Source organism: Lynx rufus, unplaced genomic scaffold (assembly GCF_022079265.1).
Source record: "Lynx rufus isolate CCGP_SWC_20201006 ecotype Redwood Valley unplaced genomic scaffold, mLynRuf1.p SCAF_8, whole genome shotgun sequence".
Taxonomy (NCBI): Eukaryota; Metazoa; Chordata; class Mammalia; order Carnivora; family Felidae; genus Lynx; species Lynx rufus.
Window position 1 is genome coordinate 100,529,316 of NW_025814896.1, and position 61,232 is coordinate 100,590,547.

A 61,232-nucleotide genomic window follows, 5' to 3' on the forward strand; every position below is an offset into this window, starting at 1 on the left:
TTTCATCTCAGGTCTATTATCAGGCAGATTCATTTTAGAAAATAGCTGATATGGAAGATGGGGGATCTGGAAATTGATTCATTTAAAACTACCAATATCTACACAGACCTTGGAAGTTTCATGTATCCTATTCCAGTTTGCAGAGTGCTGGTCTAGATTCTTGCTTCTCACTGTGGTGCATAGTCCGGATCAGCACCTCCTGGGAGCTTGTTAGAAATGCAGAATCCTGTTAAAATATGTGATTTAAAACGATCCTCAGGTGATTTGTATGCACATTAAAGTTTGAGAATCCACTGCTTCCCACAAAGGTGTCCATGGTCCTGAAGAATAACATTCTCTTCATATATATAATAGGGATCTTGCAGGCCTCTTGAACATGTAAGGTTATCACCATTGATTCAATCAACAATTGGCTAGCCCAGTAGTTTTCAACCCCGGTTGTCCATTAGAATCACCTTTTGCTTTGAAAACCTACCTGTGCCTTGTCCCAAGCACAGAGATTCTGACTTAATAAATCTACAGGTTGAGGCATCACTTGATTTAAAGTGCTCCAGCGGATTCTAAAGTGCAGCCAGGGCTGAAACCACAACACTATTCCTTTGAATTAGCTATTCGAGAAAGGTTACCCATTACTCTGAATCCCAGCTGATGCATTTGCCAAAGGACTCCAGAAACACATCCTACTAGATCTAATCTACATACAAGCTAATCCATGACAGTTGGGTTGATGTCTGCAACCCAGCTGAAAGCCTGGAAGGAAGGCACCAATGTAGGAACCTTCACAAAGGAAAGCATGATCCCAGCAGGACACACTGGGTGATCACTCTGGCAGATCATCCCATGAACCCTTTAAGATGGTTTATAAAGGGTAACATCACTCAGACCACGTTTGGGGGCAAAGACCAGAACCCTGCTTCCCAGTGTCTGAGAATATCTCAACCTCATAGATCGTCACCATGGCCTGGTTTGTATGCTCTTCCTCTGCTAGGCCTTTAATCACAGAATACAGTTAAGCCAAATTCTCTTTACATTTCTCCTTTGTGGATTGCCTTTTTCAGTTAAATGGGATTGTAAGAACATCAACTATTCAGGCTTCCTAGGGGAGCCTGAGGACTGAAAAGTTATCAAAGTATGGCAAAAACCCCAGCAAGTGTATAAGGTCTCTGTGAATTGTGAAGGCAACGCCACTGAAGACAGGGCCAAGTTCTTCCAGTTGCCCCACCACACCAGCAATCTCTGCCCTAGGGGCAGCTGTGTCCTCCCACAGAGTAGAGTTGGGGGACAAAAGATACAAGAATTCCTTCCTACTTCTACTCCAACATCCTTAGTTGCCCAGGGAATGGGGCAGGATCTTCCTTTGGCTGCCTGTGGAGGCAATTTATAGTGGAAGGACCCTGAGGCCAAATCAGGTATCAGTTAGTGGGAAGTCAAGCCACAATCACTAAGCCAAAAAAAAAATTTTTTTTTAAGTGGGGGAAAATGAGAGGAAAAGGGAGGTCAGGGAGGCCCAGGTACGAAGCAAACAAAGCTGGAAGCAAAAGCAAGTAGGTGTACTAGTCGGACAGAGTTGGCATTCATCCGGGGGCAGATTTTGCCCTGAATTCAGGGCAAGTCTAAACTAGGACCAGTCTCAAAAGATGAGTATGTGCCTTCCTGAAGTGTTGGGGTGAGGTCTAAAGAGGTAAGTCCCCAAATGATAGCTGGTTTGTGGAAATGGCATTGGCTTTCAGATAAAAGTTGAGGATGGCTGGTGGTAAGTCTACATAATAGCAAAAACAACTTCAATCTGTCCCAATAGAGATACTGATGATTCAAGTGGACATGACTGTAGACAATAGCCAAGTGGTGGGACTAAGCAGCAATAGAAATGGTGAGAATAAATTCTTACAGGAGTCTCTTGATTAATGAGCTGTAGCCTTTGACAGCAGATACCCACATGAATGACATCATTAAGAAATTCTGGAAAGCATCATCAGAATCACGAAAGCTTTACCAGAGGCCAAACTCATAGAAGAGCTAAAGACTGAGCATCCAATTATTTAGATTCCTCCTCTGCCCTTCCCTCACATGGAGTGTGCCTCCTTGTTCCCAAACTTACCATACAAATGAATTAATTAATTTACTGATCAGTGCGGTTAAGCATCTTTTCACGTTTATTGACAATTTGCATTTCCTCGTTGGTGAATTACATTCTTTTTCCTAGTTTTCATTGGGCTGTTTGTCATTTTCTTATCAATTGGTACTAACCCTTTGTCATATGTGTTGCAAATGTTTTCTCCTATTGTTTGTCTTTGGATTTTACTTATAATTTTTTAATGTTTATTTTTGAGAGAGAGAGAGAGACAGAGTGTGAGTGGGGGAGGAGCAGAGAAAGGGAGACACAGAATCTGAAGCAGGCTCCAGGCTCTGAGCTGTCAGCACAGAGCCTGACTCAGGGCTCGAACTCACAAACCGTGAGATCATGACCTGTGCCGAAGTTGGACACTCAACCGACTAAGGCACCCAGGCACCTCGGATTTTACTTATATAGTAATTTTTCATTTTAATGTAGTTAAGTTTATCAGTGTTTTCCTTTGTGGCTTCTGGATATTCTCTTTAAAAAAATTCTCCCAAGGGTAAAAAATATTCTCTTAACCTTTTTCATTTGTCATACTGACAAAATTTTTTTTAAATATAATTTATTGTCAAGTTAGTTAACCCACAGTGTGTACAGTGTGCTCTTGGCTTCAGAAGCATGATTCATTTCTTACATACAACACCCAGTGCTCATCTCAACAAGTGTTCTCCTCAATGCCCATCACCCGTTTTCCCCTCTCCCTTGCCCCTCCCCCCAATCAACCTTTAGTTTGTTCTCTGTATCTAAGAGTCTCTTACCGTTTGCCTTCCTCTCTGTTTGAAACTATTGTTTTCCCCTTCCCTTCCCCCATGGTCTTCTGTTAAGTTTCTCAAATTCCACATATGAGTGGAAAACATATGATATCTGTCTTTCTCTGCCTGTTGTATTTCACTTATCATAACACCCTCCAGTTCCAACCACGTTGTTGCAAATGGCAAGATTTCATTCTTTCTCATTGCTGAGTAGTATTCCATTGTGTATATAAACCACATCTTTATCCATTCATCAGTTAACGGACATTGGGGCTCCTTCCATAATTTGGCTATTGTTGAAAGTGCTGCTATAAACATAGGGGTACATGTGCCCTGATGAATCAGCTCTCCTGTATCCTTTGGATAAATTCCTAGTAGTGCTATTGCTGGGTCCCAGGGTAGTTTTATTTTCAATTTTTTGAGGAACCTCTACACTGTTTTCCAGAGTGGCTGCACCAGTTTGCATTCCTACCAACAGTGCAAGAGGGTTTCGTTTCTCTACATCCTCGCCAACATCTGTTGTTTCCTGAGTTGTTAATTCTAACCACTCTGACAGGTGTAAAGTGGTATCTCAGTATGGTTTTGATTTGTATTTCCTTGATGATGAGCGATGTTGAGCATCTTTTCATGTGTCTGTTGGCCATCTGGATGTCTTCTTTGGAAAAGTATCTATTCATGTCTTCTGCCCATTTCTTTATCGGATTGTTTGTTTTTCGGGTGTTGAGTTTGGTAAGTTTTTTTATAGATTTTTTATGCTAACTCTTTATCTGATACATCATTTGCAGATATCTTCTCCCATTCCATCGGTTGCCTTTTAGTTTTGTTGATTGTTTCCTTCGCAGAGCAGAAGTTTTTTATCTTTTTTTATTTTTTTATTTTTTTAAAAAAAAATTTTTTTTTCAATGTTTATTTATTTTTGGGACAGAGAGAGACAGAGCATGAACGGGGGAGGGGCAGAGAGAGAGGGAGACACAGAATCGGAAACAGGCTCCAGGCTCCGAGCCATCAGCCCAGAGCCCGACGCGGGGCTCGAACTCACGGACCGCGAGATCGTGACCTGGCTGAAGTCGGACGCTTAACCGACTGCGCCACCCAGGCGCCCCCAGAAGTTTTTTATCTTGATGAGGTCCCATACTGACAAAATTTTTTTTAAATGGTAACACTCAGCTCTGGCAAGAGAGTTGGGAAATGATATTGTCATACCCTCCTGGTAGGAATGTGAGTTGTGACAGCCATTTGGAAAGTAATCTGGCTGTAACTAATGATATGTAAAAATGCACATTTCCTTTGTCTCAGCAATTCCACTTTGGGACATCTTTTCCACAAAAATAAAAACATTGGTTCACAAAAGTATATGTACAAATATGTTAGGTTCATCGGCATTGTGCAAAGGGCAAAAATGAGAAACAATTTGAATATCAACCAGTAAAGGTAACAGCTGAATGAACTGAATGGCAGTCATACTATCTATATTTCACTGTTATTAGAAAAATGAATTTGCAGAACAATGTGAGTGTACTTAATGCCACAAAACTGTACATTTAAAAATGGTTAAAATTATAAATATGTTTATTTTACTACAATAAAAAAAAGAAAAAAATAGAATGATTTATCTCCACAGTTTCTGGAAAAGTGGCCATGAAAATTTTTAAGAGAAAAATCCATGTTTCACATTACTTTCACATAAGTGACAGGATGGTTCTTCAGAATTTGGCTAATCTTCTGAGCGTTAAGCAGCTGGAGGCTGTTCCAAGAGGGTCTCATTCAGTTCCCCAGTGTGTGCATGTGTGCCTGTTAATAGAAAAAGGTATGAAAGGATACAAACTAAATTTTACCATTAATTATCTCAGGGAGTGTGAAGTATTTATTGTTTGACTTGTAACAAAGAGCGTGAATTTAGAGCTTAGACCTAGGCTCTCAAGTCCCAGCTTCACTAATGACTTGATATGTGACCTGGGTTACTTAAGTGCTAGCACCTTCATTTGTAGAACAGGAAGAGAAACAGTAACTTCTTCCTTAGTACTGTCATGAGGCATAGATATTAGAACAGTGACCACCACAATTAGATATAAATTATATATAATGTCATCATTATATAATTGTCTTTCTTTAGTGTCTTCATTATACCCTATGCGTTCTTCATCCCTCACGACTTTAATTGGGATTGTCAAAGATGTGATTAAGAACTAGGAGAGAAAACGAGAAACAAAAGCAAATTCCAAGAAGCCTAAAAATGAGGGGATTCACGCTGTATTTGTTTCAGATCCCTCTACAGCTAGCTTGTGTCTGAGGCCATCTGAGATGTCTGAGCTTTGGCCCTATAGGACTGGAACAGTTACAGAGACATCTGGTCTAGATTTCTTTCTTCTTGGCCTGTCATCACATAGAAGGTACTCTTAAGATTCGTAGCCTCACAGCTTTCTTCTCAATATCTCCACACCTCCTCTATTGCTCTTTGATATACCTAGTGTCATTTTCCTCTTTTCTCCTGCCCAAACACTCCTTGCACTGCAAATGCTTTCTCTTAGTTATTGGAACTCTCTTCTTCACTGGGAAACTGATAAGACCTGGAGCTGTTATAGTTGCTATGTGAGTCACAAACGTTAGTTTATCCAATCCCAACCTTGCCTCTTTCAAAGACTACTGCCACATTAATATTCTTTGAGAAATCTGGAGCCTTTAGCCAGTGATTAGGTTTTTTCTTGTGCTTTACAACATTTCACATTCAACAAATCTCATTAATATTAAATATGAAATAAACCAATAACTTCTCAGGTTTATTTTACCCTTAAGGGCGCTAATGTATGGAATCAGAAATCCCTTCTCAGAGCAGGATGGCAAAGAACTTCCCCGTTAGTAAAGAGCCCTCGATTTTATTATAATGCTTGCAACTAAGATAAAACTGTAGCTCTTTTCATTGATTTTACATGAGCCCCAGGATTTCCTATTTCCCTATTTCCTTCTGCCATCCCTTATATTTATTTATTCTTTTTTAATGTCTCCTTTCCTCTCTCCAGCTCTTCTCGTTCCCTCTCCTCAAACATTCCTAATCACCTTCTGTGGGTCAGATAGTAACAAAGCTTGAGCAAAACAGACCACCTTCCCAGTGTCATGGAGCTTACAAATTACAGCAAGAAGTGCTGTAATTTCAAGTGGCACTAGTAGGAAACACAGGACCCTATGAGAAATTAGTGTAGGTGAAGGCTTCATCCAGGAAGTAGTAGCTGAGCTGGGGAGGAAGGATGAGGAGGAGTTAGCCAGGCATCTCCTCCCATTTAGAGCTCGGGGTGGGCAGGGACCAGGAATGTCATAGTACCAGTCCCTGGGTCTGCCTGCCAGAAGGGCTCATAAATATTTGTGGGAATAAGGGACAATGTGAAAAATATAAAATCAATGAAAATGTCTCTGCCTTGATTCAAAACTAATCAATTAATGAATGTAACTGTTACTAATTAAAAGAAATCCAAAGTAAAAAGCAGAAAGGAGGAGAAAGTGGCATAAGATGAGCAGCCAAATCACATTCAGGATATATAGGGATTGTAGTTTCTAACCTAACAGCAATTAGAAGCCACTTAAGGGTTATTTTTTACAGATGATGTTTATTTATATTTTTATTTTTCAGAGAGAGACACGTACAGCGTGAGCAGGGGAGAGGCAGAGAGTGAGGGAGACACAGAATCCGAAGCAGGCTCCAGGCTGTCAGCACAGAGTCCGACGTGGGGCTCGAACTCACGAACCATGAGATCATGACCTGAGCCGAAGTCAGCCGCTCGACTGAGCCACCCAGGTGGCTGATTTACAGCTGATGTTTAAAAAAAGTACCTATTATGTTCTAGATACTGAGCTGAAGACTTAACTTGCATGATTTTATTTAATCCTTGAAGCAATCCTATGATAGTACTATTAGTAAGCCAATTTTACAGACTGAGGACACTGAAATATAGCGGTTGTTTGCACTGCAATGTTACTAAGTGGCAGAGGCTTGACTCCAAAATTCCTCATTCTTAACCACTATATTACACACGCTATGAGCTACAAAGAAAAGTAGGTAAGCAAGTATGAACAGCTGATTCTAATCTCCTTGGCAGGAACAACCCCACTGTGGAGTTGGTAGCATAGGGGTATCAGGGTTTAATGAGCTAATCATTAAATTTAACTAATCCCCTTGTTCTGCCTCTATATTAATCAAATAACCTTCTAATTATATTCTGGCTTCCCATATAGATTTTTCTGCTGGGAGATAATACACTGACCAGCCTACACATGCAATTTGTTCCAGTGGGCAATTTTATTACTCATTGTGAGTTAATAAATTGGCATTCTGCTTAAAAATAAAAAAAGATGAAATACACTAAAACAAATTATGAAAGTCTTATACAGTTGCTTTTCAGTAGTTTAAAAATTAAAATAAAAATAACATGTTGTCTCTTTTGTGATTCAAACTTGCTGCCTGCTTTGAGTCACCATGGATGTGGTCAGGAAGTCTAGAGATGATGAGCCCTTTCTTAACCTTCTTTGTCAAAGCCTCTAGCATAGCCCAAGTGCTTCCATTGTTTCCCAGTGGCAAACTCCCACCTTCCCTCCCGCGCTGACAGGATTGTTCCTCAGAATTTAGCTAATTCTCCGAGAGTTAAGCAGCTGGAGGCTGCTCCAAGGGGTCTCATTCATCTCCCCAGGGTAACGTGCATCTAATCCTAGGAGCAGGCAGTTCCCGAGTAACATCATTAGACCCCATGTGGATGCACTCGGGGCCACCGGGATAGCAGCCCTTGTCAGACCTGCACTGAGTCACAGCCCCTGAACCAGAGGAAGTTGACACTTGCCCTCCTTTCCACTTGTGGGCTCATTCCAAACGGGGACTCCATGAAATCCGTTTCTGACTCCCTACTCCTTGTTGGCTCAAGTTTTGTTTTGTTCTTTTTTCTTCTCTCCCTAGAATTCCCTTCATGGGCAAAGCTGGGACAAACACAGGTGGATATTTTAAAGTGAAAGCTTCATGAAACGGACCTTATCAAGGTCCATTTCACCTTATCAAGAGATCTGGTTAATCACATACAAGGGCTAAAAAGGGCTTCTCCCCCAAGAAAAATATCAAAAGGACACTCTAAACATCGATTATTTTTCCCTCAAAGACATAGGAAAGTCCGCAAGTGCAAGGTCAGCCTTGTGAGAGGCCTCCTTTCTTGGACAGAGAGAAGGCCAGAGCTGAAGGGGCAGGAGCGCGGCCTCCACTGCAAGAGCAACAAAGGGTAAGGGCCTCTTTCAGAAACTTTAGCGCTGGGGTGCAAGTAGGACGGCAATCGTTTGAATCGATGACAGAACTCTCGTTATTCTCCTTTTCGGCCATTTTCAACACCGAGGCATTAACCAATAAATTACTAGCAAGCCTCAGAATTCCAAGTCGGCAGCAGCGCGCGGGGCGCGGATGAATAAGGCCGTAAGAAGAATCGTGCGCTGGTCAGCCAAAATGGCCACTTTCACATGGCTGAGGGCCACTGGCTCCCTGTCACCAGGGCATCTTAAGGCGGGGCGGCCGGAAAGACCCTCAGGCATCGCTTGAGGACAAAACCTCCGCCGATTCTCGCAGTCACCGCTGGGGGACGCGACCTCGCGGCCAGATAGCCCGGTCAACGGTCGGAAGGGAGGTGCCATGTCACAGCAAGGGGAACAGGCCCATAAAGTCCACGTCGCATTTCCTCCCACTCCGAACACGGAAGGGCACGAGGACGCGGTATACTCGCATGTCCACTTTATCCCTTGTTATAAGTGCTTAAGATAACTAAATATTCGCAGGAGGGGCGAATCCGCTTCCTCCCCCTGCCTCGCAGAGTGGTTCAGCCCGAGCTCCCGCGTCCGCGCACCGCCCCTTCTGCCTGCCTCCGCGCGAGTGGCGCAGTGGCGCGCGGCGCCGAGGGGCGGGGCCCGGGCCGGGCGCGCGCTGGCGCTGTGTATAAATACTGGGCCGCACCGCCCGCCGCCTCGTTCGCTCCGCGCCGCCCGCCCGAGCAGATTAGAGCGCTGTCTTCTTGTGCACTTCGCAGCCGTCGCCTCGCCGCTCCCTTTTTCCTCAACGCCGCTTAATACTCACCGCTACGAACCCCAACATGAACGGGCAGCTCAACGGTTTTCACGAGGCGTTCATCGAGGAGGGCACGTTCCTCTTCACCTCAGAGTCTGTAGGGGAAGGCCACCCAGGTGAGGTGACGGGCCCTGGAGGGAAGTGAGAGGCGGGGCGTGGGCAGGGCCGGGCCCGGCCGGCCGAGTCCGGCCGGCGACGGTGCCCGTGCTAGTTGCCTTCACCCGCCGGGCGGTGGGAAGAGCGGCGGCCGCGCGCCTTCCTCGTGGCGCCGCCGGTGCCGAGCGCGTGGCCGCCGCTCCCCTCCCCCTTCCTCCCCTGCCCTCTCCTCCCCTCCCTTCCCATCCGGCCGCGCGCCTCGGCATGCGGAAGATTCTAGAAAACGAGAAGGGCGGGGGCCGGGACAGCTGTGCTCTATCCAGGGAGGGCACTATTTCCTCATCTCCGCCCTGCCGTCTGAAAGCCCTCGAGTGGGCGACCGGCCCCGAGTGCTCGCGGCCGGCCCTCGGGAGCGCGCGCCCCGCATTGCAGCCGCAACCACGTGTTTGCCGCATGTGGCATCCGGGCGAGGGGGAGCCGTCGGGCTACCGGAGCGCTCGGGTGTGCGGAGTGGGGGGCCCGTGCCTCGGGACGTCTGCCGAGTCCGTTAATTCTTGCCTTGGGCCATTACGGTACCCAGGAGAATACGGATATGTCCTTCGGCAGTATATGGCCTTGCCGTCAAGGTGACAGCCTCCAACTAAATATAGTGCGGGTTGGGGAAGGCCTGCCTTATTTGGACCATGTTTGAAAAGGATTGGAAGCATGAATTAAGTGTAAGCTGCCATTGGGTTGGATTTCCCTTTAAAGTCTTTGGTGCTTTACCGTTGGGCAGGGTTTTACCGAACATCTCCTTCTCTGGGCTTTGTCCACTAGTCCGCCATTATGGAGATCAATTTACACGTGAACGAGTAAAGCTATTTCAAGGAACTTTGAATCTCAGTCTAGTAAAGATGAGTCTTTTGCTCTACTGGTTCTACCTTTTCTTAGGGTGACCACAGTGATCTGGTAATCTAGTCTAATGGCTTTAAAGATGCATTTCTCTAGTAAGTCTCCTGTGCCTATGATGAAATCCCACAAGCAGCCTAGTGATCTAGGAGAGGACAAACCCCAAGATCCTGATGAGTGAAGGTCAGGTGTTCTGGTGTGGGTTACCCACCTTCCCTCAGTTTTGAGAATTTGACAGGTTATTTGGCCCACCTTTTATTAATTTAATACTTTAAGTCAGGCGTTTATACCAGTTTGTAGATTAAGTCTTGAACTTCTGATTTGACTGCAATGTACATTTTGCTTTAATTGTTCCGGATGATTGTAGAAAATTCAGGAAAGTGATCTCTCTGGGAGAGGGATTTCTGTTCTCCCTGTTTTTAATAAATGGTGATACAGTGGGGGAGGAAACAAGGATTCAGAATACATGGGACATTTCCCAGTCTATTCAGCTCATATTCCTGGACTACTCCTTTGGCAAATCAAAAATGTTTCCCTGCTTTGCTTTTGGGTTTGAGGATAAACACTTCAGTTTGATTAACTTGAGTTATATGGCTGTTCTGCATAACAGTGGAAATTGTTCTGCCTGGGAACTTAATTTTTCAAAATGTCTGAAATACTTAAGAGATGGAATAGAGTCCTCCTAAGGTGTAAAGTGCATATATCACAATGAATTTAAATATGTTAAACGTGCTGGGTATTCTGGCTAATCTGAATTGGTGAGCTTGTGGTGCAGCTATATTAAGACTATGGTATCAAGTTTTCAAGTAACATGCAGTATTATATCCAGCATTTATTCTTCAGTCAAAAGGTTTCTGGTAAAGCAGTGCTCTATTTAGCAGTTAAGATCTCCATACTTTGAATTGCTGAATTGTATGCTTGAAAATGGTTAAGTTCGTAAATTTGTGTTCTGTAGGTTTCACCACGATTTTTGAAAGAAAGCTTTCCCAAAGATCTTTACAGCTGTGTTTATAAGGGCATGACAGATTGTCTATTGACAATGAGACAAATTGAGACAAATTTTTTCCCCAGATAAGATTTGTGACCAGATCAGCGATGCTGTCCTGGATGCCCACCTTCAGCAGGACCCTGATGCCAAAGTGGCTTGTGGTAGGTTCTAAACATTGCTTACCAACTGATGAAAAGGTAATCTCATGGAAATTACTTTGTAAGAGTGGCATTTGATTGTGCATTTCTCTTTTATTAGAAACTGTTGCTAAAACTGGAATGATCCTTCTTGCTGGGGAAATTACGTCCAGAGCTGCTGTTGATTACCAGAAAGTGGTTCGTGAAACCATTAAACACATTGGATACGATGATTCTTCCAAAGGTGTGTTTTAATGAATTGGCTTTTCTAAGCTCATTTTTCCGGATATTTTCAACACTCTCTAGCTCTTTTACTTTAAAGTTTATTTATTTTGAGAGAGAGAGTCTGAGTGCATGCCAACAGGCGGGGGAGCGAAAATCCCAGACAGGCTCCTTGACCTGTCAGTGCAGAGTCTGACGTGGGGCTTGATCCCACATGAGATCTGTTAGCGAAAACAAGTACTAATGCAGGTCTTTCCTAAAAGTGAAGTGATGAAACCATAACTTTCAAAACGTGGGGGGATACCTGTATTTGATTTCTATAGCAGTATTTGAAATCTCAAATAACTCTTGTAAATAGAAGGCATGGGTATTGCTATGGTTTTTTTTTTTTCTCCTTCTTCTTAAACAAGATATTGTTTTGTTTGTAGGGTTTGACTACAAGACTTGTAATGTGCTGGTAGCGTTGGAGCAACAGTCACCAGATATTGCTCAAGGTGTTCATCTCGACCGGAATGAGGAAGACATTGGTGCAGGAGACCAGGTAGCTTGGTAGACTCTATTTGCATCTCTTCTAATGTGAAATTGTGAAGCTTGGATTGATCACATTGGTGACTTTTTCCTTTTTTAGGGTTTGATGTTTGGTTATGCCACTGATGAAACGGAGGAATGTATGCCTTTAACTATTGTCTTAGCACACAAGCTCAATGCCAAACTGGCTGAACTACGCCGCAATGGCACTTTGCCTTGGTTACGCCCAGATTCTAAAACTCAAGTAAGTGATGATCATAAAGATAGATTACACATACTGCTTTGGCACAGAACACCAGTAATGTTTTTACTAAAGACTAGTATTTATCTTGTCGTATTGTCACTTAGCTTTGCCTAGGTTCTCTATCCTATCTAGTAAACTGATGTTCTGATCATTTGCTTTGCCTTCAAGGTGACTGTGCAGTACATGCAGGATCGAGGTGCTGTGCTTCCCATCAGAGTCCACACAATTGTTATATCTGTTCAGCATGATGAAGAAGTTTGTCTTGATGAGATGAGGGATGCCCTAAAGGAGAAAGTCATCAAAGCTGTTGTACCTGCAAAATACCTTGATGAGGACACAATCTATCATCTACAGCCAAGTGGCAGATTTGTTATTGGTGGGCCTCAGGTAAGGCCTTGCAGTATCAATTCCATTTACTTTTTTGGATTTTCTGTAATGGTTACCTGCAAATTTGGCTGCTACCACCTTTTTTTCTAGATTGGTTAAGCCTGCATGTGAATTTTCTGAGGATGTTTGTTGAGTGATACAGAAATAGGTATTTAGGAAGCTTGATCTAGAATCCTTTATTGGAAAGGTTAGGCATAAAGTGACTTGAATTCTTTAATTTCAGGGTGATGCTGGTTTGACTGGCCGGAAGATCATTGTGGACACTTATGGTGGTTGGGGAGCTCATGGAGGAGGTGCCTTTTCAGGAAAGGATTATACCAAGGTGGACCGTTCAGCTGCTTATGCTGCTCGTTGGGTGGCAAAATCCCTTGTTAAAGGAGGTCTGTGCAGAAGGGTTCTTGTGCAGGTATATACTTTCTTACATAATTGGAATGATTAGAAGGCATGCTAGTGGGAGGGCTTTTAGTGTAGTTACTTCTGTTTTTTAAATACCAGCGTATTGTACAAATGGGTGGGTCTCTTAATCACTGACTTTTATGACATTTGAATCCTTTTAGGTCTCTTATGCTATTGGAGTTTCTCATCCATTGTCTATCTCCATTTTCCATTATGGCACCTCTCAGAAGAGTGAGAGAGAGCTATTAGAGATTGTGAAGAAGAATTTTGACCTCCGCCCTGGGGTCATTGTCAGGTAAAGATGGTAAAGCCTATTGTTAGTGAAAAATGAGGGTGTGTGTGTGTGTGTGTGTGTGTGTGTGTGTGTGTGTGTGTGTGTGTGTGTGTGTATGTGTATTTGAGATCTGTTCAAATCGGAGGTGAAGGTGGGTGTGAAGACTCCTCAAGTGGGGAAACCTTTTAATTCCTAGAACGGTTGATGTTATCTAAGTTGCCTTTAGTAAAAGTTTATATTAAGAAAAATCTAAAATTACAGTGTTCCATTGCTTAGATTAACCACCCTAGAAAAAGTCTTTCACGTTTGATATTGGGCTTTGTGCTCATGTTATCTAGGGATGTTTATTTTACTTAAATTAGTACAGATAAGTGGGGATATTTATTCAAGGCCGCTATAAAGAAAATAAACAGGGTTTGGGCATGGGACCTTGGTAAGTATGCCATGATCTCAGATGAGCTTTTTGACACTTGGAATTTCTCAGAATAATGACAAATTTTCATATTTGTTGAGCCAAGGATGGAAAAACAAGAACTGTAGTTACTAATAAGGACTGTGCGAGGAGTTTGGACACCAGGGAAGTAACAAACACTTCTGCCACAAACTTTTTTCCTAGCAAACCCCAGAGAACTGAACTCATTTGCCAGAACTCTTGAAAATGAGTCTTGCTGATTGTTTTGCTTTATTTTAATTGAATGCTACATATTAAGTTACGGACTTGTATATTCCAGGGATCTGGATCTGAAGAAGCCAATTTATCAGAGGACTGCAGCCTATGGCCACTTTGGTAGGGACAGCTTCCCATGGGAAGTGCCCAAAAAGCTTAAATATTGAAAGTGTTAGCCTTTTTTCCCCAGACTTGTTGGCGTAGGCTACAGAGAAGCCTTCAAGCTCTGAGGGAAAGGGCCCTTCTTCCTAAATTTTCCTGTCCTCTTTCAGCTCCTGATCAGTTGCAGTCACTCTAGTCAATGACATGAATTTTAGCTTGTGTGGGGGACTGTAAGTTGGGCTTGCTATTCTGTCCCTAGGTGTTTTGTTCACCATTATAATGAATTTAGTGAGCATAGGTGATCCATGTAACTGCCTAGAAACAAACCAACAACACTGTAGTAAATAATGCTTTGAAATTGAACCTTTGTGCCCTATCACCCAACCTTCTAAAATCCTAATTGCATTGACTTTCCCACCAAATGCTGAAAATGTCCTGTAATGTGCACGTAAAGTATTTGTAGTTCCATTATAGCCTGTCTGGCAATGCCATAGCCCTGTCAGCATGAATTTGTAATGTCTTGAGCTCTATTCAGAATGTGAAGCCTTCCCTTATCTTCCTTATAACTTGATCCATTTCTAATTATGTAGCTCTTTGTCAGGGAGTGTTCCCTATCCAATCATTCTTGCATGTAACGCAAGTTCCAGTTGGAGCTCTAGCCTGACGTTAAAAAAAAAAAAAAAAAGGCAGTTACCATTAAACCATCTCCCTGGTGCTTATGCTCTTAATTGCCATCTCTTAAATAGCACCAAATCAAAATCTCTCCACTTTTCAGCTGTCTTTTGGAGGACGTACGTAATAAGGTTTTTATTTAGTAAACCAATCCTATGCATGGTTTCAGCACTAGCCAAACCACCAACTCCTAGCTCTAGAAAAACAGGCACTTGGCACCCTTGTGATGTCATACAGAGAAGTCACAGGGCAGTACCTGAGGGTCTGTAGGTTGCACACTTTGGTACCAGATAACTTTTTTTTTTCTTTATAAGAAAGACTGAGTACTCCACACTGCACAATAATTCCTCCCAGGGTTTTAACTTTGTTTTATTTTCAAAACCAGGTCCAATGAGCTTTCTGAACAGCTGGTGTAGCTACAGAGAAACCAGCTTCCTTCAGAGAGCAGTGCTTTTGGCGGGGAGGAGGAAATCCCTTCATACTTGAACATTTTCTAATTGCTTATTTATTGTATTCTGGGGTATGGCGTAAGTACAGAGAAGCCATCACCTCAGATGGCAGCTTTTAAAAGATTTTTTTTTTTTTTTTTTTTTTTCCTCAACACCATGATTCCTTTAACAACATGTTTCCAGCATTCCCAGGTAGGCCAAGGTGTCCTACAGAAAAACCTTGGGTTAGACCTACAGGGGGTCTGGCTGGTGTTAATAGAAGGGAGGGCAGAGCTGGTGCGGCTGGCCATGGAGAAAGCTGACTTGGCTGGTGTGGTACAGAGAAGCCAGCTTGTTTACATGCTTATTCCATGACTGCTTGCCCTAAGCAGAAAGTGCCTTTCAGGATCTATTTTTGGAGGTTTATTACGTATGTCTGGTTCTCAATTCCAACAGTTTAATGAAGATCTAAATAAAATGCTAGGTTCTACCTTAATTGTGTCCATTATTCTTTGGTTTGAATATGACCTGAGAACATACTCCTTATCCCTGAATAATTGTAATCCTTCCCATGGTTCAGGGAAATCACCTCAAACCCCTTCATCCAGGACTGCAGGCGTTTCAATAGGTTTGTATATCCTATTCCTAGCACTGAGAAAAACCTCCCAAGATCTTACCTGTCTAGCATTGCTTTTTTTGGTCGACGCAGTGGACAAAATCTATATGTCCTTACTATGTAGCAGCTACTCAACTGCCAGTAACATTTAAAAACTGTCCAAGATTAAGGACGTAAAAGGGACAGTAATGTTCAGTCTTGTAAATTTAAACCTCTTTTCATCTTTCCAATGTAGGGGGAAAAACTTTATTATGCCTGAAGTGTTAATCCCTTTATTATAAACAGGTGTTAAAGGCTGCAAGTTACATGTTCAGTACATGACACAGCAAAATTTGAGCAGTGGTGAGGGGCCAGCTTCTAATCATTTTACGAGCTAGAATAAGTGAGCTACAGTGAAAAATTGAGCACAATTACAGTGATGATGTTACAAGTTTCTAAAACCCTTCTTCTAAATTTGTGGCAGTTTGTAGGGGTTCACAACAGAGCTTGAACCATCCCTTTTTAACCAGGAGCTGAAAGTAGAGACCAGAGCCACTTGGCACAGGTTTACACCAGCATGTATGCAATCATGTGGTTCATCTTTACTGTTGATCTGAAAATGTGAAACCCAAAAGAATGCTTGATTACACCTATCTAGAGGCTTAAATATAACTATATTGGCAGGGGGGCAAGGTTAAGTCCTGGTATCGTTTAAAGTTTCAAAAAGCTCTTAGATGCCAGTGCACTGCTGGCCAAATAAGGGGGATAGGGATGCACTGGATGCCTATAGGCAGTCGGATAGTACTAGAGAAATTAAGGTTAGGTTCAGTATTTGCTTCTGCCTAACGGGAAAAAATTATTTAAAAAGTGAAGGTGAAGAAATACTGACCAGCCCAGGGAGAAGAGTAGAAGCAAAGGTAAAATGGAGTGATGGTGATTATAAATGGTTGAAGATCAAAGCATGAATATGGTATGGGAGGAAAGCTCAATGTGCAGGTTAAAAGGAAATCTGTACTGGACTTTATACAGTTTAAAGGAACAACTTGGTCCGGGACAAATGCTGAGAGGAGAAATAGAACACTAAGGCCTAGCAAAAAGGACATTGATAGTCCATTTCCATAACAGCTGCACAAGACCTGATTTCTAGTGAAATCTGAATCCAGATTTACTGTTGAATAGCTTTTCTTAAACAGTATTAAGATGACCACCTGTCCTCTCCATCCCATCCCAACATTTTCATTGGGAAGAAGAGGTGGGCACTAACAGGTTTGGGACAGTAGCATCCTTGCCTATATTACAACTACCACGGAGTCCCTTCCCCAAATACCAGTCATGTAATGGGCAGGGCGTGGGGGGACTGCAGGGGAAGAGATGGCTGAACTTAAAAGGACATGGTGCAGAGGTATATTGTGTCACAGATCTGCAAAACTATTGAAAACCAGTGTTTCCCCCACACTTACCAAGTGACCAAGATACCTCATGGCACTGTTAGTGCTAGCTAACCCACACAAATGCCTTGTAAGAATGAGGTCCCACTTGACTTCAGTGCGATGCCCTTATTCAGGCCCAACTTGCACAACTGTATCTGCTCAGGTCTGTCTCCAACTAGAACGCAGAGGTAGTAGAAATGAATAGATTCAAGAGGTAGAACTGATGCAACTTGAAATTTAAGAAATGTGAGAAAAAAGGAAGAATCAAGGCTGAGGACTCAGGTGGCTTGGTCAAAAAATGCCATTCACTAATGAGAAGGAGGCCTGAGTTGGGGATGAATAGAAGTTGTTAGAGTTTGAAAGCTTTGTGGGATATCCAGATGGAGCTAGTTAGATACATAGGTCTAGGGCGCAGGAGGGAAATTTAAGCAGCATCACTGGAAACCACTGGAGAGGACATCATCATCTCAAGTATGTACAGTGAGAAGGCAGCTGCCTAGGAAAGACCTCCTGAGACCACTGTCCGAGGAAGTAGGGTAGGGTGGGGTGGGGTGAGGCATGGGAAGCGAAGCCTGAAAACACAGATGTAATCCTTTATCAAAGTTACTGGGACTGCCAATATACTGCCATGACCGTCTTTACTGCAAGACCATGAGCACCCAGAGCAGGGGCCTTTTTTCTTCCTTTTTCTCTATGCATTCTTACTTTCTAGCCCAATGCCAGGCTTTTGAGTTTTCAAGGAATTGAGGTGCCTCCTGAGTCCCCCTGTACATCGAAGCCTACAAAATAACGGCAAACATGCCTTAATCCCTCACCAAGTTTGGTTAATTCTCTTTACATCACTTTGTGCTCACGAAAGGGTAGAAGGATGCTAAAATTTAATTTTGAGAGAATGCTAAAGCTTATTTTGAGAGAGCTAGTACCAATCATCTAAATTTCCTTATTTAACTTGGTCCTACCTATTCTCATAGCTGCTACTGAAAAACTCACTGGCTATAATAGGAACAATAAAGGAACCACAACAGTAGGGAAGAGAAAATTACTGTGCGTTTAGAACTTGACCACCATCCTAATCTTACCTGTAATTAACAAGACAAGTTTTAGGCTAACACTATTTCATGATTCTTGTCCGTGAGTCTGCAAATTACAAGAGGCAGGGTACATCTCTTATGAGGGTTGTCTTTGAAATTATATGATCTCTGAGCCTTACTGTCTCCAACTGTAAAATAGGGGACTAATGGCCACTAAGGGTTAAATGAAATAATGAAGGCATATAACAAGTACTTGAGAATAGTTTGGCATTATTGTTATCATGGCACATAAATCTCTTTCCCCAAGGAGCTGGTCACTTTAAACCTGACTCTTAGCCCTTTATCCTAGAATGGCTGTCCTAGCCCCTCAACCTTGAATTGATAAATTTTATCCTTGCTTTACTTTCTTGGCTCCTCTAAGATATCCTCTCTGAATTTAAAAGAACTATGAATAAAGAAGAAAAATATATAAAATATCAATTTCTTCACATTTCCAATGCATAGGTTGATGGTCCTATGACTGGCTGCTCCCACATCTGTATCCAACATCTGCCCCCCCTCAGAACTCTGAGTGCACAGGGTCAGAATTTGGCTCAGGGGGATCAGAATTCGAAGAATCTGTGTTTGAATGACTTGACTCTCCAACTGGCTCAAAGGGTCGCAAGTTTGCATAAGTCACCTCTTGGGCCAGCTGCTCCAGGGAAGGGCGGCCTAATACCAGATTTCGAAGTGAGATACAAGTCATCAGGAAGCTGAAAAAGAAGAAAAAGGCCAGCCAGTCCAAACTCCTGTTTCTACATAGGGATTCCTGCTGAACCCCTCATGGCCACCTGGTCCTACCTTCTTTCACTCAGGCATAAATGAAAATCTCCCCCCGGTGACCCACCCATCCCAGCTGGAAGGGCACACCACTCCTTATATGGTCCAGTAAAGGATTCTAGAGTGAGGTAGGAATAACCCACAGGGAGGCTGGCGGTGAGCTGAGGCAGAACAAGACAGCAGGCCATCAGACAGATCATTTAGTCTTCCATTACATCAGGGGGAAAAGAATGGAGAGGAAAAAGTATTTAGCACTAGACTGTCCTTTCTTGGGATTGTCCCTCCCGTTACCTTCACCAGAGAAAAGTTACCCAACTTGCAAACATCTGACGGCAATGACCAGTACTGCTGTCAGTATAACTCACCTGCGGCGAAAGATATAGAGCTTCCGTAGCAAGAAGCGGAAGAGCCGCTCGTGGAAAGGGGTATTTCTCCGGCGTTCAAGCTCTTGGAGCCGTCGCTGGCGTCTAAGAAAAGTCTGAACCAGAGGTGTTGGCTCAGGGCCCCCTTTTACTTCCCCTTCCAGCAGAGGTTGCAGTTCTGGAGGTAGAGGCCCCATTTCTGCCCAGAAGATGGCAAAAAGAGGAATCACTGAGGTCATTCTCTCTTTTAGAACTCTCCTTTCATCAGCCAGAAACTTCAAGTTCATTCTTTAGTGGCTAGATCCTCATTCACAACCCTGACTTATAACCAGGTGCTTTCTTAGCCCAACTCTTCATATACTCACCAGTTCCATTCTCCACCTTCTCCTTTAATTCTTGCAGATATGCCAGGTCTTGCTCCAGTGCAAGCTCCGTAGTGTTGACATAGATGTACATGTAGCAGGAAGGACTGGGTGACATCGTATATACCTTATGGTATTCACCAGCAGGCAACTGACAAGGGAAAAGAAATGGGCATACTTCACTCTCTAACCTTTCCCAGGCAGCCTATGGGCTTCCTACATTCCCCACCCCAACCCACCCCCCCTTCCCCCCTACCTAGACGTCTTTCTTTTCATTGTATTTTGGAGTCCAAAGGAACTGACTTCTAGAATCCTGGATGAGGCTGTTCACAGCCCTGGGGACCCTTGATTTTTGAGCTCCCACTTTGGAGTCTATAGTAAATCAACACCACTCATCTAAACTTTTCTGCCATTGTTAATTCCAGCAAAATACCTGCATTTTTTCTCCCTCCTGAAGAGTCTGATTCTTTTGTTCTGCCACCAGCTCCACAATCACCTCCCCCTGCAGCAGCTGAATGCTAGTGTTGCCCAGGTCTTCACTCACAAAATTCTCCAGGTGCAGCCCTGCCAGGGGCAACAAAGTTCCCCAGCTTACCCCATGGAATATGAAATAATTCCCTTTACCACTACCACCCTTCAGGTCGCAAGAACATTCCTCCCATCAGGAATGCCCCTCCCCTCTCCATCACAGGCAATGTCACTGGCCAAGGAAACCACAGGGAAAGACAGCAAAGGTTCTTTGCTTTCCTCCATACCAGGGAAGTCTGCAATGAAAACCACCTCAGTGTGGTTGTCCAGGCTGCTCTTGATTTCCTGTAACTTGGTCCTCCAGGGAGACAGGTCCATCAACAGTGGCTGCAGCCAAGATGTACGCTGGAATGGGGACCAGGCGGCCTGCACGATGTCCACACGAGGGTCAAAAATCCTTAGGAAAGAAAACCATGTTCTAAAGAGACCACAGCACCTACCCACCAGAATTTCTGGTTCTGTTCCCTTCATCACTGCTCCCAGATAGAGGGAACAGGGTTTCCAAATAGAAGAAATGGCTTATGTCAGCATATTATTGCCAGTCTGGGGCAGAGAGAGAAGGAGAAAGAGATTCTGGAGCATTGGGAAGAATGGGGGTTAGTGGCCACCTGAGGAGAATTGTGTTAACAGCATCTTAGGAAAAAAAAAAAAAAAAAAAAAAAAGTCAGTTACCTTTTCTGCTGGTTGATGGTGCCCCCTGCTGGAAACAATCAGCTATGCCCACAACCAACATGCACCAGAGGACAGACAGCCTTTCAAGCAAGACAACACTGGGGAGCATGGGCTGTTCATCTTGGCAAAAGGAGTGGGACTTCATTTTTCCCCTTCTCTGTTCCCTGTGCCCACCTCTGCTGGAAGCGGTCATTGATGGAGACCCAAATATCAAAGTAGATCTGGGGCTCAGTGACATTGTACTTGGGAAGCAGTTGGCTCAGGCAAGTAGCATATTGCTTCAGCATGTCTGCATGATCCTTCCATCGTCGGCTCTGTGTGAATACCTGCCCCAAACCCCCACATTAGTCCCACCTCATCATTATCAACCTCCCAGATGGGTCATGCACTGTCAATGGCACTAAGAGAGTCCTGTCTGGTGCCTATTTTGACCAGGAAAAAAAAAAAAACCCTGAACTCGTCTCTGGGGAAGAATTGTTTATTGCTGGGCTTGATATACTTACCTTTCCTAAATCTAATTTCAATTCAAAGGAAGTGAATGACACTGCCCTATTTGAACTCACACAAAAGAAGAGTCAACCTGGCTCCTGAGAGGACAGAGTGGGCAGAGTGGACCCAAATTTGTTTTATTTTATAATTATATTTAGGACCAAATCAGACCCCAATGCTCAAGGGAGCTCTGAAGAACAGTAAGTTGTCAGCATCAGACATCTCACCCCAGGGTTAAGGTAGCCCAGCTCGCCAGTGCGGCCGTCACGGTAGGTGATCTTCACGTGCTGGTGGGAGCGCGAGTGTACCATCATGTCCCAGGAATAGCCATACAGCCCATTTGTCCAGTTGTTATAGCCCTGAAAAAGCAGGACAGAGGCAATCAGCCCAACAGTTCTCCTAACCCCATTCTCAACCGACACGGCCCCATACTTCCCTAACGTTGTGACCTCTGCCACTTCCCAACCTAACCCCCAGCCCACACATACCTGGGTGAGGAAATGAGAATAGGGCAGGAAGAGCTGCTCCAGGAGGTAGAGCAGGGTGAAGGTGGCACCGAGCTGATGGCGCAGCCCTGGCTTCTGGCCACCTTTGGCTCGGCTCTTCTTATACACGCAGGACACACTGGGCTGAGGGGCAGCCTTGAGGGGCAGCAGTTCTTGCAGCCTTTCAGGGAAGTGAGATACTAGCTTCCGGGGCCACTCAGGGGAGCAGAAGAGAGGGCTGCTGGCGAGCATGACGTAGGGGAACATACCTAGGAAGGCAGGGAGAAAATAAGCGTTTCAGGAGTTTGGTTGCAGGGAACATGGGTAATCCCCTCCACTCCCCTACTTCAGGAAGCCTCTCCCAGGTATTCTACTTGTGACGAAAGAAGTTCTTAACTAGAGGATTCTTACTTCCCCGAGATTCCTTCCTACACAACACGCTAGTTGAGCCCAGAGGCCCCAGTCCTCTCTTCCTGTTCACTGCCATTTTCCAGTGACTACATCTGGCTCAGTTTAACTCCAGTTTCCGTCACCATCTCCCACTCCCAGACAATGTCTCCGGCCAGTCCCTCCCCGCAAACCTGTGGCTTCCCATCTCCTACCAGACCACAGGTACTGACCGATGCTGAAAAGCTGGGAATTCATGCAATGGAAGTAGGACACGAAGAGGAGGCCAATGGACCTCGAGGCATCAAAGAAGAGCAGGAAACCGGCTGAGAGGTCGAGCAGCAGTCCACACCAGTGCACCACTAGCAGACTAGTCATCTCCTCGGACAATACCAGTCTGTAGAGACCAGGAACAAAGGTCAGGCACCAGCCCACCGGAGAACCCAGCATTCACAGCAAACTCCACCACCCTGTCCTCGCCAAAGGATGTACCATAGCAGGTGGGTAGAACTCTGCACAAAGACACCCTATGGGAGTTTCCAACCCCTTTTCATTTCCACGCACTTTAGCGGTTCAATTTTTTTCCACATGCCCTATGTAATAAGTAAGGGCAGATTCCACAGAGCAAATTTGATTGAGAAGTGAGTGTACTTTGGGGAGTAGGTGTTTTTTTTTAACGTTTATTTTTATTATTTTTAAAAAAGAAATTTTTTTTTAACATTTATTCATTTCTGAGAGGTGGAGAGAGACAGAGCATGAGTAGGGGAGGGGCAGAGAGAGAGGCAGACACAGAATCCAAGGCTGGCTCCAGGCTCTGAGCTGTCAGCACAGAGCTTGATGCAGGGCTCGAACTCACAGACTGAGATCATGACCTGAGCTGAAGTCAGATGCTTAACCGACTGAGCCACCCAGATGCCCCTAATGTTTATTTTTGAGACACACACACACATACACACACAGTATGAGCGGGGAAGGAGCAGAGAGGGAGACAGAATCCAAAGTAGGGTAAGCTGTCAGCACAGAGCCTGATACAGGGCTCGAACCTACAAACCGTGAGATCATGACTTGAGCCAAAGTCTGAATCTTAACTGACTGAACCACCCAGGAGCCCCGGGAGTAGATTCCTCATGGAGTTTATAAATGAGAAGAAACTGGGGTACCTGGGTGGCTCAGCTGGTTAAGAGTCCGACTTGGGCTCAGGTCATGATCTCGTGGTTCATGGGTTCCAGCCCTACATGGGGCTGAGTGCAGAGCCTGCTTCTGATTCTGTCTCCCTCTCTCTGCCCCTCCTCCCCAGCTCATTCTCTCTGTCAGAAAATAAACATTTAAGAAGGAAGAAAGGAAGGAAGGAAGGAAGGAAGGGAGGAAGGAGGGAAGGAAGGAAGGGAGGAATTTTAAAAGGTGAATGCCTGACAGGGGCACCTGGGTGGCTCAGTGGATTAAAGCATCCGACTCTTGATTTCATCTCAGGTCACGATCCCACGGTTCATGAGTTCGAGCCCTGCGTCAGGTTCCACACTGAACGTGCAGAGCCTGTTTGGGATTTTTCTCTCTCTCCTTCTCTCTCTGCCCTTCCTGTGCAAGCGCTCACTCTTTCTCAAAATAAATAAACATACTTAAAAAATAAAAAAATAAAAAGTGAATGCCTAACATAATAAAGTCAAACTTTTGGAACTGGGAAAGAACAGGGAAAAAGAAAGAATAAAGTAAAAGAGGCAAGGAAAAACAGAAGGAAAGGAGAATTCAAGAGAGGCAAACCTCCGTTTTCTAAAGAGCTTGCAACAATGATTTGTCAGGGCAGGGCCGCTGACTGTCCATCTATGTACACTGGCTGAGGAGTCCCGGCGAGAGGCCGGGGCGGCAACACAAGGTACCACCTATAGCGGCTGCAGGGAGCATGGACTCATTCACCAACTCACTTCATTCTGACTTTCGTCTTTTAGTTTGTTCCCTTTGTTCTTGCCCAGGGACAGGTAGGCCTAGATCTTTCGGTATCACTGACTCTGCCTTCTGCTGAATAGGAAGATGAGTGGCCAGAGGAAAGCATGTGGCAAATTCAGGCAAAGCAGGGAGGGCAGTTGTTACCATAAGCCTGGGGGAGGTGAGTCACCTGCTGTGTACCTGTGCCTCAACGAAAACTCTGCCCTGACTGCCACTCACTTGAAGGGACTGAAGAGCCAGTGCCGGGACAGGTACTCCATGGAATAGCCTTCAACCCAGTCTGCGTCCAGCTTTTTCACACCCGCAATGAAGTACACAATGAAGATCTGCAAACACAAAATGCAAAACGAACATTCAAACAAAAAAAAAGAACCCCGTTTTCTACAGACTACTGGCAATAACACAAGTTCTGATCGGAGTTCAGGACCTAAGGAAGATTAGATTCACTCAACTGGGATAGTCACTCATCCAACAAGTATTTATTGACATTCTACCAACGCCAAGCACAGTATTAGGTACCAAAGAAAGTCACGAAGCATATATCTCTCATAAGGATGTCAATCTAGCAGGGATAAAGCTCTATTCTTTCCATGACAAGGTAAGAGAACCCAGAGACTAGGGGACTGGGAACAACAGAAGAGGCAGCCTAGCTTTCCAGCAAAAGGAATCCAAGGAGGCAGAGAACAGTGGGGTCTGGCAGCAGGATGGCCACACTGACAGTGGGTATCAAAGATCACCTCCCTCTTTCCTCAAATCCTGTACCTGGCCCCGCAGCACAGCATAGTTCCAAAGGGGCACGTGGGCATTCCGCTTACGGGCATTCAGCAGGCCGTCCACAGACCTACACGAAGAGAAGCAAGCAGTAAGGAGAGCTTCTTAGTCCAGCACATTTCCACCTTTCTTTTTAAATGTAATAACCTTTCTATCCCAAGAAGTCTTCCCATATCCCCTTAGGTTCTCCGGGCTATTCTAAAGGTCTTTTAGAATTACATGAGCAAATTTAACAGTGACTAGGTCATGACAGAAATGTTACTAGTGAGTGATAATGACAAAGAGTTCAGTGTTTACCATTAGTTAGTAAATTAGTTTGTCCTAATGGAACAAATCAGGGAAGGGACCATAGTGCTAGAATATGACTGAATTTGAAAAAGAATGAATTTGAGAAGAATGGTTGAAAAGCTAAAGGTATATGTAAACATATACTGCATTAAAAAAAAAAAATTCCAAAATCCAAGACAAACTGACATTTCATAGACCTAGATGCCAGGATGTAGTGCTGGAGGGTACCTGCTAACAGCTACCTTGGGAGAGATACCCAAGACACTAAGACTAGATGTATTCTAGGGAGGCAGCAGCAAAACAGGTTTTCAAGAACACAATGAATGAGCAGAGAAGTTGGGGAAGGGGCAGTTTACACTTGTGGTCAAGAGCACTGCCGTCTGTAGTTAAGGAGACCTGGATTCTCACTTGTGCCTCTTAGCCTGGTGGGTGACCTTAGGCCAATCCTTCCCTATGCCTTAGTTTCCTCATTTATAAATAGAACAGCACTATAGACCTCATGGCATTGTAATGAGGAAAAATTTAAAGTATTTAGTATAGTGTCTGGCCATGTGCAAAGCCTTCAGTAAAGGATAGGTATTTTTTCAAATTGTGTAAAAATTATAAAAATGAATCTTTTCAGGAGTATTCTGTCAAAACTCTCTTAATTTTATATGATCAGAGCTGGCTATTTTGAATGAATTTAAAGATTTACCAAAGGGGTATCTGTATGTTATATTAACAAATGAAAGTTAATTAATGACTGATAAATCAGTAACACACTCAACATTTGAGATTTTTTTCCCTATACCCATCTTACTGACATTTCATATTTGCATATTTGCTTTCACTTAATGGGGAGGATCCCTAGAGATCATCTGCCCTGCCACCCTGTCTCCAAATCCCTTCACCACCTCCCATGAAAGATGGTCGCCTAAGCCGGAGGTGGGGGAGGGTTACCTCCTCCCAGGACAGCACTGCTGAGCGGCCCTGATGGGCCCTCTCCTTCTGATATGACTCTGCCTCACAGCAACCGCTACTCTTGGCTCTAACTCTGCCCCCCTGGGCTCACACAGAGAAAGTCTGCTCCCTCTTCCACATGACCACCCTTGAGGTATCTGAAAACATCTATGTCTGGCTTTAGTCTTCTCTTCTTCTAAGAGGATTACAGGAAGTGGATAGATCAAGGCACCTGGGGAGATACGGAAAGAGTGGAGGGTTGGGAATGGAGCCATTTTCCTTTTTGTCATCCCAAGTGCCCCAACTCACTGATCCTTCCCCCTCCCGAATTCATCCGAATCAAAATGTGACCCTGTAACCACACTTTGCAAAGCATGGTTGAAAATATGCTTGCTGGGGCAAATTCTAGGACCTCACTGGGCCCCTATCACCAGTAACCATCCTGACCCAGCCAACCCTTCCCCCTTTCCCCTAGACTCATACCAGTAGTGGTTCGCATCCATGAATGTCAGCTGAAAGGCCAACAAACCATACAGATAGGAGTGGTTGTTCCATGACGTCTTGTCCAGGAGAAACACATACCAGTATGGCAGCAGGAATAACACACAGCTTATCCGGTAGCACAGGCCCAGCATCATGCCCAGTGCCCCTGGGATTTGTGGGGGAGAGGATTAAGAGGTCAAAGGGTCACCACAGGCCCAGCTCCCCTGGGACAGGCTGTGGGTGGGATCAAGAAAAGTCATAGGACATTTTATCATCGGATAAAACTAAATGAAAATTAAATGTTACTCTAATATTTTAAAAAGACTTATGGGATCACAGCTCAGATGACACACAGGTCAGCAAGATGAAATTATGAATCACAGCAGAAGTGAAATAATGAACCCAAGACTTTGGTCATTCACCAGCATGCTTTGTATTTCTTTGTTTTAGGTAGGCCAGGTAATACTCCCATCTCTCCCACACTTTCCCTCACCCAGAAACATGATGGTATAGACAAGATACATCCAGTCAAGTGGTAGTGGCTGCAGGGCATCCAGCAAGGGGAAGCGGCACACCTCCAGCCCATCCAGGTATCTTCGGTCTAGGGAGCTGAGCCCCCGTTCCTGGGGAATGTCCAACACCATCATCAGCCCTGAGAAGGTAGTCAAGGAGGGGCCGTTAGGCTTCAGCAAAGGAAGAGGTGGAATACACTGGAATACAGTGGAATGCACCCAGCTCCAGGGTCAGACTTCTTACCTAACCCTGGCTCTGCCACTCACTCATTCCCTCAACAATAATTACTGAGCGCCTACTCTGTGCTAGGCATTATGCCGGTTATGTGATCTCAGACGGCCACCGCACCTCACTGAGCTAATTCTTCATTCCCTATTTGAGAAAGGGGCTCATCTTTTACAGGGTTACAAACAAGATTAAATGAGAAAAGTGTACAAAACGCTATAAATACTGTTTAGGTTTTGATAACTTAAAGTCTGTCCTACGAGGCATAGAAAGTGTTCTAGGGTGGTGCTTCTCAAACTTTTTCACTTCCTAGCACGCCCAGAATATAGTACTTGGCTTACACACTAGAGCAAACAAAAGCAGCTACTCAGGTCAGGAGGACAGTTCCAGTTTAGGCAGGGTTTCTCAACCTCGGGACAATCACATTTTAGTCTGGTTAATTATTTGCTGGGAGGGGCTCTCCTGTGCACCATTAGGTCACAGCATCCCTGGCTCCTAAGTACACACCGGTCCGTGGCCAACTACTTCCTCTTCCCCCAAGTTGTGACAAATAAAAATGTCTCCTGGACAGCAAAACTGTCACCAGTTGAGAACCACTGAGCTAAGGGGATGGATATCTCAGCACATCTGTAACCCGTTCCAAGCATCCTTGTGTGCCTATGAGTTAGGAAACTCTGGATTCAGGATTCACAGCCAAAATGTCTGCCCTGTCACCTAGCCATTTCTCTGAGGTCTAGTCCTCAGTATAGTTACTGGGCAACTTCATTCCACAAGCAAAATGGGTCTCTGTTCCTCTGCCTCTATATTTCCTATGACCTCAGATCAAAGGATTTCTGGCCTCCAAACCCTAATCAGAGGAGACAAAGCTGGATTTGATCCTAAACTCCACAAAGATCTCTTCCAGGATATCAGTATCTTCAGCTCTAAGGAAAAGGGAGGCAAATCACTAAGTAACCAAGAAATGCACAAAGGAGGATTGTTATTCTCTCACCCAGCACCACACTGGCCCCTCCCAGAAACCGGACTTACCAAAGAGAAAACGGAAGACGGCCAGGCTGGCAGGATCCTTTGGTCGGTTCAGCAGGGTCACCAGCCTCCCCCAGCTGGAAACATCTGTCCACTCAAAACCCAAGAGTTTCGCCATTCCGCTGCCCTGACAGGGCCCTGAAGTCCGTCCAGCCTTGTCTTTCTGTACTTTATCTGCAAACAACAGAGAAAGCGTGTGTGCAGGTGTGGGGATGGAAGTGCTTTAAAATCTTCTCCCCAAATCACAGAAATCACAGCCCCAACAGCCCCAGGGTTTCTGCCTACCAGGTCATCCCACAGATTCCTAAGTACTCTAACACCCTTGCAGTGCAACCCCTCCTCTGGATCCTCCAATGCCCCAGAACCTCTCGCGCCCTGAGTGTCATCATCAGTCCAAATCCTCGGACTGGAATCTCTCTCTACAAGCTCCTTCCGAACAGAGGCCCTCTTCCCGGGGACCCACAGGGCGGTGCTACCGCCCCCGCCCCTCTGACACCAGCGTCCCTCTCTCTCTCTCTGTGCCGCAGGGGAGGACTCTGAGCCTACGTGAGTCCGACGGGGCCCGCGCGGACCGGGCAGACACCGCCATGGCTCCAAGGGGGTAACACCGCCACGGACGCGGCGCGAGAGCAAGGTGCGTCCGACGGATCGCTTCCCTGAGCCCCGCCTCCCCGACACATCAGCACGCGCGCGGCTGGCCGCAAAGCGCCGGGACTGTCGTGGAGGGCTTTGGCCAGCTGCGCCGGCTCCCTGCTTGGCGGCAAAGGGAGGAGCGAAGAGCCTTAGTGCAAGCGAGCCAGCGCCTCAGCGGGCGTCGCCTTGCTTTGTGACAGAGGGGTGAGGATGCCGTAGACCCGCCTCGTTTCAGCCGCCAGACCTGTCTCTCCCCCGAAGCGTTCCGAAGCCCCTCTATGCCTTCAGCCTTAAGATATCTCGGAATTCTGGCAACTTCCCTGGGCTCCTCCCGCCCCCATTAGGCGTCTCCAGGTTATGGTGTCCCTGCGGTGCTCCCAGACATGAGCGATGCGGGCGCAAATGTTAGACTGTTCCCCAGAAAGGTTGACCTCTGAGTTGAGGACCCACCTCGAAGGGCTATCCCGGCATAGGGAGAGGGTGCGAGTTACTTTATTCTCTCTTCCGGTACCTGCCAAGGACCAGGGGTTTGAAATCAGCTGGGGAAGCGCACAACTGCAGAGGGGATGTAGAATATGGGCAGTGTGTAGATAAAGTGTGGTCGATCAGGGAGGATTCCTAGAGAGGTGAGGCTTGACCAGCACTGTAATATCTATTTACTGCGCTGGGATTGGCCAACTGCATCACTGGACGGCATCCTAGAACAGCGGTTCTCACACTGTTTTGGTCTCAGGACACTTTGACCCAGCTGCACATTATTGAGAACCCTAAAGAGCTTTTATTTACGTGGGTTTTCTTTTTCCACGTTTACCATATTAGAAATGTACACTGAGAAATGCTTAAAATATGTATTGATTCGCTTAAAAAGACAGAAATAAACCCATTATACGTTTACATAAATAACATTTTAAAAAATGTTTATGTTTGAAAGAGACAGCTGGGAAGGGGCGGGTAGAGAAGATCTAAAGCAGGCTCCCCGCTGACAGCAGAGAGCCCCATGTGGGCGCTGGAATTCATGAACTGTGAGATCATGACCTGAGCCGAAGTCAGATGCTGAGCAGACTGAGCCACCAAGGTGCCCCTATAGAAATAACGTTTTTATGCAAAAAGTATATTTCCCACAAAAAGTTACACAAGTAACACTACTACTACAGTAATACTGTATTGTTTTACATGCAAATCTCTTTAATGTGTGCCTTAATTGGAAACAGCTAGATTCTCCTATCTGCTTCTGGATTTGATCTGGTGTTGAATGAAGTATATGAAGGAATTCTGGCCTCATAGATACTCAGTTGTAAAAGGAAAAAAAAATTTTAATAACTTTTTTAGATAATTGTGGGTCTCCATCTTTGATACCTCACCTAAACTTAAAACTGGTAGTTTTTTAAAGGTTAGTTGGATGTGGACTCTGAAACCAGATCAATGAACTTTTATGCTTTGTTACGTTAAATCACGGTATATGTCATACTTTGAATGGACCTTTTACAAAATCATGCATTTAGTCATTTGGAAAACATTGTTTCACTGAGTTATGCTGCTCTTCCAAATTCAGAGTCTTTTAAATGTTGGGAAGCTGCCAAGCTCACAGTGGCAGATACAAGTTTTCCAAAACTTTAATTTTCACTTGAAAGCTCAAATTTTATCATTGGCAACAAATGCTATCTATTGTTTTCCTTTAAGGAACAGTCACACTCCTTTCTTTTTTCAAAAACTATCTGCCAAATGTGCCAGTTGGAATAACCATAGTCTGTCCAATATCCTCAAGTAAAATGATGTTTCATTTTTTAAAAAAGAAAGAAAAGGGGTGCCTGGGTGACTCAGTCGGTTAAGCGTCCCACTCTACTCTCAACTCAGGTCATGATCTCCTGATTCGTGAGATTGAGCCCCACACTGGGCTCTGTGCTGACAGTGTGGAGCCTGCTTGAGATTCTCTCCCTCCCTCTCTGCCCCTGCCCCGTACATGCTTCCTCTCTCTCTGAAAATAAATAAATAAGCATGAAAAAAAAGTCTTAAAGAAAAAAAAAAAACCAAAGATACCCAACATCTTATTTTATTAGGGAATTGCAAATTAAAACAACGAGAGAATTATCAGAATGGTTGAAATCCAAAGCACCACCACCAACTAATGCTGGCAAAGATGTGGAACAACAGGAAGTCTACTTCATTGCTGATAGGAATGCAAAATGGTATATAGCCCCTTTGGAAAAACAGTTTAGAAGTTTCTTAACAAAACTAAACGTGGTTTTACCATGTGATCCAGCAGTTGTGCTCCTTGGCATTTACCCAAATGAAAAGTTATGCCCACACAAAAGCTGTGCCCAAATGTAACGCAGCATTATTCATTACTGCCCAAACTTGGAAGCAACTGAGATGTCCTTCAATAGGTGAGTGGATAAACAAACTGACACATCCATACAATGGAATATTCAGTGATACAATGAAATGAGCTACCAAGCCACAAAAGGACCTGGGGAACCTTAAATGCCTATCCCTAGGTGAAAGAAACCAATCTGAAAAGGCTATATACGGAATGACCCAAACTGATAACCCTGGAAAAGAGAAAACTGGTTTTAAGGCAAAAGATCTGTGGTTGCCAGGAACTGGGGGAAGGGAGGGAGAGATGACTAGGTGGAGCACATGGGGTTTCTAGAGAAGTGAAACTATTCTGTATGATACTTTAATGGTATCACGGTACATACATGTCATTATACATTTGGCAAAACCCATATAATGTGAACCCTAGTTAAACTGTGGGCTTTGTTAATAATAGTGTATTGATATTAGCTCATCAATTGTAACAAATATACCACACAAATGCAAGATGTTAATAATGGGAGAAAAATGGGAGAGGGCTAAGAGGTGTATGGGAGTTGTCACATTTTAACTACACAAGTGGTTTTTCTTAGAACAACTGTGAGACGGCCATCATCCTTGGGTATGCAAGGCGCTGTGTGCGTATTTCCCATTTCTTCACCCAAAATAGTAAAGGATGTGTACCCCAGTGTCAAGCATTAATAAAATTAATAATTTATACTGCTTCAGGGTGCCTGGGTGACTTAGTTGGTTAAGCATCCAACTCTTGACTTAGGCTCAGGTCATGATCTCATGGTTCATGGGTTCAACCCCACCACGTCAGGCTCTGCGCTGACAGTGTGAAGCCTGCTTGGGATTATCTTCTCTCCCTCTCTCTCTGCCCTTCCCCTGCTTGTGTGTGCATTCTCTCTCAAAATAAATTTTTAAAAAATGTGTACTGCTTCACTAGGGATGTCCTTAATTGAAAATGGCATTATTTGAAAATGCAAGTGCACAGCAGGGAGGAATACAATGACTACTACAATTTGGTGTCTCATTCCTGCTAAGTTGCCAACAATTTTATTACCCATGGTTGCTTTTGTATCATCAGTGCAAATTGCTTTCGTATCAGTGCAAATGGCAACATAATTAAAAGGACAAATAATGGATCCATATTATTACAAAGGTAGTTTTGTCCTTGAAGACCCCAGGGTTTTGTGGACCATGTGTTGAGAACAATTATCCTAAAGGGAAGGAATGTCAGGAATAGATGTAAAAGTAGGGATTACTAGGGACAGATGTATTTGGCAGGTAGAATCACTGGGCTAACTGTTCCTGCGGCTGAGGGTCTGGCCCACTTCTAGGTTATCCTAACAGACAGGGTAGGCCAAGTCACTTTGGAAGCCATTGATCTATTTATAGGGGGGAATCACTTAATCTGCTGTCAGCCCCAGTCCAAATGAATTTGGTGTGGGTTGGAAAGTTTGGGCTAGCTCTTCTAAGACCACTCAAATTAGATGGTTCCATTAAATTCAGCAATTATGATCTGTTATGTGACAAGAACTGTACAGGTTACAAAGAAAGAAACAAATTAGTAAGCTGTGGCCTCTGTCCTCTTCCTTGAAGGACAAGGAAACATAATAATAAAAGAATATAGAAATAATAGGATAATAACAGAATATATAAAATTCTGTGTATTTTTTAAAGTTTATTTATTTTGAGAGAGTATGTGCACATGTGGGGGGGAGGGGGCAGAGAGAGGGAGAGAGAATACCAAGCAGACTCCATTCTCTCAGCACAGAGCCTAATGCGGGCTTGATCCCATGAACTGTGAGATCATGACATGAGCCAAAATCATAAGTCAGATGCGTAACATACTGAGCCACCCAGGCACCCCTATAAAGTCCTAAGTATTAAGTGGGGTTTAAAGTACTGTGGGAGCATTGAGGAGGAAATGAATTATGACTGGAGAACTCAGGAAAGTTTTCTGAAAACGTGAGCTGTACTTTGAAGGATGAGTATAATTTTGAGAGAAAAGAGGGAAATCAAAAGTTGTTAGTAGTCTTGGGTGAACGAAGAGCATTCTGGGTAAGAGAAGTACAGCTAATAAATGAGCTGTGGTAACTCAGTACCTCTCCACCCCATGATTTTAACTTGTTTTTGTTGAAGGGGTTGATTTCCAGTTTATCCTTTCAGGACCAGTATACAAAGACTCATGCCAGTTAGCATTCGTTTATCCATAAAATGGCCCAAAATCCAGGAAAGAGATTTCTTCATGGATCTTTTCTAATAAAAATTATCTTTTTATATGCACTGGAGACGAAGAAGCCCTCTTTCAGATCTCTTGATTCAGTACCCCAAACATTAAATGAGTGCCTACTATGGTTATGGCATATATTATTTTCTACAAGGGTACCAAAGTGAAGACATAGCCCCTATCTTCATAGAAGTTAGAGTCTTGGAGGAGTCAAATGTATATGCAGCTAATGGCAAAGCGTATTATAGATTCTATAAAAGATAAAATGTAATGGAGATCAGAAGAGGAAGAAATTAACTTCAATGGGGAAATCTTGAAGGCTTCACGCAAGCAATGTCTTAAATATGAATAGACTTAGTGATGAGTGAAGCAGGATATTTGCTCATCATAAGAAAAGTCTGCTTGAACAAAGATATAAAAGGGGATGGTGTGGGGGCTCCTGGGTGGCTCAGTCAGTTGGGCGTCCGACTTTCTGCTTAGATCATGATCTCACAGTTTGTGGGTTCGAGCCCCATGTCAGGCTCTGTGCTGACAGCTGAGAGACTAGAGCCTGCTTCAGATTCTGTGTCTCCCTCTCTCTCTGCCCCTTCCCCACTTGCACTCTGTCTCTGTCTCTCTCAAAAATAAATAAAAAAACGTTTAAAAAAGGGGGGGGATGGTGTGTTTGAGGAAGCACATATAATTTGGTATGGTTGAAGGGAGTGGGAGGTGAGTCTCATGGGAGATAAGCTTTGAAAACCAGGTTAAAAAGAATCTTGGGATGCCAAACCGGGAACTTTGGGCTTTACTCTGGGGACCAGGTGGAGCATACTCAAATCTGTGTTTGGGAAGATAACAAGCAGCCCTATGAGGAATGGATGGGAAAAGAAGGGTCAGTTTGGAGGTGGATGGAATTGTCCAGAGAGGAGATAATACTGGTGTTACCTAGGAAGCAGGAGCTGGTGTGGAAAGGAGAGAGTGGATAGAGAGATGTGACCAAGATAGAATCAAGACTTAGTGATGTCCCATTGTGGATGTAGGATGGTTTAGGGATCCCTAGCTTGGGAAACTGGGAGTTTCCCAAGAATGGGAGTACTACTACCCAGCAGGAGGAATACGGGGAAAAGATAAAGGGCTTGCTTTGACTGTCAGAGGTGTCTGTGGAGAGGGCATTGGAGACGCGGTAGTAGCAATTGAAAGCAAGGTCAGGGCTGGAGATACAGATTTGGGGATCATCCAGAAATGGCTGCTACAACCATAAAGCGTTGCACTTCCCTAGAGAGACCAGGGTTTCAGCCTTAGAACTATTGACATTTTGGTCTATGTAATTCTTTGTTGTGAGAGAGCTGTGGGAAATTTGGCACCCTTGGCCTCTACCCGCTGGATGCCAGTAGACATCCCCTCAGTTGCAACAACCCAAAATGTCTCCAGATGTTGTCAAATGTCCCTTGGAGGGCAAAATCAACCTCATAGAGGACTATTACTCCAGGAGAGTGCAGAGTCGGAAGTGAAGATGGCCAAGGGCAGAACCTTCTGCTTCTAAGGTCACAGTAAGAAAGGAAGAAGGCACATTAGAAGCAATGGGGGGAGGTGACTGTGTCACAGATGGGGTGGCCAGCAGTGTAACAGTCGACAAAAGGATTTGGAGACAAAAGAGGCCTTGGCAGTGGTGAGAGCTTTATGATCCCTCAGGAAGCAATTCCAGTTGTGCCTCCTGAATGTGCCTTTCCTTACTTTCTAGCCTTTCCCCAGAGAGGGAGTAAACTGCCCACTTGGGCCATAAGTAAGAAGACTGGGACAGATGTCAGTGTACCCCCAAAGTTTGCCTGGTTGCTTTGCAGACTGTTAACTATTCCTCTTCCACTATTTTCTCATTCTACTTTCTCCATTAGTTTCTTTTTTCATTCATAAAGTGGTTTAGTAGAAATATAGAAATATATATCCATACCATTTAATCCAAATAATAACCCTGCAAAGCACCTTCATTCTTCTTCCCATTTTGCAGATGAAGAAACTGAAGCTCCCAGAGGGAAGTGGCTTGCCCAAGACTCTACAGCCAAGGAGTAGGAGAGCTGATACCCAAATCTTGTGATCACATAGGGACTGAGAATATTCTTCATCACACCGTGATTGCTTCTTTGACTGCCACTCCTACCACCTAGCATTTTTCTTTTCAGAGTGACTGATATTCCATCTCTCCTGGGATAGAGCCTTCCTTAACTGTAAGGGAATCAATGACTTGTTTCTCTTCTTGCACCCTGCCCATATTATCATTTCTTTTTCCTTTCTTTTTCTTTTCTTCTCAAGTAAGCTCTAGGCCCAATGTGGGGCTTTAACTCATGACCTCAAGATCAAGAGGCACATGCTCTTCTGACTGAGCCAGCCAGGCACCCCCATCCGCATAGTACCATTTCTGCTCATTGTGCATTGTTTGGTGCCTTACTGAGTGTCTCATCTTGTGAGGGCATTAGCAAGTGGTCTTCTGCCCAAGGGTAGCATTGTGATGTTTGCACAGTGAGGTGAGGCCAAGCCTGCAGGGATTCTGCACGGTGAAGACAAGGTGGAACAGGTTGCAGTCCCAACTCTGGGCCCTAGAGAATCTCCCTAATGGCTGCTGGATCTAGGCCAAGGGTCAGCTCCCTCGGGGACATCGATGTATATCCAAGGCTGGCAGTGGCATGCTAGACCCCAGTAACTCCTCAACTACTGTCACCTTGATTTCCACCCTGGAAATCCTCCTTCATTTCTTTCTGTTCTTCTCAGACATTCTACTCTGGCCCTTTGTTTCTTGGCACCTTTCATGTTCCCCTATCCACCATTGCCTTAGCATTTGGACTTTTTTTTTTTTTTTTTTTTGAGAGAGAGAGAGAGGGCGCCAGTGAGCTAGGGACACACAGAGAGAATCCTGTGAGGGGCAAAGAGAGAGGAAGAGAGACACAGAGAAGGGGGACTGACCCAAAGCAGGGCTCCAGCTCACCCGAAGTGAAGCTCGTGCTCATCTGAGGTGGGACTAGAACTGATGAACCATGAGATCCTGACCTGAGCCTAAGTCAGATGCTTAAGCGACTGAGCCATCCAGGCTCCCTGGCATTCTTAATAATAGTAATCACAATAGCCATCATTTACTGAGGGTTTTTTCAGTGCCAGGCACAGACAGTGAGGTAACTGAGGCTTAGAGATGTCACATAAGTCTATCTAAGGTCACACAAATATTAAGGTATGGATCAGCATGTCTAATAGTAAAAGAAAAGAAACAGGTGAAATTAATTTTATCAATTTTTAAAATTTAATTCAATATACTACAACATTATTTCAACATGTCATCAGTATGTAAAATGACTAGTGAGATATTTACATTCTTTTTTGCATAACAACTCTTTGAAATACAGAGTGTACTTTATTTACTCTTACATCACTTCTCAGTTCATTCTAATATGTTTAAATTTTTTTTTTTGAGAGAGAGAGTAGGGGAGGGGCAGAGAGAGAGAGACAGAGACAGAGACAGAGAATCTGAAACAGACTCCGCACTATCAGGGCTTTGCCTGAGGATGTGGGGCTTGAATACAAGAGCCATGAGATCATGATCTGAGCCAAAGTCAACCACTGAGCCTCCCAGGGGCCCCTCACTTCTCAGTTCAGATTAGCCATAGTTCAAGTACTATGTTCACAGTATACAGTACATAGTACTATGTGCACATGAGGTCAGTGTCTACTGTACTGGACAGCACAAGTACAGATCAAGGATTCTGACCCACCTCCACTTGACCACTTTATAGATTTTTTTTTATGTTATTTATTTTTGAGACAGACAGAACATGAACGGGGGAGGGGCAGAGAGAGAGGGAGACACAGAATCTGAAGCAGGCTCCAGGCTCCGAGCTGTCAGCACAGAGCCCCACGCGGGACTTGAACTCACTAATGGTGAGATCATGACCTGAGCTGAAGTCGGATGCTGAACCTACTGAGACACCCAGGCGCCTCTACTTTACAGCTTTTCTAAGGATGGTGAAAGCAGGCTGGTACTGTCCATCGAAATTCTGGTTTGCAAAATATAATAATATCTAAATTGGGATAAGATTTCATTATAAAGTAGAATAAAGTGTCTCAAAACTGAGGTCCAAAATTTGTTAAATCCTTTGAAAAAGCATGTGTTAGAGAAGCTGACATTTCCCTCTTAGAACTGATACTTCTGGGATGGGACAGGAATGTTTGTTCCCTTTTACGTGACCCTGTTATTGTTCTGTCTTCATAAATACCATCCAGGAAGACTGGATTTTCTCTGGCCTGGAGCCAGGTGGTGGAAAAATCCTTTGCCCTGGGGCCCTTCTCTGGTCCATAGGGCAGGCATCTGACCATTTCCGACTCGGCTCACCAACCCCTCATGGTGGCTCCTGAAGGGATTGTTGAACTCTGGGAGGAAAGAAGGGGTTGGTTAGCCATCATTTCCTGGTTATAACAGTGGATAGGTCTTTGTTCTGGACACTTTGCCAGGCACACTGCATGTGCTATCCTTTTATACCTCCCCACCATCCTCTGACATCATCATTAGCACCTGCAAAACCCAGAGAGGTGAAGAGGTTCATTCAGGGTCACACAGCTAATAACCCAGAGCTTTCTGACACCACAGCCAAAGATCACAGCATTCCAGACTTTGGAGGTTTTAATACTTTCTGACCACCCATAAACATGGGAACAAGGGTTGCCGGCAAGAAATTTTCGTATCTGTGTTCTGTTTCTATGTTAATTAGCCCTGGCAGGGTGCTTAGGGTTGATTTCAGTCTGTAAGTTTTGGGGTCAGATATTCAGGACATTAAAAAAAGAGAGAGAGAGAGAGAGAGAGAGAGACAGCTTCCCTTTCTATATCGGGAGGTCCAGCGTCAGGAAACCTAGGAGGGCTGCTTGATCTTTCTTTTCTTGTTCCTGATGAGTTAGAAGACCTTTGGTGCCCGGGAGCCCTGTTGCTTTAAGCCTAAGCCCTGGTTTGGGAGGAGACTGGGAGGGCAATGGAGGGTGCCCGCCTACCTGAGGGAACCTGCCGGAGGTGAGGCTGGAACCGCTCGGGATGCGAGGTGGGCGGGGGCAGGCTGAAAGTTGGAGCAAGCAGGAAGTGAGCCGAGGGCCGCCCGGGAGGAAACAGACTAGGCGAGTTTGCCGCTGACAGGCCTGAGCCGCTTGGAGACATGGTGAGCGAGCTGGAAACCAGGAAGGGGCTGATTCAAAGACGGGCCAGAGTGGGCTGGGGGCTGGGGATCAGGAGAGCGCGGGGGCAAAGTCGGAGGGCTGGGCCAGGGCTGACTGGCCTTTCTCCTTTCACAACTTGACTGCAAAAAGTTCGGAGCTGCCTGGGCGGGTGTTCCTGCTCCTTCTCTACTCCCTCCCCTGACCTCTGTGCCGGCCTGGAGCAGGGTTTCGGTGGGGGTGGGGGATCCGAATTCCAGGCGAGGAGCTGCTGAGAGGCCTTTCATCTCCTCCTCCAGCCCTCCAGCCGCCGGGTGTTGTGACACCCCTGGGCAGCACCTCTGAAGTTCTCAGGGCGGATTCCAGCCCAGCGGCAGACAGCCCCCCCCCCCCCCCCCCCCGCGCGCCTCCCGCCTGCCTTTCACTTTAGCCCTAACCCCAGGAATCTGTCTCTCTGCCGGGTCTGAGGAATCAGCCCCCTCTCCATAAACGTGAGGAAGAGAACTAAGGGTTTGTAAAAGAACCAGAAGTTGGATTTCTGTGATAACCCATTTAGTTTGGACCCACGGCTCCTGGCCTGTTTCAAGAGGTCTAGTGGGTCAGGGTGGGAGGAGCTTAATAATGGTTTTCCCTCCTTGTTCAAAAACCTTATCATCAGCCAGGGCAGACTGGCCCTCCATTTCCCCCAACACCCAGGCTGCTGTTTTTATTTAATATCTGCTTAAGCAGGCAGTCGTGGCTTGGTGCCTGTGCATGGTGCTGTGTGGTGGGGAAAGCAGAAGTTTGTGGCGCAATGACTGTCCCTCATGGGGCCTGGTGAGGGACTTAGAGCCTGGTTGCTGTTGCTCTGGGTCACAGCAGTTAGGCTGGAGCCTGGGACCCGAACTGCTCTCCAGCTACTCTCTTGCAGGGAAGGGGGGGTGTGCTAGCTGAGGGTGTTCTGCTGCCCAGCACACATATTTGTAACAAGGACCCTTTGGTAAGTAATGGTTTAGGGTTTCTACTTTGTAAGATGCCTGCTCAGCAGTTCCCTCTAACCCAATCAGAGGAGCAAGGAAACAGTGGAGAGGGATTTAGTGCTGTGTTTCTTTTCCTCATCAGGGGCCCTGAGAACCTGAAAAGAAATTTGATCCAGTCTGTCTAGCATCAGCACTCAACTTCTGAGACTTAAAAATGCATTTATTTTTTGATTACATGAGTAATACATGAAAACATTCTTTTTGTAAACAGTTCAAACATTAAAACAAAACAAAAAAAAGCTAAAGTCCATCATAGGCCTTCTCCTCCTCCGGCCTCTGAGGCTGAGTCTCAGTTCCTCTACTGCTTGACCTAATTAACCCCTGTGTTGCTGCCCAGGAGGAGGCCAGTGGAGGTGGAGGAAATGATCGTGTACGGAACCTGCAGAGTGAGGTGGAAGGAGTCAAGAATATCATGACCCAGAATGTGGAGCGGATCCTGGCCCGAGGAGAAAACCTGGACCATCTCCGCAACAAGACAGAGGATCTGGAAGCCACAGTGAGATGGGGAGCCCACTGGGGGGTAGAGGAAGAGAGGAGAGGGTAGGATTGTTGAGGTTTGGGGGTTGGTGGTGTTGGGGGCAAAATGAATAGGAGGAAAGTCTGCCTTTTCACTTGTTTTGGGAATTGATGAGCGAGTCCCCAGTTCTGATTCTGCTGTATTCCACTGATTGGGACTGGGATCCAGGGAAGGGGTCCAACGACTGGGGAGGGTGGATGGGGCTGACTGTTGGAAGTATTTTCTGAGACAGACGACCCCGGTCAGGCCTTGCATTCTTAGGCTTCTCTCCCATGAAACTGATTTTTCTCTTTGAAGGCTTCCCTTGACAATCATTTGGACCTGACCTCCCCAGGGCAAAAATATTGGCTCTGGAAAATCCTCCTAGGGCCTTTGGCCTTCTCTGGGAGTTATTTGGCAGGGGGTAGAAAACTGCTGGAGTTTTGCTGAGTCTGCTTTCAAAAGAAGCTGGGAAGAGCAGTGAAATTCTTTGATCAAAGGGTCCTCTGCTAACTGAAGGCTAGAATAATATCTCCCACACATCTTGCTAGACCTCATTCCTCTCTCTCTCCAGCCAGGGGCTGAAGCCAGCTGCTCAGGGAGGGAGTAACTCTAACAAAGTAACTCCAATAAAGGCTGGAGCCTAAGGTTCCACATCCACAGGGAGAGACTGGCCGTGGCTTTCTGAGTCCTGTGTGTAATCTTGGGTATAGGTCCTTTGTCTCCTGTCTCCCTGGGACTTAGTGTTTCTTTCCATAGCCTAATCAGGGGAGCATGGCCCAGGGAAACTTAATTTCTGCAACTTGAGTTGAGGAGAAAGAGCAGTTTCTGTCACCTCCAACCTCCATGCTGCCCTGGTCCACCCTCCAGCCTCAGTAGTCCCCGTGGGGTGAGGGGTCATGCATCCAGGGAGATGTGACCATCTGGAGCTTGCACCCCTTGACCCCAGTGTGTGCCCTCCCAAGGTGGATCGTGCAGACAGTATCGCACCCCTGGGTGTGAGCATAGGTGCTTCAAGGTGCATGATAGTGCAGGGTAAGAAGAGAAGGGGGAAAGCAGGGGGCCAAAGGGAGTCCAAGAACTCTAAATTTGAACGTGGCCCGCCAGACTGTCATGAAGGCAGGAGGACAGAACATTTTTTGTCTAACAGTCTGTTATTCCAACTGATCACTTAAGTATTTAGATGTACGGCGTGTGGGCCTCTGTTCCAGTGGGAGGATGCACTGGTTCACTCTGCCTTATCCCCCAACAGTCGGAGCACTTCAAGACCACGTCACAGAAGGTGGCTCGGAAGTTCTGGTGGAAGAACGTGAAGATGATTGTCCTCATCTGTGTGATTGTTTTTATCATCATCCTCCTCATCGTGCTCTTTGCCACCCATGCCATCCCAACTTAGGGAGCCCCTCCCCTGCCCCCCCGTCCTCCTCTTCAGGGAAGCCCTCCATAGTGGGTGCCAAGAAGGGCCCTCTCTCCCATCCTCAGCAGGAAATGATGCTCTGTCCTCCCGCCCCTCATTCTGAGGCCCCGCTGCCATACTGTCTGCCCCAGGGAGCACCTTGGTCCCCTGGAAGGAGAGAGCCGGACCATGGCTGCATTTCATGGGCTCTCAGAGTTGGTTGGAGAGACACCCAGAAGGCCCAGCATGTGGCTGGGAAACTGATGGTGGCCAGTGGGCAATAAAGACCTTTCAGTATCCCTACACATGTGAGGTAATTTCTCCCCTTCCATTTTGCCTTTGGCCCTTCTATTTCTTTTCCCCCTGGGCACGCCTTCTGGCTGAGATTCTCGTATTTGAGGTCCAAGTTGTTGGAGGGGTAGAGAGTGTATATCTGGAGAAGAAAGATGGAGCCTCCTTATTCTTCTCTATTATCCATAGGTCTCAAGAACCAGAATTTTCTGAGGGTCTCAGCAAATGGAAAATTCAAAATCATTTTAGGGTGGTGTGCAAGACTCCTAAGTGTCCATCTTGGGTCTTGCCATGTCCCTTTGTTACTTTTCTGCAGGAAACGTTAGCCGAGACAGCCTGAGGGCCTCCTGCCTCTCCTGTCATTGCCATCTCTCTTCTGTGGCCCTGTTGCAGTTGAGTGAGGGGTTGGAGGAACCGGGCGCTTTTCCTTCTCTTTGGTTCTTCAAAGTTCTTTTTTTTTTTTTTTTTTTTTTTTTTAAAGTAATCTCTACAACCCATCATGGGGCTTATCCTCACAACCCTGAGATCAAGAGTCTCATGCTCTTCCGACTGAGCCAGCTGGGTGCCCCTGGTTCTACAAAGTTCTATTTGTCTTTTGTCTGCCCCTGCCCCTTTGGGACTTAGCAGGGCCTCTGGGTCTCAGCTGAGGGGGCGAGCATCTCTCCCCATGTCTCGTGGTTGGGCCCAGTCAGTGTCATAGGACAGGGCCTATGGCCCTCCTTCCCCTCCATGTACAATGGGCCTCTTTGTCTTTGGGCTTCCCTCCTCCCCACCAGGTTCCACCTCATTGCCACTCTTTCCTCTCTCTTGGTTTGGGGAAAGGGTTCTTGTCATCTCTGTCCCTATTTCTCCCCTGGGCTTTCCAGTATTAAAAAAACAAACAAACAAACAAACAAACCTGTTTTGGGGAGGGGGTGTAGAAGGAACAGGTTTGGGAGACAGAATCTGGGACTCCTACTGGCAAGTCCTGAAATCATACTCTGAAAGCCAGGGAGGAAAAAGAAAAAAAAAGAAAAAAAGAAAAAAAAAGCCCTCTGGGCTGTCTTTGTCCTCCTAGGTCCTCCTAGGTCGGACTACAGCCATCCTCTCTCCTCAGGCCACTCCTGGACTCAAGGTCCACAGAACTGGGGTGAAACCTCTTCCCTGGGACCCAGAGTGCCCAGGGTGGGGATGAGGGCTGTGCTCACAGGGGCTCAACCCAAGGAGGGAAGCCCTCAACCTCCTTCCTCAAGAGCAGCCACAGTTGTGTTGGGGGTGGCAGGGGGTGGGGTGGAGAACAGGTGGCTGTGACTTGTTTGCAGCAGTGAGAGGAGAGGGCGAGAACGGGTAGAGTCAGGAAGGCTCTGGAGGGGTGGCCTCGCCCATCTTCCGAAGGAGGAGCAGGGTCATATGAGGGCAGGGCTGCAGCTGCCCTTGTGGTGAAGAGGGAAATACAGAAAAGCCAGAACTAGCACCTTCTTCATGGGGGTCCGTTTTCTTTTTTAAGCGAGGCGCCATTCACACAACATACAGTGTATACGTGTACGTACAATTGTAACACACAGCGGTGCCGTTTCAAAGTAGACAATTCAGTGGTAGGTAGTGCATTCACAATGTTGATTGTGAATAAACTTTCTTTCGTTCCAAAACTTTCTTGCGGAGTCGGTTTTTGGGTACCGGTGGCATGCATTCACCGAGGTGGCAGAGACCCCGCCTGGCTGGCGGTCCGCGTCGTCTCTAGCACAGCGCCATCGCCGTGGCACTGGGACGGTTGCTTGTTGCGGGCGATGCCTGTCTCCAGAGCCCACTTCACTGGGCCCCCCGACGTGTGGGGGTGCCGAGCGCAGAACGAGCCCGGGGCTGCTCAGGCGCAGGCGCCCGGTTCCGGGGGCTGGGGAGCCAGGCGAAGCTGGGCCGGACGCCTGCAGCTTTCGCTTTTCGTTGGCCCGGGTGCGGGCTCGGGGCAGGCGCGCCCCCCGCCCCCGCGGCCGCGGCCCCGCCCCTCCGCTTCCTCCCGGGTGTGTGGCACCGCGGCCGCTCGGCGACAGAGGAGCGGGAGCCGGCCCAGCGGCGGCAGCAGCGATGGTGAGGGCCCCGGGCGGGGCGGAGCCGACCGCGCAGGGAGGCAATGGGCGACGTGTGGGTGGGAGGCCGGGAGTCTGAAGTCCGAGGTGGGAGGCGACCTCCGGGATCCGCGCCGGTCCCCCGGTGAGGTGGCCACCGCCAGGAGCAGGATGGGGGCCAGAGCCTCCACTCGGGGCGCGCGGGCTGGGGAGAGCAAGTTTGGCCGCCTTGGCGCAGTGAGCGCGACTCGGTCTCCCCCCTTCCCTGAGCCTCGCGGTTACGGAGTCAGACTCCAGGCTGAGATCCTGGTCGTGGCCACTTACCGGCTGGCTCTGTGAGCCCGGGCAAGTCACTTAACCTTCCTGAGCCTCCTTTTCCGCATCTGTGAAGTGGGGTCAGCAATACCCGCCTTGCCGGTCCTTGTGAAGTTAAGGGAGATCCAATGGCAGAGCCCTGCCTGGCACTCAGAACCTTCTCCTGAGAAGTGGTAGGTAATGTGATGACCTCTTCAGCCTTTCCTGGAGCTGTGAAGAGCCAAGTGTGGCCTGGGAGTTGGAAACCTGAGCAGATGGGCTGCCAGAGCCTCTGCCAGCCCCATGGCAGGGTGTTGGAGGGCACACTCCTTCCCCTGGGGAAAGATCAAGGGAGATGTTTACCATGAAATTTCCACTGAAGTTACCAGAGTGTGGCACAGGCCTGACTCCTAACCTCTGCCTAGGGACACATTCTGGAGGTGAGTCATCCCCCACTCCTGCTGCAGACTCTGGCCTGTGTCCCCACTTGCCAGCTATGAGGCAAAGGTGTCAGGAACAGGTGGTGCCAGTTGCTTCCTCTGTCCCCTGGACTCCTGGGAAGATGGGCTGGGCAGGAAGCAGGCTCGGTGCTTTAAGATTCTGCCCTGGAGAAGCTGGCAGAGGTGTGATGGATGTGGCCTGGCTGGGGGTTATGATGCCTGGATGGCCTCATCTCTAGGGAACTGGAGGCAGGAAGAGGAAGTGGGGCAGGAAGGTTGCACTGAGCTCTAAGGCCACGCCAGGAAACTGAGGGAGGCTCCAAGAATGGGACAGAGCTCAGAGCCCACTTCCTAGCATGCAGGGCAAGGGATCAGCCAGGGCTAGGGGTGGGCTTCCAGTTGGCCTCTAGCACTTGGGGAGAAGAGGAAACTCCTGAAATGAAGGCTGAGGCCAGGATAATTTACTGAGGGGTACTGGAAAACTCTGGCATTCTCATAGGCTCATCTGAGGCAAATAGTGAATCAGAGCCCAGGGAAGGTACATTGACCTTTCTCCCCTACCCGTCTCCTAGCCCCATCCCTCTGTTTCTTTCAGTCTTGCCCCTTTCTCTGCCCCCAGCGCTTTCCCTTCCTTCTTCCACCCCCTTCCCTCCTTGGTCTTTCTTCCTTGTCCTCCTCTGATTCATTCAATCAACAAGTATTTCTTGGGCATTTCTTCTGTGCCAGTCATGGTGGCAGGTATAGGTGATAGAGCAGGAACAAAGAGTGATGGGAAAGATGACAACTGAATGGGTAAGAGCTTGAATTCATTCATCTTCTGGATGGTCCTCTCGTATGCACTGTCCAGTGAATGTGGGTTTTGAACCATGGTCTTCCCTCGTGTGCGCACCAGTGGAACTGGCAGCATCAGAAGGTCTGGGGAGTCTTTACTAGCCAGCTAAAGTATTTGACCTCCCTGTACTTGCATTCACTTTAGCACAGTGGTTAAGAATGTGATTCTTGGAGTTTACAGTGTATTGGTTCAACTCCCAAATCGTCTACTTACTGCCTCTGTGACCTTGGACAGATGGTTTAACCCCTCTGAGCCTCAGTTTCTTATAAAACTGGGAGAACAGCATGCCTTCAGTGGGTTGTGAGGATTAAATAAGGAGGACAAACAGCAGACAGTGCTTAGCTCTGTGTCCATTGAATGGTGGCCGTTATTACTGTCAGGATGTACAGCCTTCTCAGCAGCCTGTAGTGCTTGATGGAAATACTCGATGCAGGTTATCAAAGGCCCCTGTAAAGTTAGAGACAATTAAGCACACAGGTTTGCAATAAGGAAGAACTTGCTTGGCTGTGTATTTTGTAAAAATATCTAAGAGGTTTTTTTTTTTTTTTTTTCAACGTTTATTTATTTTTGGGACAGAGAGAGACAGAGCATGAACGGGCGAGGGGCAGAGAGAGAGGGAGACACAGAATCGGAAACAGGCTCCAGGCTCTGAGCCATCAGCCCAGAGCCTGACGCGGGGCTCGAACTCACAGACCGCGAGATCGTGACCTGGCTGAAGTCGGACGCTTAACCGACTGCGCCACCCAGGCGCCCCTAAGAGGTTTTAATGATCACACATATTGTGTAGTTCTTGAGATCTGACTGCTAAGAAAAAAAATCAGTGAGGGAAGATTGGGCTCCATTGATGACAATAGCTCTTGTTTATTGAGCACTTAGTATGCGACAGGTATTGTGACAAGCACTTTGTTCGTAACATGTCACGGGCCCTAGCTAACATTATGGTAGATATCATTCTTGTCACCACTTTACGGATGAGGCAGTGGAGGATCAGAAAGGTCATGTAATGGACGAGTGGCAGAGGCAAGATTTGAAGGAACCCAGGGCTGCAATGCTGAGCCCTCGTTCTTAACTCTCAGCTCAGGTAAGTGCTGAGTAGGAAGGAGCTGATACACCCCTTTGCTGCCCCAGTCCTCTGACTAGAACAACGGTGACAGCTGGAATAGGGGTTCTTGGGCACTAGCCAAGAAAGAAAGGAGACGGGAGAGTTACGACAGGGAGGTTTGGGAAAGCTTTGTTTTCAGAGGCACCTAGGGTATTTGGCCTGGAGAAACCGGAGACGTTTGAGGGTTGAAGGCAGGATATTCTGTACAGAGGGCTAACGGTCTATCAAGAACATTTCCTGTGTAACTGCCACCCCCTGTCTACCAACCATGCTGATGCTCCCCCTCCACTGCACAGCCTCAGCCCTGCAGACCCCAAGCAGGGCTGGCAAGTGCCCCTCCCACCCATCCTTCCTCTCTATGCTCTTTGCTCCCCACTACCTGGCAACCCCACACCCCTGCTGGTGGCATTTGTCCACCTCTTCTGGCTGTTCTCTCTGCCTGGGAGTTTTCTCACTGCCGTCTACCACCAATAGAGAAATTATTCTGAAGCCCCTCTCCAGTGTCCCCCACTTGGCTCGGAAGTCTACACTAGGTCGTGTTCTGTTCCTCCAAGTGACTGTCCCCTTCTTGACTTTTACCGCGTGTGTTCTCTGGCCCCACCCTGCCCCCCTCCGCCCTTACCCTCTGCCTGGTGTGTCTTTGCCTGAATGCCCCAACTCCACCCCATCCTGTAAGGGCTCATCCACCCGGTCTGTCTCAGTTCACAGGAATCCACTCTCTGAGGGAGGCTCCAACACTGGGTATGTGTATCTCACAGCACAGCCCTTCACTCTTCTCTCATGATGTCCTATATGTCTCTTTCCCTCAGTCTATAGTGGGCTTCTTAAGGACAGGCACAGTTCATTCAGAAATTTTTTTCCGCGTGTCCACTGTGTGCCAGGCACTATGTTGAGTTCACTGTGGCAGGTGTAGTGTGGCCCTGCCCTCTGGTCCCTTACCTCCTTCCACATTCTGTGGTTATTTCTCACTGTGCCAGTAGGGACCTATGCATACAGTGTCCTTTATCTGCTAGTTGAGAGAGGACCCAGGAGGGCCAGGGACTTAAGCCCGGGGCCTCTGTGTTCCCTGGAGCGAATGTGTTCTTTTAGGCCTGGTCCCACCTTGGCTCCGGACAGGCCTGGCTTCGCAGTGGGGGGAGGAGGCTGCAGATTGCAGCAGGAAGCACAGCCAACTCTCTTGGGGAATGTGACCCAATGTCACCCCACGTTGGAGAATAAGAGAATAATAGCTGGAGTTTTCAGAGTAGAAACACAGTCATATTCAGCATCCCACCAACCTCTAGCAGTGATTGTCATTTCGGATCTTTGTCCATTCTCAAGTTTTTGCCTTGGGCTGTTATGAATGGGGGGATGCCTTGGGCCATGTGAATGCGAACTATGTAAGCTTATTGACTAACGTGGTAGTAATAAGAGTGGTGATGATTACTGGGGAAAAGTTAGCGATGGGGGCAGCTTCCCTGCTCTCTGCATTATTGCTTTGTTCCCCAGTTTCTGCTCCCCCAGCCTGTGAGTGCACCCCTCTGTCATAGTTTGCCTGCCCCCTCTCCAAGCAGGTTGCTTTTCTAAGCTCATGGGTAAATATTGACCTACTTGGGTTTCAGATGCCTGCCCCACGAAACTCCTGCTGGGCTAGATAAACACACTGGGAAAACATCTCTTGAGACTAAGAGCTGCTCTTGGATAGGCTACAATGCGATGACCCGCTCAATGAGTCCTTGCAATGGTCAGCACTGTGCTGGCCCCCCCCAGGCCACCAGGATGGGGGGCAGACAGAGGTAGCCCTTCCCCCTGGGGCCTGTGGTCTAGCTGGGAAGATAGGACTCATGTACTGGGAATGCTTGGAAGTTGTGTGCAAGACAGCTGCAAGGATCCTGAATGCGGATTCTTGCCTGAGTAGGAGTGGCTCTCCGTGAACACCGGATCCCTCCCCTTTCTCTGGTTTTAAGTGGAATTCAGTCAAGTGCCAAAATGTCTGCTGCAGACAATGGGCAATATGGTCTGGCAGGAAAGGGAGCTTGGCTAGTGCTCTGTGGGGAGGAGATGAGAACAGGGACGGGCTGTGGGGGAACTAGGCTGGGAGAAGGGAGTTGCTGTGGTTTGTTAATCTGCTGGTATTCATCTCCCTGACATGTCCCTGGACCTGCTCCTGGACTTCCAGCTTTTACTGGGGCCTCCTGCCCTAGATCTCACTCAGTTGCGTGTGTCCAAAGCCCAGTCCCTTTCTTGCTTGTGATGCATGCTCTCTTCCTCTCTCCTGTTCCCTCAGCCCCCCGCCACCTCCCCACTTGAACCCCGCATCTGCCTTCCTCTGAAATTACCTGGGTTCTTCTGTCTGGTGTGGTTGCTGCCCAAGCTGAGAAGTCTAAGAGTAGGTCTCATCTCTGTGAGTTGGACCCTAGTGAAGACAGTGGGTGGCTGGAAGGCTAAGGCCAAAGGCCAGGGAGGCTGAGGTTCCCAGGCAGACAGGGAATCAGTTTTGAGCACTGATACGGGAGCAGGGTCATCCCAGGAGGCAGAAGTGGCCTGACCAGTCAGAGGGAGGGTTGATCTTCCCAGTTCGTTTCTCTGTGTGTGTCTGTGGGGTTAGGCAGAACCTATGATGTGTGGTGGTCTGAAGTGACCTTCCTAGCCCCGTGGGGTAGATCTCCTCCCCGTCTGCCTTCTAGCCATGTAGCTTGGTGCCCTCTTCTTTGGTGCTTCCTTAGGCCAGTGGGAAGCCACAGGGCAGGTACACATTGGGGAGAGGCCATCCTAGAGCGGGTGAGCAAAGTACCTGCTTTGTGGGAGGGTGAGATTCTGGGAGGTTTCCATCCTGAGGCATCTTAGAGGATGCTGAGATGCTGAAAGCCAAGGCTGACCTAGGACCTGCCTTGATGGGCAAGGAGAAGAAGCTGTGAGAGCAGAGGCAAGCCACACACACTCAGGAGACTGGTCCTTCCCTCTGTACATATCATACCCTTGCATGTAAGATGCTGTTACCCTATCCATACATCATCCCCACCCCACACACAGTGGGGACAAGGAGGCCGCTAGGTCTCGGGATCAGGTGGGGGCCTCCTGTAGTTCTGACCTTGGGCTTGGCGCCCAGGCAGGGAAAGAGTTGGAACGGTGCCAGCGGCAGGCGGACGAGGTGACGGAAATCATGCTCAACAACTTCGACAAGGTCCTGGAGCGCGATGGAAAACTGGCAGAGCTGGAGCAGCGTTCTGACCAACTCCTGGACATGGTGTGAGGCCTGGGGAAGCAGGGATGGGGGAGGGAGAGGCCAGAAGGGGTCCTCAGAGAGAAAGTTCTCAGGCTGTGCTCAGGGTCTCCTTGGTGGGGTCTGAGGCTTGCCTGTGGGGCAGTGTGAGTCCTGTGAGTTTGTTGAGGCACCTTTAGCCTAGATATGCTCCAGGTAGGCCTCATGAAGTAAGAAGTCCTTCGTATGGAGCTGTGGAGCTTTGTAAAGGGCTGGTATTGTTAACTGGGGGTGAGTCTGTAGGGCTGTGAGTCAAGGGCTACACCAGTGTCTGAGACCAAGAGTCAGGCTGGGAGGATTCCAGGGCAGGCTATGTGGAGAAGGGGAGCAGACAGGCTGGGAAGATGCAGAAGGAGACTAGGCCCTTTCGGGGAGGTGAGGTTGGGAGACCGTGGCCCTGGATCTCTAGGGGAACCACTAACTCCCACCCTGTGTCTGGCGATGTCCACAGAGCTCAGCCTTCAGCAAGACAACCAAGACCCTGGCCCAGAAGAAGAGCTGGGAGAACATTCGATGCCGGATCTACTTGGGGCTGGTGGTGGGTGGCGGCCTGCTCGTCATCCTGATTGTGCTCCTGGCCATCTTTCTCCCACAGAGCAGTGAGGGCAGCAGTGCCCCACAGGCCCAGGACGCAGGTGCTGCCTCAGGGCCTGGGGACTGACCCAGCTGGGCCTGAGGAGAGGCCGATGGCCATACTGGCTGGTTCTGGTCTCCAGAGAACCCTGGTGTTTGCTCCCACCTGAGCCACCCAACTGAGTGCTGAAGAGCATCCCTGATGTGTGCACCTTTGCATCTCCTATCACGCCACAGACTGGCCCTTGAGGGCAGCCTGCTGCACTGGCCATGCCAGGCCAGCCCCACCTGGAGCTCAGTAAAAGCTGCTGTTTGGTAAAAAGCTGCTGTTTGGCTAAAAGCTGGAGTGTCTGTGTGTGTGTATGTCTGAAGCTCTCCAGGTTGCCTACACTCCTGGGGTTGCTTAGAAAGTCTACCATCCAAGGGACTTTATCCCTGGGAGATGGCCCCTCTCCTTTCCCTTCCATACTTGATTCAGCCCTACCCAGACAGATCCTTCTGGAGTGCAGGTGGAAAGACAGAGTGGTTCTCAAACCTGACCCTTCAACCAGCACCCTCTGAGCCTGTTTCCCTAGGAATGAAATCTGTTATTTTTCTGATGTCTTGAGGATACTCAGTATAGGACTCCAGGAGAAGAAAGTACTTCAAAGATGTTTATATGACAAGGCTCTCACCTTTGGATAGGCTTTTCCCTCTCTGAACCCCACCCCCCTCCCCAGCTCAATTTCTCTATGTTCTTCCTCAAGCTTGACACCTGATTACAGATGAGGCAGACAGCAGTGAAAAAGGGAAGGGCTTCAAAGGTGCGCAGTCACAAGGGACGGCCTAGGGTTTGCCCTGTAGGAAAGGATTTGGCCTTTTCAGAGCTCCATGGCCACACAGGGCCAAGCAGGCAGTGCCTTCAGGGTCACAGGAAAGATGATGAAAGAGTAAAGGCCATGGAAGAAGGAAAGAAGGTCCTACCAACACCGAGGAAGCTGGGCAATCTCTGCCTGGCTACTTGACTGCCTCTCAAACTCAAGTGTGGGTGGAAGGAAAATTCAGGGTCAAGTATGTAACAGAAGCAGTTCCTTGTTAGGCAGAGTGAGGACTACTGACAGAGAAATAAGAACAAACCTGAGAGTTGTGTGGAGCTTTACCCATCACAGGGCTTGTTACTTCTACTGGGCTCATTACCATCTTCTTTTCCTGAGAAAGATGGAGAAAAACACTTGGCCCTGCAGTTGGTCAGCAAAACCACTTAGAGGCCATGTGAATTTGGGCAAGCCACTTCCGGGACTTGGGTTTTACATATGTAAAAAGGGACATACTTAACTCCCAGAACAATCATGAGGATTGTTTATACTGAGTGTAAAACATCCATCAATGTAATGGTTCTAGATGCCAAATAAATGGTAGCTATCATCCAAATCATTTAGTGCGGTAGTCCTCAGCCTAGCCTCACAGTAGGAATCACCTGTAGAGGGGCGGCTGGCTGGCTCAGTCAGTAGAGCATGCGACTCTTGATCTCATGGTTGTGTGAGTTCAAGCCCCATGATGGTGTGCAGCCTACTTAAAACAAACAAACAAATTAATAAATAAATAGAATCCTCTGTAGAACTTCTAAAAACACCACCCCTAGGCCTCAATCAGTACCAGAGCTAAGATTTAAACCCAAGTTTGTGGGATGCCTGGGCACACACGTTAGCCACTGCCCTACACAGCCGCCTTATGGGGCCTAGATCTGTTAAGTCAGAATCTTTGAGGGTATCTGTCACAGGGTTATTTTCTCTTAAAGCTGCAACCCCTCATTCTCCCTCCAGGATATTCATGGGTAGCCAGGGATGCAAACCACCTTTTGAATTCAAGCCAAAGATTTTACAGAAGCTAGGGGAGAAGTTGAACAACGGGCTGAAGGTCACACACATAGTCCCATGAGCCGGTAAAGTCCCAGATTTCCCGGCAGGGATCTTTCCTCTTTCGGTTGGGAAGTTTTGCTTTGCTCTTTATTGGGCCTAATAGAGAAGAAATGAACAGAAAATTTTTGTTTTGTGGGTATGGGAGGAATCAAGCGCCAACTCCTGAACCAACTAGAGTGCAGGAGGTGCAGAAGTACCTGGCGGGGCCGGACAGAGCAGCGGGAAACGCGGTGATTCCAGGTTCGCAGTACCCTCAGCCCCTAGGCCAGCGCCTCCCTTTCTCGGAGGGCCTTTAACACCTGTGCGTCCTAACCCCGCTGAACCGCAGAGCGGACTCAGGACCCCCTACAGCCTGGACACTTCCCTTTTCACCGCTCTGTAGACGCGAATTACGCGACACTCCCACGTACCTACCCCAGGTTAGGAGTCCAAAACAGACGTTTCCTGACCAGCCCCAGATCCTGCCATTGGCTTTAGCCTTTGGTCACCTGACTTACTCGAGCCAACGAGAGGCGGCAGAATTAATACTTCCGCTTTCAGTGAGGCAAACGAGCCTCTGTTCCCGCCTTTCGGGTGCTCTGATTGGTCTTCCTCTCTCAGCTCGGCAATTTATTGGCCAGAGCCACGGGGCCGCAGTCCAGCGGGGTTCGAGGGCTGTGTGAAACAGCACCGCTGCGATGGCGTCCTATTTCGATGAACACGACTGCGAGCCGTTGGATTCCGAGCAGCAGGCCCGAACCAATATGCTGCTGGAGCTCGCAAGGTGGGTACGCGATGCTGGGAGGTGGGGGCGCAGGCAGCAGGTTTCTGGGCTGGGGCTGGCTGGAGAAGGTTGATTATATAGGGCCTCCATTCTGAGGAGGAAGGATGAGTAATCTGGAGAGTTAGTCCAGAGACGAGATTCGAGAGAGATCAATAATTTGGATCATCCATAGACGGGCCGGGCAAAGAGATTGTGGGAAAGACTGTAACTGGAGGGTAGGGGGAGTAGGGAGCGGGAAGGCAGCCGGTTGTAGCAGGTGAGGGAGAATATGGGTGATGGGGGTAAGGGAAGGGCCGTGTGGGTGTGAGTAGGTACATTAGTTAGGAACACCAAGCACGGCAGCCAGCGCTGCCACTGGGAATCTGGCTTTACCAGGTCATTCCTACATAGCCTGAGTAACTTCTAAGCCTGTTGCCTCATGTGTAGAATGGGACTAAACTGCTTGCATGCTTGGGGTTGTCTTATAGCAGCTGTAAACCACTTCCCACTGTGCTTTTTATCTAGTGAGCACTTCTGCAGGGTACTAGCTGCAGGGCATTTATTTGCTATAATGCCTAGTGGGCTGTTGGGGCAAAGAGAAAGTATGGTTTTCTGTGGTTCTGACCATGCGCCGTTCTTCCCAGGTCACTTTTCAATAGGATGGACTTTGAAGACTTGGGGTTGGTAGTAGATTGGGAACATCACCTGCCTCCACCTGCTGCCAAAGCTGTGGTTGAGAACCTTCCTAGGAGAGTCATCAGGGGCTCTCAGGCCGGTGAGAACACTAATTCTTTCCACTGTTTGGGGCAGGTTTGTCAGACCCACTCCCTCCCAAGCTAGACTGGTCTGGCCCTTCAGTTTTCCAGGTCAGGTTGGGGCAAGAATGTCCTTGAAGAGTGGGAGCTGGGAGGTAGGGCCTGTAGCGGCTCTCCTGATCAGCACTCCCTCCTAAAGAGCTCAAGTGCCCCGTGTGTCTTTTGGAATTTGAGGAGGAGGAGACTGCCATTGAGATGCCTTGCCATCACCTCTTCCATTCCAGCTGCATTCTGCCCTGGCTAAGCAAGGTACTACTTCCTTTTTCTCAGCCCTCACTTGCCCTGGGCCCAGTTCTCAAGCCTCTCAAGTTCTGTTTATGAACTGTTAGGGGATCAGAAAAGGGAGAGGAGTAGGGGTGGGTATTGGGAGCAGGGGATGAATATTAACTTAAGAATACCAGACTTGGGCTGGAACACTGTCCTCCTTTCCTCAGACAAATTCCTGCCCCTTGTGCCGCCATGAGCTGCCCACTGATGATGACACTTACGAGGAACATAGACGAGATAAGGTAGGGGCTGGTGGTAAGTGGAGAGGGTGGTAATGGGGCCCCCCAGTCGCTGTCCTTTTGTTCTCATTTCCTACCTTAGCAGGTCTGGGTAGGCCTCAGGGTCCTTGGCTCTTGTCGTCTTCCTGGTGACTCTGGTGAGGGGCAAGAGCCTTGGCAATGCACATGCTAGGAGCCTGAAAACAGTGATAGCTCCATGATAGCTGTCCCATTGCTCCACCCACAGGCCTTCACATATGGCTCATGCCCATTGTGCTCTCTTTCCTTCAGGCTCGCAAGCAGCAGCAAAAGCACCGACTTGAGAACCTCCACGGAGCCATGTACACATGAGGTGCCTGGGGCTGAGTACCAGTCCTCCACATCTTTCTCTTGCACCTCAAATCCTCATTAAAATTTTCTTTACCCACCCTGCACTGCATTGCTCACAAGCCTGGGCAGGGGTTCCGTACCCTCCATGAGGTCCCTACTGGTATTGGGGAAGGTGGTCCTGAACCACAGAAAGCACCAGGCTGTGTGTCCCTTCCTGTTAAGTGTACACACTGCTCAGTCTGGCCTGAGAGAAGTGGAGCCCAGGTCAAAAACCTGGCTACTAGATCAGCCAGGGCTTGGGCCTGTGCATTCATTGTTGGAAAGCAAAATGTGTCAGGGTCTGGCATCCAATAGTTACTTACAGATGGTAAAGAAAAAAAAGAGAGCCTACCTCTCTCTCCCCTGCAATTTTTAGTAAATCTTGGAATCCCACAGACTTTCTTTAGCTTCATTGTGAAAACTGCTCCTATCAGTTTGAAGTTGCTCCGTGGATTCCCTCCGCCCCCGCCTCTGCCCCACCCCAGTATTACCTACTGAGGAAGCAAACTTCAAACCACACTCTTGAGTAGAAGAAGGATCAGGTCAGTTCTTTAGACTGTTTAAAGTCCTAGAAAGGGTTTCAGGCCCTTGAGGGGTATTTGGATAGCACCTGGCAGTCTTTATTCTTGGCAGCCCTGTTCTCAAAGAGCAGTGGCCACTCAGGACTCTCTCTGGGGGCAGGGGATTTTGCCCATCCTTTGCCTAGGGAAAGCCATGCTGGGTTAGTCTCTCTCTGGACTCTTCAGAACAGACTACAAACATGCAAATTAGAATTCTTTTAATAGATATATATATATATATAGATATATATATATATATGTATATATATATAAAAGTACTAAAATACCCACATGGTTCTGCTGTGTTATTTGCCCGAAAGAAAGAAAAGGGCAGAGTGAAGAATCCCAGTGCAGCTCAGTGGGCCCCAAAGTGGGCCTTCCCACAGTCTAAGGAGTGCCTATCCCTCCACCCCAAATTCTATCCTTCTTGCTGTTCCCAACCCCCAATTCCTGCAGCAGGAAACCCCAGTGGTTTGGCTTCGGCACTGGGGAGTAGAAGGCACCTGAAGGGCTGGCTGGGTGAAATAAGAATATGTGACCTTTGAACATAAAAACAACAGTGCAGAGTAAGGGAGTAGGTTGTGTGCAGCCCAGGCACCTGCCGGGCCTGTTCCTCCGTGGCACGGGTGGGTGTGGGATGGCCACTGCTCCAGCAGCAAGGAAGCCTATATCCCGACAACACTTTCTCAAAACCATTTTTGGTACAAAATAAATGCAAAGTTATGAGGTGGGGAGCTGGTGAGGTTGGCCCGGCCACCCTCCCCAGACCTCAGATCATGGCGATGCTTTCGGGGGCACAGGTGAGGTGAGTGGAGGTGCGACCGCTCCCAGAGGACTTGGCGGCCCGGCCAGGGGCAGGCTGCAGCGCAGCCACCAGCGTCTCTGACGACACTGCTCCGAACTCATAGCTGAAAGTGCCGTAGAAAATGAGGATGTCAATGACAAACACCCACTCGCACAGGGCTGCCCCATGCTGCAGCTGAGAGCTCTCGTGCATAAAGAAGACCGCACCTGGAATGGGGCTAAGGAAATGTTCAGTAGGATGTGTGGAAGCCTGTTGACACTCCTACCTTCCTAGATAGATAACTAGGCTGGGGCCAAGAGCCAGGTCTCCCCTCCTGGGAGGGTAAGTAGGAAACCACACTGGGCAGTATTTTCTGGATATATGTGTACCAAGCTCTCCCCCAACCCCCCAATGCCCCCCACCCCCCCACCCCGTGTCTTGGGTGGGGAAAGGCTGAGCTAGAGGATTAGTTCCTGGCTGCCCTGTCCTGGAAGGATACTGAGGATCAGGGTGACAAAGGCGATGGCTGCCAGCACAATCCGCACGTAGGCCATAGCCAGGTCCTGGGGGGCGGTGGCCCCGTGGTAGCAGAGGGCACAGTGCAGGCAGACAAAGAGCAGCCCGGCGGAGAAGGCCACACCAGTTCCGATGTAGTGCAGAGACTTAGCATGATCCACCTGGTCCGGAGAGAGCACCCATCTGTGAAGCAGCCCTACCTCCTCCACCCCCATCCCCTTTCCCTCTCAGACCCCCCCTATCCCCACCCTCAGCCTTGTAGGGCTGTCTCTGTAGCTTGGGGCAACCTTCAGGGGACTGAGGGCACCCGTTCGTGAAAGTTCAAGAGGCAGGCAGGCGGGCACACCTGGAAGTTGCCGACCACCACAAGGCCCGCAGCGTTGGTGCAGCCTGTGATGAGTGTTGTGGTGTTGACCCAGGAATGACGACTCTGCTCCAGGAGCTGCCCGTAGCGCAGCAGGCAGATCAGAGCCACTGGGGGAAGACAGCACAGGTGGGGCCAGCACTGGTGCTCTCCTCCCACCCCAGCCTGGCCCAGCCAGCCCACCAACTGCCCCGGCCTCTGCCCCTGCCCCCCACTCTGGTCTGAGGGCCAAAAGGGAATAGAAGGGCAGGTGGTGAACTGGGTGTCCTCAGCCTCCAGCCAGCCGGGTGGCTGTGTGAGACACTTTGGCCCTTGTTCAAGAACAGGAGAGACGTGACTCCTCTTGCCTTAGCCCTTGGTGGGGTGGGCCGCACTAGGCAAGGGCTTCCTGGGCCCTTCTGGGAGGGGGGTGGGGGAGTGGGTTGGATTGGGCTGGGCTGGCTGGGGGGGCTGAGGGCACAACTCACCCATGAAAGCACCCATGTTGCCAATGAGGCTGAAGAGGCAGCTCTCTGGGGGATATGTGCCACACTTGCTGAGGGGGGGGGGGCAAGGACAGAGTGAGAGAGGAGCAGGAGCACTAGCACCCCCATTCTGGCCCATCTGTCTCTTGCTTTAACCGTGCCTGTTCCTTAGCAGCAAGCCACTGATTTAGGAGAAGGGCCAGTTGTGTTCTATAAACAACTGGCTGCAGGCTGGGCCCTCCCCCAAAGCAGAGCACATGTGTGTGGTGGGTAAGGGAGTGCCCAGGATTGCTGGGCAGAGCCCAAGACTCCTTGGACTCCCTGAGACTGTCAAGGTCTGCGGCCAGTCTGGCTTTCCTTGGGCCAGAACTGGGCTGGGCAATCAGAGGGCTTCAGCTTAAATCCAGGTGCCTCCACTTACTAGCTGTGTGACCTGGACGGATGACATAACAGTCTGTTTCCTTGCCTATAAAACAGTGAGAACGATAGCTGCCTCAATGTCAGGAGGATTAAACGGTGTTCTGCGCGTAAAGCATTCAGCACAGGGCCTGGCACACAGTGATTGGCAAGTAGTATTGTTATTAAGTGCTTTTAATATACTTAGTATTTCTGAGACCCAGGGATAGGGGTTTGAGGGGCTGGGGTCTCCCTTACCTGCCCAGAGTCCAGGCCTTACCTGATGAGGGGGACATCATCCAGGGTGCAGCAAGTCTTGGGGCCCCCTTGTTCAGCGGGGTCAGGAGAGCAGGACTCGTTGTAGGACCTGGCAGGCAGGACAGAGAGTAGACTGGGGGAAAGGGGTTCTCCCAGCCTGTACCCTCCGGCTTCTCAGAGACTACCCTCCCAGTATTCTCTTGGCAGGGGCAGGAGAGCCCACCTCCCTGAACTGGCCTGAGACAGATGCCAAAGGGGTGAAGGGATGGTGGGAAATAGGTGGATGGGCTTGAAGTCATGCCTGGGGAGGGGCAGGCATTGCCAGTGTCAGCTAAGAGCAGTGAGGGCCAGGGTCTCCAACTGGCTTGCTCACAACAGCCCCGACCCAAGAGGGAGCAGAGATGAAGGGAGCTTTAGAGGGAGGCTGTCTGCAGAGTGCGCCATACCAGTTCTCCACAGGGCATGCGTGGCGGTTCATCACGGCCATGGCATACCTGTGGGAGCAGAACTGTCACCTCACACCCGTGACCCCCCCAGCCCAGCTTTCCCCCCTACTGACTCTTCTCTCTTGATTCTGGCCCCATTCAGCCTCATTGTCCTTGTTGGGGACTCAAGTTGGGGTGGCCTGAGAACTGACACCACATCAGAATAGCATGGCCTCAAACTAGAGGACCTCGGGGTGTCCCTGGCTAGAAGTATGTCAGGGTCGTCATACTGGACAGCGGCAGTGCCAGCTCGCCCGAAGTAGCTCTGTGCCCAGGCACCAGGCCAGGCTTTGGAGACAGCTAGAGTGATCCTGGGTACCACCCCAGAGCCTGCACAGGACAAGGGGCTCTGTGTGTGCCATGAAGCTCCTGTTGGGTCCTGGCTGGGCCCTATCCTCCTCAGCATGGGCCCATTCTGTCCCCCGTTGTCTTCCCCCTTCCCTCTATTTACTCACACAGTCCATAGGCCAGTGATAGAGAATGCTGACAAGCTGACAGGAAGGAGGATCCAGGCGGTCATGAGGGAGGGGAGCCAGGGTGGTGGTGGTGTGGGGGGAAGGGCAAGAGGTAGGTGGGAAAGAGGGGGCCGGCCCAGCTACCTTAGGGTACTTCGCCAAAACCATCAGCGGCCCAGGCCTGGTGGAGAGAGACAGGTCAAAGTCCAGGGTCCAGTGACTGGCCAAGGCCGGTGGTGGGCAGAAGGTGGTCAACACCTGATTCACAGCTTCTGCTGGGGCTCTGAGGGCCTACATTTTGGGCTGAGCCCACGCCAACACGTGGACACCTTCTGGCATCCCCCGGGGGCCTCCGCGTTCCACCCGAAAGCCACCGGTGGGCCCAGGCACTCAGGCGGGGCCGTAACATCTGGGGAGGGAGTCGCGCTCCCTCGCCTGCGGGACCGGGCTGGGGGAAGGGTGCGGTTAGGGCAGTCGAGGGGGCCGCGCCGAGGAGAGCCTGAGAGCGGGTGCCGGTCCCGGCGGAGCGGCAGCCACGCGCAGGCAACCACCTGACCGCCGGCGCCCCGGGGGAGAGGTGGGTTCGCGCAGGAAGCGCGGCTCGGCCCCCGCCCGCGTGGGCGCACGGAAAGCGCCCCGGGAGCCGGGGAATCGAGCCTCCCCAGGGGCCCAGTACGCACCTCCCTGGAGCGCCCCGCCGCCTCCGCTCCCTGCTCGGCCACGCTTGGTATGGTCTCTGGCTGCGGCCCTCGGAGCAGCCCTGGAAGGTTTAAAGGGCCGAGCGGCCCCGCCCCTGTCGCCCGGGCAGCGCCGCGCCGCCCGCCGGGACGTGGAGTCCGCGCCGCCCCGCGCCGGGCCGGAGACTACAACTCCCGAGCCCCCGCGCCCGCGCTGCGGTGCAAACGTGGATGGCGCCCCGACTTCGGGGGACCTGAGCGCCGAGGGCTGAGCCGTGGGACTCGGGTGGAGGCTCTGACTCCAAGATGCCGATAGTCCCGCGTACCCTGTTCCTGCGGTGGAAGCTTCGGGAGGCGGGAAGCTCCGGGGCTGCATCGCTGTGATTGCCATCGCGTACAAGGCTGGTGGAAGACTCCCTTCGCCGCTGGGCACATTTTTGCAGCCTGGACTGTCCGGCAGTGAGACTTTCGGGAGCCTCCCTCAATGTGGCCGGGCCTGCCTCTCTGTTCTGGGCGAGGTGGGTCCGCGGAGAAGCGAGCACAAAACCTTGGCTGTTAAGTTTCAAGCGCCTTGGATTTGGCTTATGCTTCCCCTCCGCCCAGCAAACCCTGGAGGAGGGCTACTTTCATCACTTTTTTTTTTTTTAATGTTTATTTTTGAGAGAGACAGAGTAGGAGTGTGGGAAGGGCAGAGACAGAGAGGGAGACACAGAATCCGAAACAGGCTGCAGGCTCCGAGCTGTCAGCACAGAGCCCGATGCCGGGCTCGAACTTGGGACCGCTGAGATCATGACCTGAGCTGAAGTTGGACGCCCGACTGGCCCATCCAGGCGCCCCCAGATACTTTTTATTTTCAAGGTACAAGTACACAAAGTACTGTCAGTGTCATGTTTCCCGACTGATGAGCGCTTACTCGAAACAAGGCCACAGAGATCAGTGGATATCTATGGTCACACATGGCCAGGTGTTGGTAAGAGAGGCAGGCTGGAGACCCAGAGCAATCTGGGAAGAGGAAACAGGATAGCGTGGGAATAAATTACCATTGGCTTCACCAAAATGTACAGGCCAAGGGTGCCTTCCTGGACATTCTTTTCATGATAAAAAAAAAAAAAAAGAGTGGGAATACTTCTTTTTCACATACCCAAAGGGAACAGAGGCCCAGGCTGCCAGGAACAGGGGAAGCTTAGGTGTGGCAGCACTGGTGAGTCGAAGGTAATGTGCAGAAACAGGGGCCCTGTACTGTGGGGAAAATGGAGATATACTGGGAAAGGGCTTGAAGGAGCAACCTTTTTTTTTTGACCCAGTGGAAGGTAAAAATAGAAACAGGAAATCTGTGGGAGAGCCCTTTTCTGAATTGCAGCAGGACAAGTAGTTAGAGCAGGGCCAATAAGTATGGCTGTGCAGAGAAATCACTGTACAATGAAATCACTGGCTGAATGGACTAGTGGGGTATAAAACACAGTCCACTTTCTGGCCGCCATGTTCTGTGCCCCAGAATACAGAGGTGCCTCTTGCTAATTCACAGAGAAGCACCAACCACCTTCCTGCCCAGGTGTGTTCCCACTGGAGCAGACACC

At 48.2% G+C, this 61,232-nt stretch overlaps 6 protein-coding genes and 1 long non-coding RNA gene across 12 annotated transcripts; 4 read left to right on the forward strand and 3 right to left on the reverse strand.

The window, feature by feature from the left end:
- The first annotated feature begins 8,845 nt into the window (after positions 1–8,845).
- MAT2A (methionine adenosyltransferase 2A) lies at positions 8,846–15,472 on the forward strand. Of its 3 annotated transcripts, none has more exons than XR_006960099.1 (9): positions 8,846–9,063; positions 11,003–11,080; positions 11,178–11,300; positions 11,707–11,819; positions 11,907–12,050; positions 12,219–12,437; positions 12,661–12,843; positions 12,995–13,194; positions 13,225–13,844. XR_006960099.1 is itself a non-coding variant. In XM_047067734.1 (9 exons), exons 1-9 carry the CDS (start codon positions 8,973–8,975, stop codon positions 13,939–13,941), a joined length of 1,188 nt encoding a protein of 395 aa, XP_046923690.1. In that variant the 5' UTR covers positions 8,846–8,972; the 3' UTR covers positions 13,942–15,472. The 3 variants fall into 3 exon arrangements, 1 of the variants encoding a protein (XP_046923690.1); XR_006960100.1 differs by having other exon boundaries at positions 12,995–13,190; XM_047067734.1 differs by having other exon boundaries at positions 12,995–13,128; positions 13,839–15,472.
- On the reverse strand, positions 15,062–28,969 carry GGCX (gamma-glutamyl carboxylase). 3 transcript variants are annotated; one of them, XM_047067730.1, is made up of 15 exons: positions 28,869–28,969; positions 28,326–28,496; positions 27,052–27,210; positions 26,559–26,724; positions 24,840–24,918; positions 24,297–24,403; positions 22,370–22,533; positions 21,753–22,018; positions 21,492–21,623; positions 20,950–21,101; positions 20,331–20,500; positions 20,009–20,139; positions 19,579–19,726; positions 19,217–19,412; positions 15,062–18,784 (listed from the first exon to the last, which is right to left on the reverse strand). In XM_047067730.1, exons 1-15 carry the CDS (start codon positions 28,909–28,911, stop codon positions 18,592–18,594), a joined length of 2,277 nt encoding a protein of 758 aa, XP_046923686.1. In that variant the 5' UTR covers positions 28,912–28,969; the 3' UTR covers positions 15,062–18,591. The 3 variants fall into 3 exon arrangements, with proteins under 3 accessions (XP_046923686.1, XP_046923689.1, XP_046923687.1); XM_047067733.1 differs by lacking the exons at positions 27,052–27,210; positions 28,326–28,496; positions 28,869–28,969 and adding an exon at positions 26,076–26,307 and having other exon boundaries at positions 26,559–26,666; XM_047067731.1 differs by lacking the exons at positions 27,052–27,210; positions 28,326–28,496; positions 28,869–28,969 and having other exon boundaries at positions 26,076–26,643.
- Positions 28,970–38,493: 9,524 nt separating this feature from the next.
- On the forward strand, positions 38,494–41,875 carry VAMP8 (vesicle associated membrane protein 8). The gene is made up of 3 exons (XM_047067975.1): positions 38,494–38,666; positions 40,018–40,176; positions 41,429–41,875. Exons 1-3 carry the CDS (start codon positions 38,664–38,666, stop codon positions 41,570–41,572), a joined length of 306 nt encoding a protein of 101 aa, XP_046923931.1. The 5' UTR covers positions 38,494–38,663; the 3' UTR covers positions 41,573–41,875.
- Positions 41,876–43,836: 1,961 nt separating this feature from the next.
- Positions 43,837–50,709, forward strand: VAMP5 (vesicle associated membrane protein 5). 2 transcript variants are annotated; one of them, XM_047067973.1, is made up of 3 exons: positions 43,837–43,927; positions 49,662–49,799; positions 50,266–50,709. In XM_047067973.1, the coding sequence occupies exons 1-3, from the start codon at positions 43,925–43,927 to the stop codon at positions 50,473–50,475; spliced, it is 351 nt and encodes a 116-aa protein (XP_046923929.1). In that variant the 5' UTR covers positions 43,837–43,924; the 3' UTR covers positions 50,476–50,709. The 2 variants fall into 2 exon arrangements, with proteins under 2 accessions (XP_046923929.1, XP_046923930.1); XM_047067974.1 differs by lacking the exon at positions 43,837–43,927 and adding an exon at positions 43,988–44,393.
- Positions 45,693–51,878, reverse strand: LOC124503142 (uncharacterized). Its single transcript, XR_006960120.1, has 3 exons — positions 51,844–51,878; positions 51,504–51,575; positions 45,693–45,918 (listed from the first exon to the last, which is right to left on the reverse strand). It is a non-coding gene; the product is annotated as an uncharacterized LOC124503142 (long non-coding RNA).
- Positions 51,879–52,911: 1,033 nt separating this feature from the next.
- On the forward strand, positions 52,912–55,093 carry RNF181 (ring finger protein 181). Its single transcript, XM_047067972.1, has 5 exons — positions 52,912–53,048; positions 53,672–53,802; positions 53,982–54,091; positions 54,277–54,351; positions 54,619–55,093. The coding sequence occupies exons 1-5, from the start codon at positions 52,963–52,965 to the stop codon at positions 54,676–54,678; spliced, it is 462 nt and encodes a 153-aa protein (XP_046923928.1). The 5' UTR covers positions 52,912–52,962; the 3' UTR covers positions 54,679–55,093.
- A 454-nt stretch (positions 55,094–55,547) lies between these two features.
- Positions 55,548–59,648, reverse strand: TMEM150A (transmembrane protein 150A). Its single transcript, XM_047067971.1, has 7 exons — positions 58,979–59,648; positions 58,485–58,532; positions 58,061–58,147; positions 57,388–57,455; positions 56,903–57,030; positions 56,540–56,717; positions 55,548–56,267 (listed from the first exon to the last, which is right to left on the reverse strand). Exons 1-7 carry the CDS (start codon positions 59,041–59,043, stop codon positions 56,026–56,028), a joined length of 816 nt encoding a protein of 271 aa, XP_046923927.1. The 5' UTR covers positions 59,044–59,648; the 3' UTR covers positions 55,548–56,025.
- Between the last annotated feature and the right edge of the window lie 1,584 nt (positions 59,649–61,232).

Coding starts and splice junctions, on each gene's coding strand:
- VAMP8 (XM_047067975.1), top strand. Junction 40,177..41,428: donor CAGAGGATCTGGAAGCCACA/GTGAGATGGGGA, acceptor ATCCCCCAACAG/TCGGAGCACTTCAAGACCAC.
- GGCX (XM_047067730.1), bottom strand. CDS start 28,911: ATGGCGGTGTCTGCCCGGTCCGCGCGGGCCCCGTCGGACTCAC. Junction 20,501..20,949: donor AATGACCGCTTCCAGCAGAG/GTGGGCACAGGG, acceptor TTCTTTCCTAAG/GATTTTTGACCCTCGTGTGG. Junction 19,413..19,578: donor GAAGGTGGAGAATGGAACTG/GTGAGTATATGA, acceptor TCTTCTGGGCAG/AAATGGGGCCTCTACCTCCA.
- MAT2A (XM_047067734.1), top strand. CDS start 8,973: ATGAACGGGCAGCTCAACGGTTTTCACGAGGCGTTCATCGAGGAGGGC. Junction 11,081..11,177: donor TGATGCCAAAGTGGCTTGTG/GTAGGTTCTAAA, acceptor CTCTTTTATTAG/AAACTGTTGCTAAAACTGGA. Junction 12,844..12,994: donor GCAGAAGGGTTCTTGTGCAG/GTATATACTTTC, acceptor GAATCCTTTTAG/GTCTCTTATGCTATTGGAGT.
- TMEM150A (XM_047067971.1), bottom strand. CDS start 59,043: ATGACCGCCTGGATCCTCCTTCCTGTCAGCTTGTCAGCATTCTCTATC. Junction 57,031..57,387: donor CAACATGGGTGCTTTCATGG/GTGAGTTGTGCC, acceptor GTCTTCCCCCAG/TGGCTCTGATCTGCCTGCTG. Junction 56,718..56,902: donor TGGTGGTCGGCAACTTCCAG/GTGTGCCCGCCT, acceptor TCTCCGGACCAG/GTGGATCATGCTAAGTCTCT.
- VAMP5 (XM_047067973.1), top strand. Junction 49,800..50,265: donor CTGACCAACTCCTGGACATG/GTGTGAGGCCTG, acceptor CGATGTCCACAG/AGCTCAGCCTTCAGCAAGAC.
- RNF181 (XM_047067972.1), top strand. CDS start 52,963: ATGGCGTCCTATTTCGATGAACACGACTGCGAGCCGTTGGATTCCGAG. Junction 53,049..53,671: donor ATGCTGCTGGAGCTCGCAAG/GTGGGTACGCGA, acceptor CGTTCTTCCCAG/GTCACTTTTCAATAGGATGG. Junction 54,352..54,618: donor AGGAACATAGACGAGATAAG/GTAGGGGCTGGT, acceptor TCTTTCCTTCAG/GCTCGCAAGCAGCAGCAAAA.